This window comes from Urocampus carinirostris, chromosome 1, assembly GCF_059441175.1.
Source record: "Urocampus carinirostris isolate Australia breed hairy pipefish chromosome 1, RoL_Ucar_1.0, whole genome shotgun sequence".
Lineage (NCBI taxonomy): Eukaryota > Metazoa > Chordata > Actinopteri > Syngnathiformes > Syngnathidae > Urocampus > Urocampus carinirostris.
The window spans coordinates 73,347,916-73,399,815 of NC_142349.1; the positions used below are offsets into that span (position 1 = coordinate 73,347,916).

The 51,900-nt window shown below is 42.4% G+C and overlaps 1 protein-coding gene across 1 annotated transcript; it reads right to left on the reverse strand.

Annotated features, from left to right (window-relative positions):
- Positions 1 to 223: 223 nt before the first annotated feature.
- Positions 224 to 45,442, reverse strand: slc39a6 (solute carrier family 39 member 6). The gene is made up of 12 exons (XM_088350502.1): positions 45,212 to 45,442; positions 37,722 to 37,917; positions 35,656 to 35,938; positions 33,727 to 33,868; positions 23,063 to 23,113; positions 22,811 to 22,980; positions 19,702 to 19,860; positions 17,450 to 17,519; positions 13,396 to 13,755; positions 8,421 to 8,501; positions 8,148 to 8,338; positions 224 to 1,994 (listed from the first exon to the last, which is right to left on the reverse strand). The coding sequence occupies exons 2-12, from the start codon at positions 37,913 to 37,915 to the stop codon at positions 1,845 to 1,847; spliced, it is 1,851 nt and encodes a 616-aa protein (XP_088206628.1). The 5' UTR covers positions 37,916 to 37,917; positions 45,212 to 45,442; the 3' UTR covers positions 224 to 1,844.
- Between the last annotated feature and the right edge of the window lie 6,458 nt (positions 45,443 to 51,900).

The following is a 51,900-nucleotide window of genomic DNA, read 5'->3' on the forward strand; positions in this document are numbered from 1 at the left end:
GCTTGTGTGGGTTTCCTCCCACATTCCAAAAACATGAATCTCATGTTGATTGGCCAGTCCAAATTGTCCCTAGGATGGCAACCAGTAGAGGGCGTCGCCTTGCCCACTGCCCGAAGATAGCTTGGATGGGCTCCGGCACCCCCGCGACCCTACTGTGGATAAGCGGTGCAGATAATGGATGAATGGATGTTTTTAGAATGAAGGGGAACCATAAAAGAGCCGGTTGGCATGGAAACAACTAGGTTTATTTCATTTAAATGAAGGAATGTCAACAGATCGAATTTTGCCTTTGCAAAAAAATCTGAAAGTAGAACATTGAAAAACGATTGATGCAGATCATTTTTGGAAATCTTTTCATTCAAAACAAATCATTGAAAATATTTTCCCATTTTGCCTCGGAGCTCTTCTTTTAACACTCAATTATTATTATTATTATTATGATCTTTTTGAGCTCCGGTTTTCACCCAAAAGACAAAAACATTTGCGGTCTTGATCAAATCCCTTCAGAAGAAAAACAAAAGATTGCGACTCGTTAATAAAGACAAAATAGCTGCGCTGTCCTTCACTTTCGATTTCAAATTCACTTTTTTTGGTGGAAAAACTAAAAACAAAATGGACGCCGGCGTATGTCGGGACCACAACGACGATTTCGAGAAACAAAATCTCACGAGAAAAGAAATGATACGCTTAGGAACCTCCCCATCCCAGAAACCCCCATTGAAATGAATGGGCTCCATTCATTTCTATAGGCAGCTGCAGTACCAAAAACGGCCACCAGGGGGCAGTCGACTTAGGCAACCCCTTTAAAATATGCATTTACATATTCCAGTTTTCCTTCCCACAAAGATGATTTGGAGAAACAAAATCTCACTAGAAAAGAAATGGTACGCTTCTAACTTAGGAACCTGCCCAATCCCGGACACCCCCATTGAAATGAATGGGCTTCATTCATTTCCATAGGCAGCTGCAGTACCAAAAACGGCCGCCAGGGGGCAGTCGACTTAGGAAACCCCTTTGAAATATGTATTTAAGTTTTCCTTCCCACAAAGATGATTTGGAGAAACAAAATCTCACTAGAAAAGAAATGATACGCTTCTAACTTAGGAACCTCCCCAATCCCGGACACCCCCATTGAAATGAATGGCCTCCATTCATTTCTAAAGACAGCCGCAGTACCAAAAGCGCCCACCAGGGGGCTGTCGACTTAGGAAACCCCATTAAAAGGTTTCCTGACGAAATTTCCCCCCCAATGAATTTTCTACTTTACAAAAGAAGACTTTTCCCTCTCCAGCTAACAGAAAAAACTAAATCAATCCCATCGTCCGAGGCTCGGACATCGAAAACACCAATTTTTTGTTCCTTCGTCCATAAAGTGGAAAATTTGCGTACATTTCTTGTGTATCTTTAAAAAAATCCTATTAAAAGATTAAAAAAAAGGAATAGGTGGCCCAAATATGACGTTTTAAGCACATGGCATGCAGAAAATAAAACAAAAAAACAAAGGAAGGAGCTAATCAACATTAGCTTATGCTAATGCTAACACGGGCTACGTGAAAAAAAAAAAAAGAGAAAAATGGCGCAACTTGAGGACAAAAGAAGAAGAAGACATCCGACCTTCGGGACAGGAACTCCCGGTCGTTCTGGCTCACTATAAATTAAACAAACGCTACAACCCAAAAAAGCTAGTTCGGCATCTTGACCTAAATGTGGGCGGGGCGGACCCAAACGTCTTCGGGGGCGTGGCCGAGGAGCACCGCGAAGCGTCGTGATTGGCCGTCCGACCCCGGAGAAAAAAAAAAAAAAACCTAAAAGGAAAAGAATCAGCGCTCGGGCGCCACCCGGTGTCAGAAGCGCACGTCCAATCGTATGCGGTTCTCCAGCACGGCGATGAGGAGCATGACCCCGAAGCCCAATAGGATCCCGGCGTTCTGGAGCAGGAAGTAGCCGCAGTGGCCCAGACCCCCGTCGTCGTCTTTGTGCAGCATTTCCGGCACCTTCCGGGGACACCAAACAGAGTCAGAACCCCTCACTCGATTGGGGGGGATAATCGTTTACACCAGGGGTGTCAAACTCATTTGAACTCGGGGGGCCACACCATAGAACAAACGTTCTGTTGGGGCCCGGACTAGTTGATTAAAGAGAAACAAACAAACAAACAAAAGAGAGAAAGAAATAAGAGAAAGATCGAGAGAGAAAAAGAGAGTGTGGGACAGGGAAAAGAGAGAGAGAAAGGAGGAAAGAAAGAGAAATAGAAAGAAAAAGAGAAAAGAGGAGAGAAAGAGAAGGGTAGAAAGAGAGAAGAGGAAAGCAAGAGAGAGAGAGAGACAAAGAGGAACAAAGAAAGAGAAAAAATGAGGAAGAGAGAGAAACCGAGTGAGAAAAAGGGAGGGAGAGAGAGAAATAAATAAATGCAAAGAGAAATAGAAAGAAAGAGAGAAAAGAGGAGAGAAAGAGAAGGGTAGAGTCAGAGAAGGGGAAAGCAGGAGAGAGAAAGAGAGAGACACACAAAGAAGAACAAAGAAAGAGAAAAGGGAGGGAGAGACAGACACAGAGTGAGAAAAGTGAGGGAGAGATAAAGAGAGAGAAATAAATAAATCCAAATAGAAATAGAAAGAAAGAGAGAAAAGAGGAGAGAAAGAGAAGGGTAGAAAGAGAGAAGGGGAAAGCAAGTTAGAGAAGAGACAAAGAGGAACAAAGAAAGAGAAAAAATGAGGAAGAGAGAGAAACCGAGTGAGAAAAAGGGAGGGAGAGAGAGAAAAAAAAAAATCCAAAGAGAAATAGAAAGAAAGAGAGAAAAGAGGAGAGAAAGAGAAGGGTAGAAAGAGAGAAGGGGAAAGCAAGAGAGAAAGAGAGAGACAAAGCAAAACAAAGAAAGAGAAAAAATGAGGAAGAGAGAGAAACCGAGTGAGAAAAAGGGAGGGAGAGAGAGAAATAAATAAATCTCATCTCATCTCATCTCATCAGCCGTACCGCTTATCCTCATTAGGGTCGCGGGGGGGCTGGAGCCCATCCCAGCCATCTCCGGGCAGTGGGCAGGGGACACCCTGAACTGGTTGCCAGCCAATCGCAGGGCACACAGGGACAGACAACTCATTCGCTCATTCACACCTAGGGACAATTTGGACCGGCCAATTCACCTGAAATGCATGTTTTTGGAATGTGGGAGGAAACCGGAGTGCCCGGAGGAAACCCACGCAAGCACGGGGAGAACATACAAACTCCGCACAGGATGTCTGGAGCTGGATTTGAACCCACGACAGGTTCCCATGACATGAACTGTGCCGCACAAGCGCTAACCACTGCGCCGCCGTGCTGCCCGAAATAAATAAATCCAAAGAGAAATAGAAAGAAAGAGAGAAAAGAGGAGAGAAAGAGAAGGGTACAATGAGAGAAGGGGAAAGCAAGAGATAGAGAGAGACACAATGAGGAACAAAGAACGAGAAAAGTGAGGGAGAGAGAAAGAGAAATAAAAATCCAAATAGAAATAGAAAAAGAGAAAAACGGAGAGAAAGAGAAGGATAGAAAGAGAGAGGAACAAAGAAAGAGAAAAAGGGAGGGAGAGAGAGACACCGAGTGAGGAAAAAAAGGGAGGGAGGGAGAGAGAGAGAGAACAAATGCTCACTTCCTAACACATTCAGCAAACTCACTCACTCATGAACTCACCTGTTCACTCGCTAACGCACCCACTCACTCACTCCCTTACTCACTCACCTGCTTAATCACTTAAAGCGTTTGCATGCTAACTCACTCATGCGCTAACTCACTCACGTGCTAACTCACTCACTCACTCTTTAACTCACCTGTTCACTGGATAACCCACTCACTCACTCACTCACGCTCACTCAAACACCCACCCACCCACCCACTCGCTTACCTAACATTTACACTCATACACTCAACCTGTTCACTAACTCACCCGCTTACTCACTTAAAGCGTTTGCATGCTCACTCTTAGTGATCTCCGTGTTCGCTTGATAACTCAGCCACTAACTCACTCAACCCACCTACCCACCCAACCTTTTCACTCAACCCGTTCACTTACTCACTTCCTAACTCACTCACCCGCTTACTCACTTACAGTCTTTGCATGCTCACTCACTAACACACTCAATTAGAGCGTTCGCTAGCTAACTCACTTACGCGCTAATTCACTCGTTCTTTAATTCACCCGTTCACTGGCTGACTCACTCACTCCCTTGCTAACTCACTCACTCTTTAACTCACCCATTCACTCATTAACCCACTCACTCACTTACTCACCTGGTGACTCACTGACTCAACCACACAACCTTTTCACTCGCACACTCAACCCCTTCACTGACTCACTCACTGGAACCCATTCAAACCGTTCACTCACTCAACCGGTTCACTCACTCACCTCCTAACTCACTCACTTGCTTACTCACTTACAGTGTTTGCATGCTCACTCACTAACACACTCAATTAGAGCCTTTGCTTGCTAACTCACTCACGCGCTAACTCACTCATTCTTTAACTCACCCGTTCACTCATTAACCCATTCACTCACTCACTTGGTGACTCACTGACACACCCACCCAACCTTTTAACTCACACACTGAACCCGTTCACTTACTCACTCCCTAAATCACTCACGCGCTAACTCACTCACTCTTTAACTCACCCATTCACTCATTAAACCACTCACTCACTCACTCGGTGACTCACTGAAACACCCAACCTTTTCACTCACACACTGAACCCGTTCACTTACTCACTCCCTAACTCACTCACGCGCTAACTCACTCACTCTTTAACTCAGCCATTCACTCATTAACCCACTCACTCACTCACTCGGTGACTCACTGAAACACCCAACCTTTTCACTCACACACTGAACCCGTTCACTTACTCACTCCCTAACTCACTCACGCGCTAACTCACTCCCTCTTTAACTCAGCCATTCACTCATTAACCCACTCACTCACTCACTCGGTGACTCACTGACACACCCAACCTTTTCACTCACACACTGAACCCGTTCACTTACTCACTCCCTAACTCACTCACGCGCTAACTCACTCCCTCTTTAACTCAGCCATTCACTCATTAACCCACTCACTCACTCACTCGGTGACTCACTGACACACCCAACCTTTTCACTCACACACTGAACCCGTTCACTTACTCACTCCCTAAATCACTCACGCGCTAACTCACTCACTCTTTAACTCACCCATTCACTCATTAACCCACTAACTCACTCACTCGGTGACTCACTGAAACACCCAACCTTTTCACTCACACACTGAACCCGTTCACTTACTCACTCCCTAACTCACTCACGCGCTAACTCACTCACTCTTTAACTCAGCCATTCACTCATTAACCCACTCACTCACTCAGTCGGTGACTCACTGACACACCCAACCTTTTCACTCACACACTGAACCCGTTCACTTACTCACTCCCTAACTCACTCACGCGCTAACTCACTCCCTCTTTAACTCAGCCATTCACTCATTAACCCACTCACTCACTCACTCGGTGACTCACTGACACACCCAACCTTTTCACTCACACACTGAACTCGTTCACTTACTCACTCCCTAACTCACTCACGCGCTAACTCACTCACTCTTTAACTCAGCCATTCACTCATTAACCCACTCACTCACTCACTCGGTGACTCACTGACACACCCAACCTTTTCACTCACACACTGAACCCGTTCACTTACTCACTCCCTAAATCACTCACGCGCTAACTCACTCACTCCTTAACTCACCCATTCACTCATTAACCCACTAACTCACTCACTCGGTGACTCACTGAAACACCCAACCTTTTCACTCACACACTGAACCCGTTCACTTACTCACTCCCTAACTCACTCACGCGCTAACTCACTCCCTCTTTAACTCAGCCATTCACTCATTAACCCACTCACTCACTCACTCGGTGACTCACTGACACACCCAACCTTTTCACTCACACACTGAACCCGTTCACTTACTCACTCCCTAACTCACTCACGCGCTAACTCACTCCCTCTTTAACTCAGCCATTCACTCATTAACCCACTCACTCACTCACTCGGTGACTCACTGACACACCCAACCTTTTCACTCACACACTGAACCCGTTCACTTACTCACTCCCTAACTCACTCACGCGCTAACTCACTCCCTCTTTAACTCAGCCATTCACTCATTAACCTACTCACTCACTCACTCGGTGACTCACTGACACACCCAACCTTTTCACTCACACACTGAACCCGTTCACTTACCCACTCCTTAAATCACTCACGCGCTAACTCACTCACTCTTTAACTCAGCCATTCACTCATTAACCCACTCACTCACTCACTTGGTGACTCACTGAAACACCCAACCTTTTCACTCACACACTGAACCCGTTCACTTACTCACTCCCTAACTCACTCACGCGCTAACTCACTCCCTCTTTAACTCAGCCATTCACTCATTAACCCACTCACTCACTCACTCTGTGACTCACTGACACACCCAACCTTTTCACTCACACACTGAACCCGTTTACTTACTCACTCCCTAACTCACTCACGCGCTAACTCACTCACTCTTTAACTCACCCATTCACTCATTAACCCACTCACTCACTCACTCGGTGACTCACTGACACACCCAACCTTTTCACTCACACACTGAACCCGTTCATTTACTTACTCCCTAACTCACTCACGTGCTAACTCACTCCCTCTTTAACTCAGCCATTCACTCATTAACCCACTCACTCACTCACTCGGTGACTCACTGACACACCCAACCTTTTCACTCACACACTGAACCCGTTCACTTACTCACTCCCTAACTCACTCACGCGCTAACTCACTCCCTCTTTAACTCAGCCATTCACTCATTAACCCACTCACTCACTCACTCGGTGACTCACTGACACACCCAACCTTTTCACTCACACACTGAACCCGTTCACTTACCCACTCCTTAAATCACTCACACGCTAACTCACTCACTCTTTAACTCAGCCATTCACTCATTAACCCACTCACTCACTCACTTGGTGACTCACTGAAACACCCAACCTTTTCACTCACACACTGAACCCGTTCACTTACTCACTCCCTAACTCACTCACGCGCTAACTCACTCCCTCTTTAACTCAGCCATTCACTCATTAACCCACTCACTCACTCACTCGGTGACTCACTGACACACCCAACCTTTTCACTCACACACTGAACCCGTTTACTTACTCACTCCCTAACTCACTCACGCGCTAACTCACTCACTCTTTAACTCACCCATTCACTCATTAACCCACTCACTCACTCACTCACTCGGTGACTCACTGACACACCCAACCTTTTCACTCACACACTGAACCTGTTCACTTACTCACTCCCTAACTCACTCACGCGCTAACTCACTCACTCTTTAACTCAGCCATTCACTCATTAACCCACTCACTCACTCGGTGACTCACTGACACACCCAACCTTTTCACTCACACACTGAACCCGTTCACTTACCCACTCCTTAAATCACTCACGCGCTAACTCAATCACTCTTTAACTCACCCATTCACTCATTAACCCACTCACTCACTCACTCGGTGACTCACTGACACACCCAACCTTTTCACTCACACACTGAACCCGTTCACTTACTCACTCCCTAAATCACTCACGCGCTAACTCACTCACTCTTTAACTCACCCATTCACTCATTAACCCACTAACTCACTCACTCGGTGACTCACTGAAACACCCAACCTTTTCACTCACACACTGAACCCGTTCACTTACTCACTCCCTAACTCACTCACGCGCTAACTCACTCACTCTTTAACTCAGCCATTCACTCATTAACCCACTCACTCACTCAGTCGGTGACTCACTGACACACCCAACCTTTTCACTCACACACTGAACCCGTTCACTTACTCACTCCCTAACTCACTCACGCGCTAACTCACTCACTCTTTAACTCACCCATTCACTCATTAACCCACTCACTCACTCACTCACTCACTCACCCGGTGACTCACTGACACACCCAGCCAACCTTTTCACTTGCACACTCAAACCCTTCACTAACTCACTCACTCACTGGAGCCCATTTAATTGGTTCACTCACTCACCGACCAACTCCCCCGCCCGTCGGTTCACTCACTCACTCACTCACCATGTCGACCAGGGCCACATAGAGGAAGAGTCCGGCGGTGAGGGCGAAGATCCACATGCAGACGTTGTCGGCGTAGTGTCCGATGAGGATGCCGGTGGCCATGCCCAGGTAGGCGGCGCTGGCCGACAGCAGGTTGTAGAGCACCGCCTGCCGTACCGTCATGCCCGCCTTCAGCAGCACCGCAAAGTCGCCTGACGGACCCAAAAGCGGGGCAAGGCGTCGGGTCAAAAACACAGAAAGGGGGCGGGCGGGGGCGGGGCCAAAAGGACTCACCCAATTCGTGCGGCAGCTCGTGGCAAAAGACGGCCACCGACGTGCTCAGGCCGCTCGATAGGCTCTCGCTGAAGGCCGCGCCTGTCGATCAAACACGCCCGTCACTCGATCTGTTTTTTTTCCAACGACACTTTTGGCACTCGAGTGAGATGAATTTTATCGTACGGCGTCAAATCCTCTAAAAATACATCGTATTATTAATTAGATGTTGCTATTTCACCCTGTTTTTTCCTTGCCCACATGTTGGTTCCAGATCAGGGGATGTTGTCATTGCAACCTGTAAGGTCCTTTGAGAAATCTTCTGATTAAGGGCGTTATATATATTCACTTGATTTCTAATATAAACGTTGAATAATGAATGTTCTCTCTATTTATGAGTCAGTCTTTTTTTTAAAGACTAAAACGCTAAAACTAAAGCTTTGAAACTTAAGTACAGTCGAACGAGACGAGACAAAAAAAGACAAAATGAAAAAAAAATAAACAAAACCAAGTTGGTTAAACAAAGGACGAGGGAATTAAAACTAGATAAAAACAAAATTAAAAAAAGCCATATGAGACAAAATTTCATTAAAACTAGACAGGTAAGAGGAGAACCTAAAATTGATACGGGACAAAAACTGACCCACCAACTTACTCAAATCGTTCACCCACTCACTCACACACTCAGCCTGTTCACTAGCTCACTTTAACCTATTCAACCTGTTCATTCAGTCAAAGCGTTCGCTCATTCAATTGCCGACTCACCTGCTAACGCACTCGCTAACTCACCCACCCGCCCTTTTCACTCATAGAACCAACTCGCTCACTCGGTCACCAACTCACCCACTCACCCTTTTCACTCATACACTAAACCCGTTCACTAACTCACTCACTTGAACCCATTTAACCCGTTCACTCACTCAAAGCGTCAACTCACTTGCTCACTCAAAGCGTTTGCTCGCTCACTAACTCACTCGCTAACTCGCACGCTTACTTACCCGCTCGCTCACTCACTCGTTCACCTATCCGACCAACCTTTTCACTCACCCGCTTACTCAAAGCATTTGCATGCTCACTCGCAAACACACTCAATCAGAGTGTTCACTCACTAATTCACCTGTTCACTCGCTAACTCACCCGTTCACTCGCTAACTCAGTCACTCACCCAATCACTACCCAACCTTTTCACTCATACACACATTCGGTTCACTAACTCACTTGAACCTATTCAACCTGTTCATTCAGTCAAAGCGTTAGCACACCCATTCGCCGACTCAACTGCTAACTCACCCGCTAACTCACCCACCCACCCTTTTCACTCATAGACCCAACTCGCTGACTCCCTCACTCGGACACTAACTCACCCACTCACCCTTTTCACTCATACACTCAACCCGTTCACTAACTCACTCACCCGAACCCATTCACTCACTCAAAGCGTTAACTCACTTGCTGACTCAAAGCGTTTACTCGCTTGCTTGCTCACTCTCTAACTAACTCACTCGCTAACTCGCGCACTTACTTACCCGCTCGCTCACCCATCCACCCAACTTTTTCACTCACACACTCAACCCATACACTAACTCGCTACCTAACTCACTCACCCGCTCACTCAAAGCTTTTGCATGCTCACTCGCTAACACACTCAATCAGAGTGTTCACTCACTAATTCACCTGTTCACTCGCTAACTCAGTCACTCACCCAATCACTACCCAACCTTTTCACTCATACACACATTCGGTTCACTAACTCACTTGAACCTATTCAACCTGTTCATTCAGTCAAAGCGTTAGCACACTCATTCGCCGACTCAACTGCTAACTCACCCGCTAACTCACCCACCCACCCTTTTCACTCATAGACCCAACTCGCTGACTCCCTCACTCGGACACTAACTCACCCACTCACCCTTTTCACTCATACACTCGACCCGTTTACTAACTCACTCACCCGAACCAATTCACTCACTCAAAGCGTTAACTCACTTGCTGACTCAAAGCGTTTACTCGCTTGCTTGCTCACTCTCTAACTAACTCACTCGCTAACTCGCGCACTTACTGACCCGCTCGCTCACCCATCCACCCAACCTTTTCACTCACACACCCAACCTGTACACTAACTCACTACCTAACTCACTCACCCGCTTACTCAAAGCATTTGCATGCTCACTCGCTAACACACTCAATCAGAGCGTTTACTCACTAATTCACCTGTTCACTCGCTAACTCACCCATTTACTCGCTAACTCAGTCTCTCACTCAATCACTACCCAACCTTTTCACTCATACACTCAATCCGTTCACTAACTCACTCCCTAACTCACCAGCTTACTCACTTAAAACGCAATTGAGCGTAGTCGTCTTTTTTTCCAACGACACTTTTGGCACTCAAATGAGATGAATTTTATCGTACAGCATCAAATCATTTATTAATACATCGTATTATTAATTACATGTTACTCTTTCACCCTGGTTTTTCTTTGCCAGCATGTTGGTTTGAGATCAGGGGATGTTGTCATTGCAACCTGTAAGGTCCTTTGAAAATGTTTCCGATTAAGGTCGTCACAAAGAAATGGGACCTGACTTGACTAGAATAGAATAGATTACTATATTCACTTCATAAATGTTGAATAATTACCGTATTTTCCGCACTATAAGGCGCACCGGGTTATAGGGCGCACCCCGAAAAAATAGTTTTTGGTCCTATTTTTGACATACATAAGACGCACCGGATTATAAGGCGCTACAATGGGAACGTCGACAAAACAGTCAGATGGTTCAGTCCAACTGATTACCCCCTTAACATTCCCAAAGCTTGCAAAGAAGCAAATACGTGTCGAGAACACGTGCGGATGCGGTGTCCGTACGATGTCACTCAAATGCATCGTTCCATCATTCGGAAGTCTTGGGATTCAATAAATGCCAACCATTCCTTAGTTTCTATTTTCTTTTTCGCTCGCAACTTTACTGTGCATATGACAATAAACACTTGGAATTGAGTTGAATTTAAAAATAGACACTCCATTCCATCCATTACATAGATACAGGGATAATATATATAGCCAGAGTAGCTCACCGAAGTCGTTGTGTTCATAATAATGTGCAGCCGTGGTCCTCTTATATCCGTGAGTTTAGTAAACCCAGGAGAATAAAATATTTACAAATACAAATTGGTAAAAAAATGCTTTCTGTATGCCGTCAGCCACGTGCTATACACATTCATCTTTTTCGGCCAATTGCAGGCTTTGTTTTGCCGTTCAAGCCAATGCCAGCCTGTAAATGATAAAAAGGATCCGCCCCTTGACCTCCGAATAACTTTAGCCAATAGTGATCCATTCAAATGATGATTGACACATTGGTTAGCCAATGAAACGCCGGTAAATAAATCCCAGCATACACCGCGTACTACTTGGCGTTCGGGGGAAAATCTAGTCGGCGGCTGCTTGCCTTAGTTGCAAGACTTAATATTGATCCATATATAAGGCGCACTGTATTATAAGGCGCATGGTCAGCTTTTGAAAAAAATAAAGGCTTTTAGGTGCGCCTTATAAGTGCGGAAAATACGGTATTGTTTTCTCTATCTATGAGTCAGACTTTTTTTAAGACTAAAACAAAACCAATTTGAAAAATGATCTTGTCCAGAAATGTCAATATACACAATACACTTTATATCATAAGATAACATTTAATTAAATCAACTTTTTTTCTCAACTTGATCTATTACTATGAGAATTTGATTGTAAAACGTAAAAAAGTTGTCAAATCATTTGAAAACACATTTTTTTATATATATATTAAAATATATATATATAGATATATTTTTTTTTATCTATTTACAAACTATGAAAATAAGTATATTTTTTTCTCTACAAATGTGAAAAAAGCAGTTAAATTTTAGAAAAAAATAAGAACCAAATTTGGGGTAGCACGGCGGCGCAGTGGATAGCGCGTGTGCGGCACAGTTCTAAGGTCTCGCGAACCTCCTACGTGGGTTCAAATCCAGCTACCAGACTTCCTGTGCAGAGTTTGTATGTTCTCCCCGTGCTTGCGTGGGCACTCCGCTTTCCTCCCACATTCCAAAGACATGCATTTCAGGTGGATTGGCCGGTCCAAATTGTCCCTGGGATTGAGCGAGCGAGTTGTCTGTCCCCGTGTGCCCTGCGATTAGCTGGCAACCAGTTCAGGGTGTCCCCTGCCCACTGCCCGATGATTGCTGGGATGGGCTCCAGCACTCCTGCAACCCTACTTAAGCTTTCCAGTGATATGTGGCAGTGACTGGTGACATAGTAAAGACCGAACAGCACCCCTAACATTATTCATTCATTATCTGCACCGCTTCTCCTCACTAGGGTCGCGGGGGTGCTGGAGCCCATCCCAGCCATCCTCGGGCAGTGGGCAGGGGACACCCTCAACTGCTTGCCAGCCAATCGCAGGGCACACAGGGACAGACAATTCGCTCGCTCATTCACACCTAGGGACAATTTGGACCGGCCGATCCACCTGAAATGCATGTCTTTGGAATGTGGGAGGAAACCCACGCCAGCACGGGGAGAACATGCAAACTCCACAAAGGAAGGTTCGATCTCATGACCTCAGAACTGCGTCGCCGTGCTGCCCACCACTGAATTATCCATCCATTATCTGCACCGCTTATGCTCACTAGGGTCACGGGGGTGCTGGAACCCATCCCAGGTATCTTTGAGCAGTGGGTAGGGGACACCCTGAAATGCTTGCCAGCCAATCGCAGGGCACACAGAGACAGACAATTCACCCGCTCATTCACACCTAGGGACAATTTGGACCGGCCAATCAACCTGACATGCATGTTTTTGGAATTCGGGATGAAACCCACGCCAGCACGGTGAGAACATGCAAACTCCACACAGGGGGTTCGATCTCATGACCTCAGAACTGTGCCGCGCACGCGCTAACCACTGCTCCACCGTGCTGCCCCCTAACATGAATCACTGTCAATGTTTTTGGCGACTTATCTCACCGATGGCGAGACCGTCACTGAAGTTGTGCAGTCCGTCTCCCACGATGACCATCCAGGCCAGGGCGGCCACGCCGGCGCTCTGGAAATCGCCTTTGGCGTAGGAATGGGCGTGGCTGTGCGGATGATGCTGGTGCGAGTGGTGGTGGTGAAGGATGTGGTGGTAGTCGTGGTGGTGGTGGTGCAGGTTGTCGGCAGCGCCCACCGTATCGTGGAAGTGCGAGTGGCACTTGTTGTGGCAGTCCTGCGCCGTGTACGGACCCTCGGCCGCCCCCGACCCCGACTTGGACAGCATTTCCTGCTCTTCCTCCGCCACGCCGTCCTCGTCCGGGCGCTCGGCGAAGGCGCCGTTGGCTTCGGCGTCTGTGTGGCCGAACACATCATTTCATACCTTTTAAACTAGAATGCATTGTATTCAGGGTTGGGTAGGGTTACTTCAACGTGAAGAAAAATAAAAAAACTAAATTGGGGAAATAAGGAAAAAGAAAAAAAAATGGAAAATATAGGAAAAAAGAAAGAAAAAAATAGAAGAAAAAGACGAAAAGGAAAAGAATAAAGGAGGTATAGTGGTCTTGTTGGGATCAAAGAGGTTGCAGGTTCCATTCCCAACTCCTCCTTGTGATATGTCAAAGTGTCTTCGGGCAAGACACTGAATCCAAATGCCCCCAATAAGCAGGTTGGCGATTGGTGTGTGTGTGTGTGTGTGAATGGGTAAGTGTGAAGCACATTGTAAAGCGCTAAAGCACGGACAGACTGAGGAGATCATTTCCTCCTCATGCCATGAGGCTCTTTAACTCCACCCGGGGGAGTAAAAGCCCACATTAACCCCACATAATACTCTATTTTTGATACAGTGTGTATTTTATGTAGCACTATTTAAATACTAACACGTTATATTGGGTATTTTTGAATTCTATATCTTTTATTTTATTATTATTTTATTTTTCAACACAAGGATACTGCTGGAAGTGTCAATTTCCCTACAGGGATGAATAAAGTATCTATCTATCTATCTATAAAAGACAAAAGCAAAAATAAAAAACTAAAAGACTAGACAAAAGAGGAAAAAAATCAGAAAAAAATAAAACAAAAAGGGGAAAAATTAAGGAGAAAGAAAAAACGTGTATCGTTAGCAGCAAGATGCCAGAAAATTATTTCAGCTCCTTCTAGGTAAGCCTCAAGTTACGTTAAAAATGTCAACTTCTCCATATGTAGGTACTCTAAAAATCCCCGATAGTTCATGTATTTTTGCTTATTATTCAAATTAATATACACGTATATTTTTTTAAAGAATAAAAGTTTTTCTTTTTAACCACTAAGAGGCGCTAAGTCTTTATAAGTATTTGCTTCTGACTACCCCTTTTTAAACATTTTATGTAATATTATTTTGTAGTGGAGTTATTGTTTTAATGTTCGAATAAAATTTTCATTCATTCATTCATTCATTCATTCATTCATTCATATATATATATATAGGGTTACTTGAACTGGATTACTTTCCATTACTTTTGGATTACTCCAATAGCAAATATGCTAATAAAAGACCAAAGAAACTAAATAGGAATAAAATTACTCCATTTTGTGCAGGTTTGGGGAGTAACGGAATATATAGAACGGCAAAAATGATGTTTGGATTTATTTTCATTTTGTTTCTGTCGCATTTGATGTTAGTTTTGCCGGAGATCAAAGAGATCAAAGCCAGGAGAGAAAGCTTACCACGTGTTGTGAGTCATCATTTGATTCATTTTTAGTTTCTTTTGTCTTTTATTAGCATTTTTGCTATTAGAATAATCCAAAAGTCATTGAAAGTAATCAAGTTAAAGTAACCCTACCCAACCCTGATTGTATTTATTATATTGTCCTCTAGTTCTGCCATACTTAACATATTGTGCAGAAGTCTGGGGCAAAAGTTTACTCTAGCCCCTTTTTATCCTTCAAAAAACGTGCAATTAGAACCATACACAGAGTAGGATATCCAGATCATACTCTGTCAGGTTTTCAATGTAAATCTCTTGAATTTCTGTCTCAAGGTAATTAGCTTGTTTTTATATTACTAAATATAAAAACAATGTTTCTCATACTGTAGGAGAAAATGTAGGTTCGATAATCTTTTAAGTCTTCTTACGTGATTTAATAAAGTACACCAAAGCCTGCCATGAGGGGGAGCTCTTTATTTCGTCATCCCAAAGAAACTCAGAGAACTCCAGACATAACAAGGCTTTTATAGCTTCAGTTTGAGTAAAACCCAAAAGGCGGCCCTAGTCCTCAGTAAAAACAAGGAAGATGCTGTCGTACCCTTATTAGGACATGTTGTTCGCCTCAGTTTGCTCAGAGAGTCCTTGAAGGTCCCAAGGACCTTCCCGAAATGATGTCAACATTCTGTCACACTGTAAGCAAGTCTTTCTACATTTCTTTCTAAATGTATGCAACTCTATTCTACAAATGCAAGTCTATTTTCCACAACAATACACACACACACACACACATAAAGTAACGTTTCAACAATGAGTGTAATTATATCTCTTGTACGTTTATCAATCTTATATTCTTTTATTTTGAAGTCATGTTCTTGTGTGTACTGATTTCTCTGACGCAAAATAAACCACTCCCTCTCTCTGTTTGGACCTCATCCAGGAAGGCCGAAAGTTTTTTCTGCCATCATGATGTAGGATTAAACTACATATATGTATTTTATCTGTGCAAATATAGCCACCAAAATAGTCTTAATAATGTCGATCTCTGACATACTCATAATTTATTCCTGCAGTCCAAATGATTAAAATTGGATGATTTAGTCAATTTTTTCACTGCACAACTGCTGTTTAAGGTAAAGGAAAACATAGTGCCAGAAAACATACAAAAACGATTCAAGGGAATCATTATAACTTAAGGGAAATTATAACTTAAGGGGGCTGTCGTCAATTCATAATCCCAAAGGTGAGAACCACCAGGAAAAGTATGTGTGTGTCTGTGTGCGGAGTCAAACTTTGGAATAATTTACAAGAAAAGATCAAACAATGTCCGACTATTCACGTGTTCGAATTTAAATACAAAAAAACATTCCTGGCGGAATACAGAGATGAAGAAAATGGGGTAATATGAGAGATTGGGAATAGTGCGTCTAGAACTATGGTTAACTTTGTTGTTATTGTTGCTATTGTTATATCATAACTGTTATTACTAATATTATTGCTATTGTTGTTATTATCTCCAAAAATGATTCATCCGGAAAGAGGGAAATTATAATTTAAGGGGCTGCAGTCAATTCCTAATCCCAAAGGTGAGAACCACCAGGAAAAGTATGTGTGTGTCTGTGTGCGGAGTCAAACTTTGGAACAATTTACAAGACCAGATCAAACAATGGCTCACTATTCACGTGTTCAAATTTAAATATAAAAGAACATTCCTGGCGGAATACAGAGATGAAGAAAATGGGGTATGAGTGATACGAGAGATTGGGAATAGTGCTGAAGGATTTTTTTTATTTTATTTAATTGACTATAAGGGATTTTCGAATTACAGTTATTGAATGCAATGAAGTTTTTTCACAGAGGTCGCGCCGTTCCAAGTGTGGAGTGTTTTGGCTGGGGAACTTTGAAAGCGGGGCGCTGACGAGGGAATTAGGCCTTGTTTTGATAAACGCTTGGCATTGTTTTGAGTTTCCTTTAGACATGGTGGCGCCTTTTGGCGAGGAGGTGGTGAAGCTGGCACCTGACCCACCCCATGGGGGGGGGGGGGCTTCGTGGGGCGATCCTGGCCCGCCCATGAGGGGTGGCCGATGCCGCGACGTGTGAAAAGACGGAAGACGGAGGGAGAGACGAGAGATGGGAGATCGTGAGAGGGAGGCTCGACAAAGACTAATTCGACTAATTCGACAATAATTCGTTAAATTCGATGGAATTCACTTAGTTAAATACTTACCCCTTTTTGAACATGTTATGTAATATTATTTTGTTGTTGAGTTCTTGTTTTTCTTTTGTTTTTATTTTAATGTTCGAATAAAGTTTTCATTCATACATTCATTACCCCGTTTCGCATAGCAAGTTTGTGGGCTCACCTTCGCCGGCTTTTGCGGAGTGCTCCAACTGGGCCAGGGGTTTTTCCAGGTTGGCCTTGTTTTGCTTCTCCTGCGTGATAAAAAAGTGATGTGTCAATATTTTTGCTAAAATTTGCAGCTTAGCTTTAACAGCTAGCTGTGGATATTTCCTGCTATTATCAACATTTCCAACATTGCCAAGACTGCCAGCTGCAAATTCTCACGGCTAAGCCACCTGCCGCTCTAGCTAGCATCGCTGTTTCCGTCGCTAATTTCTAATGCTAACATTCCAAACATGGTTGCTCGAGTGATGATAAGAAGCTCTCCTCTTTATGTCTAATCTATATTCTCGTATTGCTGCTAATATGGCTACTTCACCACTTAACTTTCAGAAATAGCTATTCTTGTACTGCTGCTAATATGGCTACTATGCAGCTCGACTTTCAGAGCGAGCTGTGAATGTTAGCTGCTAATATTAGGATCACCGACACTGCCACTAGCTGCAAATGTTTAATATCTCGTGCATGCATTCAATATGGTTAGTGTAAAGTGTAATGAAGAGGTGAAGATTTTTTTTTTTTTAAATGAAAGTGGAATAAGAAAGCTTGATGCGGTTGAGAAAATGGTTGGATTGCTTTTTACCATCCACTTTTTACCACACAGGAGGAAGTCGCCTAATTGTTGAAGCATATCTTCCAAGAGTAAGTTAAACTCTATCTTTATAGAGCATATTATTTTATAAAATATTTATTTTTTATTACAAAACAATACATGTTACTTATAAAAGCCTTAAACCTACTTATATAAAGCTTAAATCCTCACGCGGCTGTCCCTGACTGCTACTACTAGTACTGCCCTAGCCGTCACTAGTCGTTAATGCTAGCATTGGTAACATGGTTGTCCAGGCTACAATTTGTGTCGCTCTCCTATTTATGTTTTGTTGACATTTAAATAGTTCTTTAAAATACTGTGGTAGCTACATGCTAATATGTTAACAATTGTGTTAATTCGTGTGACATTTTATCACATCTCACTTTTCATAGAACAAAATCTTGAGTTTTTACTTCCCACAAGAGAAGAGTTAGTAAATATAAATGAGTCTTTATAAAACTAATTAAAATTTGAATTAATACTACATAGATAATAACCACTGTAGGGTTTTCACAACTTTGACGCTGCCATTAGCTGCTTATGCTAGCAGTGCTAACACGATGACTAAAAATTCAACTCTTATTTATTTTTCGTTTACATTTCCATATTTATCCAAAACACATAGCTTTAGCAGATGGCTGAAGTTCCTAATACATGTATTAGCACTGCCGACGCTAAAACTAGCTGCAAATACTGGCATCGCTGTTGCTAGATGCTAATGCTAGCATTACCTACATGTTACTCAAGCTACAATTTGTAGCTCTCTCTCTCATATAGATAGATATAGATAGAGATAGATATATAGATAGATATAGATATAGATATATAGATAGATATAGATAGAGATTGATATAGACAGATATAGATAGGTAGATATAGATATATATATATAGACATATAGATAGATATAGATAGATAGAGATATAGATAGGTAGATATAGAGAGAGATATAGATAGATAAAGATATATATATATATAGATATACATAGATAGAGATAGGTATATATATATATATATATATATATATATATATATATATATATATATATATATATAGATATAGAGATATATATATAGATATAGAGATAGATATAGATAGATACAGAGATAGATATAGATAGATACAGAGATAGATAGAGATAGATATACATATAGAGATAGATATATAGAGATAAATATAGATAGAGATATATAGATATTTATAGAGATAGAGAGAGAGATAGATAAATGAATAGATAGATACTTGATTCATCCCCGTTGGGAAATTCACACTTCCAGCAGTATCCTTGTGTTGAAAAATAAAATAATAAAATAAAAATATAGAAAACAAAAATACCCAATATAACGTTTTGATATAGAGTATTTAAATAGTGGTACACAGTCATAAAAATAGGGTAATATGCAAATGTGGAGGTGGGGTTCAATGTGGGCTTTTACTCCCCCGGGTGCAGTTAAAGAGCCTCATGGCATGAGGGAGAAATGATCTCCTCAGTCCGTCCGTGGAACAAGACTGTGACGGCAGTCTGTCGCTGAAGGTGCTCTTCTGTTATGTTTATGTAATGTTTACATATTTTTTTGCAAAAATTGAAGCCACGCAGTCTCGCTGCGGACGCTAATCTCACCTTCTTCCTGCGGTCTTTGTACATCTTGCCCAGCGTCAGGAAGTGCTCGATGAGAAACATCAAGTAGACGCCGCTTAATGCCGTCAGGCCCTTCCACATGCCGTCCAGGTCTTCGTGCTCGTGCCCCGCATGCCCGGCGTGCTCGTGCCCGGCCTGAGACTGCAAAGGAAGCAAAATGCGAACGGTGGGTCACCATTGCTTTTATATCTTCTCGTTTAGATTATCGTAATGACCTGCTCTTTGGTCTTCCCAAAACATTGCCAGCTTGCAGCTACAACAAAAATCACGCGTGCTCACAGGGATCACATTACACCAGTTATAAAATTGCTACGTTGGTTCCCAGTGAGTATCAGGATCCATTTTAAGGTGTTTTTAATAGTGTTTATATGTCTTTATGGTCTTGGGCCATCCTATTGGTCTGATTTGCTTTTATCATAACCCTTCTGTTCCCTGAGGTCCTATGGCAGCGCTTTGTTGAATGTTCCTAGGGTGAGGACCAATACCCATGGTGAAGCAGCATTTAATCCTCGCCTAGCTATAATCCTATTCCATTTCTTTTTTGTTACCTGTGGTGTTCCGCAGGGTTCAGTACTTGGCCCCCCTTCTTTTCAGCATTGACAAGCTTCCATGAGGTGATAGTATTCGCAAATATAATATCAGTTTCCATTGCTACGCAGATGACACTCAACTCTATCTTCCGATGGAGGAATCTGCCACACTAAATTGTGGAAATTTGGAGGCCCTGCCTCACTGAGATAGGAGAATGGAAGTAACTCAACTTCTTGTGCCTCAGCTCTGAAAACACCGAAATGCTAGTTATTGGTCCATCTAAATGCCGTGACTTGTTCCCAAAAACAGCTCTGAACAATGACAAATGTAAGATCACCCGGAGTGACTCAGTCAAAAATGTAGGTGTCATATTTGACCCCGATCTGTCCTTTCAAACACACGTGAAGAATATTACTCGTACAGCTTTCTTCCATCTTCGCAACATTGCTAAAATTCGTCCTATGCTCTCTCAGCGCGGGGATTATAATTCACGCGTTTGATACTTCCCGTCTCGATGACTGTAATGCCCTACTCTCCGGTCTCCCGAGGTCCAAAATCAAGAGCCTTCAGCTGGTACAAAATGCTGCAGCGAGGCTTCTAACTAAGACAAGAAAGTTTGATTACATGACCCCGATTTTAGCTAACCTGCATAGGGTCCCTGTTAGCTTAAGATGTGATTTGAAAGTTCTGTTGGTAGTATAGAAAATCATGCATGGACTTGCTCCCTCATAGCTTTCAGATTTGATTTCCCCCTATGTTCCGGTCCGGAGCCTTCGCTCTGAAAACGCTGGTCTACTCGTGATCCCAAGAGTCAAGAAGAAATTCGAAGGTTAGAGAGCGTTCTCCACCCGGGCCCCGGTGCTGTGGAATGCTCTTCTCCCTGAGATTTGATCTGCAACCTCAGTGGAAATGTTTTTCTCTAAGCTTAAAACACACTTCTATTCTATAGCTGATGAATAACCTATATTTTATGTTGACAATATGTGTATTATTTGCCCTCATGTAGGTTTTAGATCAGGGGATGGTGTTATAATGGTCTCTGGTTTGCAATAATCTGTGGTCTGTGCAGCCCTTTGAGACTCTTTGATTAAGGGTGTCACAAATAAACATGACTTGACGTTTTTGAGTTTTTCCTTTCCCTCATGTAGGTTTTAGATCAGGGGATTGTGTCATAATAATCTGTGGACTGTGAAGCCCTTTGAGACTCCTTGTTATTAAGGGCCAAACAAATAAACAAGACTTGACTTGAGGTTTTTGAGTTTTCCTTGCCCTCATGTAGGTTTTAGATGAGGGGATAGTCTGTAGTTTGCAATAGTCTTTGATTTGTGCAGTCCTTTGAGACTCTTTGTGATTAAGGGCCAAACAAATAAAGATGACTTGACTTGTTTTCATTTTGCTTTAACCATTGTGTGTGTCTGAGTGTTAGGTATTTTGGGTTATTGTGTGGGGATAAAGGAGGGGATTTTATTGTTCTATATTGTCTTATTGCACTCTGAATGTTAATATACAATATGTCCTGATGGCTGATTCAAGGCACCTACGACTGCCCCGTTGGTGCCAACAGCCCTGGTCGCTGATTGGCTCCCTGACTCTTTTTAAACCCCCGGCTTCCAAGAGGAAGCTGGCAGACTGTCTGCGAACCTATGCTTTCAGCTAGGCAAGCTCTGTACTATCCGACATTCTCCGGCCCTGTTTTCTACTCCCTGGACGCGTTTCTGCTTCTGCTCCTCTGTCCCGGCCATTGACCTGTTTTGCCCTGTTTCCTGCCTGATACCTGTTGCCGACCTCTTTTTGGTCCTGTTTCTGCTTCTGCTCCTCCGTCCCGGCCATTGACCCGTTTTGCCCTGTTTCCTGCCTGATACCTGTTGCTGACCTGTTTCTGGTCCCGTTTCTGCTTCTGCTCCTCCGTCCTGGCCATTGACCCGTTTTGCCCTGTTTCCTGCCTGATACCTGTTGCTGACCTGTTTCTGGTCCCGTTTCTGCTTCTGCTCCTCCGTCCCGGCCATTGACCTGTTTTGCCCCGTTTCCTGCCTGATACCTGTTGCCGACCTCTTTTCAGGACTTGGTACTACCCTTGCTCCTCTGTCCTGGCCATCGACCTGTTTTGCCCTGTTTCCTGCCTGATACCTATTGCTGACCTGTTTCTGGTCCCGTTTCTGCTTCTGCTCCTCCGTCCCGGCCATTGACCCGTTTTGCCCTGTTTCCTGCCTGATACCTGTTGCCGACCTCTTTTCAGGACTCGTTACTACCCTTGCTCCTCCGTCCCGGCCATCGACCTGTTTTGCCCTGTTTCCTGCCTGATACCTGTTGCCGACCTCCTTTCAGGACTCGTTACTACCCTTGCTCCTCCGTCCCGGCCATCGACCTGTTTTCCCGCTGCCTACGACGACCCTCGCTCGACACTGCTCTCTCTTTATCAATAAAACTGAGTAAAACGAACGCTATTGGGTCCTGTCTGTGTTTCTGGCTTGTGACACAATACCTTCGATAACAACGTAGTAAAAACCGATTGCGACGAGATGAGACACGGCACTCCATGGTAAATAAAAGCAGTACTTACGTGCGGGATGAGGTGCAGGAAGGCGTCGCCGCTGAGAGTTCCTACGGCGAGCGCCACCAGGAAGCTGAGCAGGAACTTGAAGAAGACTTTGTTGATGAGCGGGATGAGGACCACGCCCACCAGCGACAGCAAGCTAATGACGGTGATGGACACAAAACCGCCCACCCAGGCTGAGGCGGGCCCAGAAAACGTTACTTTAGACACGGTCAAACGGAAATCCATGCTCACCAACCCAACCTCGCCCACGCTCACCTGCCACGATCCTTTTGCCGCTTTCGCTGACGTCTTCGAAGCCAGGATGCTCTAAGGAAGCCAAAAAAAGTGACAAAATCGTAAAAGGAACAGACAATCATAATTTGCTCAGAAATATGTCACATTGTTTTCACAAAAAAAAAAAAATATATATATATAAATATATACCGTATTTTCCGCACTATAAGGCGCACCGTGTTATACCGTGTTACCCCTATCAAAGCGGCGCTGCCACGAGCGGCTGCCTTTTCCAGCAGCTGCCCTATTGTTTTATTGTCTGCTCCTATCTTCGGTGTTTTTTCTTCCCGTTTTGACAACTACACTATGGATTACTTCTATCCTATGGACATGGGTTTTAACGCACAAGAAATGCGTGTATTCAAGGAATTTCAACTCCTTGCCTGTTCTCGTGCCGGCGTGATGAAGGGGCCTATCGTGGAAGAAGAACCGGAGCTAGCGAAGCGGCTAGCGGCGTTATAAGTCTTCGGCACCATCCGTAATCATGGTAAATGCGAACTCACGACCAAATAAGATCATCGAGTGCTGGTGGAAAACATCGAAGCGCACAGGGAGCGCAGTTGCTGTGTTTTGCGGAAACGTGGCTCAGGTTTAGCATTCCGGACGCTAACGTGTAGCCACCCGGAGCTATCCGGCTTCAACGCCGCTATACAGAGACAACAAAGCCGGGGGGAATCGGAGAGGAGGCGGACTTGCTAACACGAGGTGGTGTATCCCTGGATTTTCACAAAGAAAAGTTTTCCATCTGCCGCAGGGATGTCGAATTTTTGGACTGGCGTGACGTCATCCACTTCGCTACAAGCACCCCTAGGGCATCATGTTCATCTGTTATTAAACAACGGGGTAGACTGCTGGAAGTGTGAATTTCCCTACGGGGATGAATAAAGTATCTATCTATCTATAATCAGATTCAGATTCAGATCTACTTTATTGTCATTCTAGTACACGTGTATACAGAACGAAATGTCGATAGATCTGACCTGCACAGTTTCCTTGAATGTACAGATATAAGTAAAAGTTGTATTGTATTATGGCTACGTATAGTATTTTACCATAGTGCCGATAGTGCAAGAGGAGTAGCAAGAGGAGTAGCTAAGGCGCACCTTCAATGAATGATATATTTTGAAACTTTTTCCATACATAAGGCGCACCCCATTATAAGGCGCTAAAGTGCATGCTGGTTTAAGATCAGGTAATTGTGCAATTTTGTAATTGTAATGCTGTGCAGTCCTTCGAGACATTTTTGTGTTTAAGGGTGTCATACATAAATGTGACTTAACTTGACTTGGCTACAGTAGAGGATGTAGTTACGTTATGCAACCGTTAGATGGTGCCGCGCTAAAGGGAATGTCAACAAAACAGGTCAGATAGGTCAGTCAAACTTTATTAATAGATAACAAACGAGTTTTCCACAACTCCATTCACTCCCAAAATGAATAAACAGCCGTTTTATTATTTTCTCTGAGGTAACGCATTTTCGTGACACATCTTTAACATCTTTGAACAACAGCAAGGCATAACATTTTACTTTTCCTCCATTTAGTCAACACACAAAAAAACGTCTGTTATGGTAAATTAAACGTTAGTGCAATCGCAATATAGTGACACTCGTAATGTGCAAAAACAACAAGTGCAAAACAATAACAGTTAAGCAATAACATAATAACTGTAAAATGTAAAACGTTGTAGTGGGTTTTACATAATTCACCCATGGAACCATTGTTCAGTTAGCGAGTTCCTAGGGGGACTCTTAATTCTGCCGGCTCGAGCCACTCTCGTGTTCGATTCATTAATGTTGAACTCTCTCGCTGCTGCTCTATTCCCGTGTTCTACTGCGTGACTGATCACCTTGAGTCTTATCCAGGTTGAAATTGTAAATCGGTGACAAATATATAATGAAAATCTATATATTCATTCAGTTTTAATCATCAAATTATGAATTCACTTTAATTTATCAATTTATGACATCAAATCGCGTTACATTTTGGCTTCCGCCAATGCTAAAGTAGTCATGATTACCGATGTGACTCAGCTGTGCCCGCTCATTTGGGTCCAACCGCCACGGGTTCTGATTGGCTCCCTGTCCCTATTCAAATCAACTTCTATTTGTCTCCTTTTGTCAGTCCGTCTGCAGACCTCTGTGTATATAAGGCAAGCCTTTTTTTCAACCCTGACTCCCGCCTGTCCCGTTTGTCTCCGGCTACGACCTGTTTTGATCCTGACCACGTCTCTCACTCTTTCATTTCCCTTCGGGGATGAATAAAGTATCTATCTATCTATCTATCTATCTATTTTCTCCTTTTATACTTCCTTTTTTTCTTAACTTCTTTATACAACATCATCATTCATAATTTAATGCATTAAAGCAAGTGAGCCGTTGGAGAGCCGGCTCTCTTGAATGAGTTCAGCCGAAAAAGCCGGCTCTCTAAAAAGAGACGGACTTTTCACCACGCAACTGGAGATCGGCGTGCAGACGAAAACTCGAACCGCGAGACCAAAACAACATTTGCCGGATCTGCCTGACGAAAAGTTTGGAGTGCGGTAAATATTTGTTTAAAAAAAAAAAAGTAATCGGGTAATAATGACAATTTGGTGTCAAAAAAGTTGCGTCCAGGGGACGCACGTTGATTTGAGACGATGCGTCCCCAGCAAAAATGATGCGTCCAGGATGCAGGGACGCGGGCAAACCAGAACACTGCATATATATATACATTATACAGAAAATCTTGACAAGATTGTCATTTTCCTCTTTTTTAATCAAGCCTTTAATGATTTTACCATTTCATATAATCAGTGGGCTTGGCGTTAGCAATAAGGTTGCATGGACGGGTGCTGGAAGAAGATGAAAGCTTTAGGTACTTGGGTTGCAATGTGGCTGCAGTTGGTGGAGTGGAGTGCGAGGAAGCAAGGTTTGGCTTGCTCTGAAGATAGTGATGAGCAACTAGAGTATGAGTATGGATGTTAAGAGGGGACTGGATGAGAGTGTGATTGTGCCAACTGTGTTGTATGGTGCAGAGACTTGGAACCTGAACGCAGATTTAATAATAATAATAATAATAATAATTTCCTTGTATTGTCATTCTGTGTAACTATGTACACAGAACGAAATGTCGATTGCACCTGACCCGTTGTAGCGAGCCGATGCAGCCGCAGCCAACAGAGGGCGCCGCCGACCACTTTTTAAGTCTTAGGAATGACTCGGCCGGGGCGCGAACCACCGACCTCCCAGTCTCAAAGCGGGCGCCTTACCATCTAGGCTACTGAGCTGGTGTAAGAAGGAAATGAAATGTTTTTGAGATGAAGTGTTTGAGGAGTATGTGAGGAGTGACAAGATTGGATAGATTGAGAAATGAAAATGTGAGAGACTGTTGGAATTATATACATATATTTATCCTACAGTTGACATTAATATGTTATAAGTGTTCTCAGCCCTTTTTGTAGAGTTTTCAGCCGTAAGCTGTTCTTCAAGGCCATGAGTTGTTTTTTGTACAGTCTTGAATGAATGAAAATTTTATTTCGAACATAAAAATAAAAACAGGACAAAAACAATGAGTCAACAACGAAATAATGTCCCACAAAATGTTCGAAAAGGGGTGGTCAGAAGCAGATGCTTATTTTTCCTACCCCTTTATCTTCCCTATTAAATACATTTTATAGATAGCTCCTCTTGTGTACAATACAACAAAATCTCATGGATATACTTATTACATAGGTCAGATATCAATAATTATAAGTTACAATAATCACATATTTTATACACTAATCTTCGCAATACCCATCCCTCAACGTCATAATGCGCATAATGTCACTGCGGCACCAGTGATAATATCAATAAAAATAAACACAATATTTATAACAGTTCTGATGTGATAATAGCACAATAACAACAAGTTAGCCATGGTTTGAAGTGCAGTATTTCCAGTCTCCCTCATATCCCATTTTCTTCATCTCTGTATTTCGCCAGTAATGCTTTTTTGTATTTAAATTTGAACACATGGATATTTGGACATTGTTTGATTTCATTTTGCAAATTATTCCAAAGTCTGACTCCACACACAGACACACACATACTTCTCCTGGTGGTTCTCACCTTTGGGATTTTGAATTCACCACAGCCCCTCAAGTTATAATTTCCCTCTTTCCGAGTGAATAATCTTTGTATGTTTTCTGGCACTATGTTTTTGTTGACTTTAAATAACAGTTGTGAAGTGAAACATTTTATTAAATCATCCAGTTTCAATAAATTGGACTGCATGAATAAAATATTGGTATGATCCCGATATCCTACCCTGTGTATGGTTCTTATTGCACGTTTTTGAAGGATAAAAAGGGGCTGTAGTGAACTTTTGTAATTATTTCCCCAGACTTCTGCACCATATGTTAAATATGGCAGAACGAGAGAACAATATAATAAATACAATGCATTATAATGTAAAAGAACTTTGGTTTTATTAATTATTGAAATGCTTTTAGATACCTTTGTATGTGTCTGATGTGTGTTTTCCAACTTAGTTTATTGTCTATTATGACCCCTAAAAACTTAATTTCTGATACAATGTCTATTGTGACACCATCCATTTTTACTTCTAAATTTTGATTTGCCTTACGATTACCAAAGAATATTACTTTGGTTTTATTTAAATTTAAAGATAATTTATTTATATCCATCCATACTTTTAGGTTAATTAGTTCACGATTAATACAGGTTACCAAATCCATATAGTTATCATTTGAATAGAAAATGTTAGTGTCATCTGCAAATACTACTATTTTCAATAGTTTTGAAACATTAAAAATATCGTTAATATATAAATTAAATAGCTTTGGTCCCAGGATAGAACCCTGTGGTACTCCACAACAGATGTCCAAATATTCAGATGAAAACTCTCCCATTTTTACATATTGCTTCCTCCCCGTCAAATAACTTTGAATCCATTTCAAAGCCACTCCCCTGATGCCATATCTTTCCAGTTTTTTTAATAGTATATTATGATTAATGGTATCAAATGCTTTTTTTAAGTCAATAAATACCCCGACTGCGTAGCTCTTCTTTTCTATACTGTGGGTGATTTCTTCTACTGCATCAATAATTGCCATTGTTGCTGATCTGTTTGCTCTAAAACCATATTGACTTTCATTAATCAATTTATGTTTATCTACAAATTGTTCCAGTCTATTATTGTAAAGTCTCTCTAATATTTTAGAGAACTGAGGAAGCAGAGATACCGGTCTATAGTTTGTAAAAATGTGCTTGTTCCCATTTTTGTATATTGGTATAACTTTTGCTATTTTCATTTGATTTGGAAATGTGCCTGTTAGAAATGATAGATTACAGATGTAGGTCAATGGTTTCACAATGCTGTTTATAATTTGCTTAATTAGTACCATATCGATGTCAAAACAATCCATAGACGTTTTGTTTTTACAGTTGTTAACCACGTCTAAGATTTCTGATTCCGTAACCCCGGATAAAAACATGGTCTTGGAGTTCATTTTTATTAGTGACTCAAATTGTTTACCACTGCACTCTGGGATATTTGCAGCGAGCTCTGGTCCAACATTTACAAAATAACTATTGAAATTCTCCACAACTTGATTTAAATTATAATTTTCACTGTTCTTATCAATAAAATAGTTTGGATATGCATTGCTTACATTCTTTCCTTTTATTATACTATTTAATATATCCCAAATACCTTTGATATTACTTTTGTTATGATGTAATAAATTGGTATAGTATAATTTCTTGCTTGCTCTTAATATTCCTGTCAATTTGTTTTTATACGTTTTATACCGGGTTTCGGCTTCCTTAGTTCTTAGTTTAATAAATTTTCTATATAAGTAGTTTTTTTTCTTACAAGCATTATGTAAACCCTTAGTTATCCATGGATGATTTACAGATTTATTCTTAATATTAATTTGTCTCATTGGGCAATTTTTGTTGTACTTGTTGGTGAATATTTCCAAAAATATGTCAAACGCACCATCCACATCATCTGTACCATATATAGCATTCCAGTTTTGTTTAACTAAGTCATCATACAGTGATATAATAGTCGCTTCAGTTCTAACTCGTTTGTAAACATAATCCTTAATTGATTCTTGTCTAGTAACCTTTTCATCATATACTGTAAATACTGGTAGGTGATCAGAAATATCACAAACCAGTAACCCGCTGACATTTGTAAATTCCATATTATTTGTAAATATATTGTCAATGAGTGTTGCACTGTGTGAAGTGAGTCTACTAGGCCTTAATATAGTTGGGTACAAACTCATACTGTACATCATATTAATATAGTCATCAATGTTTTTATGGTTGTTTGGATTCATTAGATCGATGTTGAAATCTCCACAAATGAATAGTGTTTTGGCGCTTATTGTTGAATATGTTTTTTCAGCCCAGTTTGTGAAGGTTTCCAGATTTGAGCCCGGTGTTCTATACACACAACTGACTATGATATTTTTCCTTTTTTCATTTATAATTTCTATTGTAATACATTCAAGTAAATCGTCAATGACAAATGACATGTTTTGTAATATTTTCGATTTTAATCTTTTGTGCACATATATAGCTACTCCACCTCCTATTTTGTTAGTTCTATTTACATAGTTCAGATTATAATTATTTAATTCAAAATTTACACCCCTTCCCTCACTGAACCACGTTTCAGAAACTGCAATAACACTAAACGGGTTCTCAAATTGTTGTAAGTACTCAGTGATGTCATCAAAATGTGTGTACATACTTCTACTGTTAAAGTGTATTATTGAGAATTTGTCTTCAGATTTAACAAAGGTATTGTATTCATTTCCAGTATAATATTTGCAATTGTCTGAGCTAGCTGATATGAATTTGTGGTCAGGATCGAAGTCATCTAATCTTGAATTATTGGAGTCAGTGTGATTAACAATGCTCAGTTCCGGTAAATCATGGCCTAATATTTTATGATGGATTTTTTTATTGTGATCTGTAATAAGGGTGTCCATATTGTCAGTCCAGGATGCCATTGTTACACTTCAGGCAAATCTGTCCAGCTCCTGCATTTCTCGAACCCATAATATTTTTGCTTGTTCCGGAGTGCCGTTTAACTTTATGTATATTCTGCAGTTTGAAGTCCATGTTCCTTGTATTTTGTTCGTTTTTCTCAAAAATCGAGCCTGTCTTGCAATGTCAGAGTTTTTTTGTTTAAGTGTTCATTTAAATAAACATTAGTCCCTTTTAGTTTTTTTCCTTGCTTAAGGATTTCATGTTTCCGTTTTCTGTTAACAAACCTTACGATGGTCGCCTTGGGTCGGTTGTCACCTCTTGTTAATGGGTGGCATGCTTCTATGTCCTCAGCATTGATGGATATGCCTTTTTTACTCATAAAAGCAATGACCTGTTGCTCAGCTGAATCCTCATCTGCATCTGTTGCAATATTTGTATTTGCCACAGCCTTGGCATAGGTCCGAGGTTTGATGTCCAGACCGGTGATAATAATGTCATTGATCCTGGTGTACTGTTCCAGATCTGCTATACGTCCTTTTAGCGCAATAATCCTCTTGTCTTTCTCCATGTTTTCGTTTTTTTAGGTCTTTGATTTCAGCCATTAAACTCAAAACAAAATTGTGTCTTGTTGTCTGGTGACGATATCCATTTTATCCATTAAAAAGCCGAGTGACTTTTTAATTTCCTCGAGTTCTTTATCTCTGCTCGGCATCTTGAAAATTTCACGTTCCTCTTACGGCACCGTCCGCTGGTCGCATCACCCAATCGCCCTCTGAGTCTCAAGTTGTTATTTTCGCCGGACTTAGTTTCCCCGACTGTTGGTCGCTATACAAGTAGCGCCGCCATGTTTGCCAGCGTCAACAATGGCCGATCTTTAACGTTGTGGCGACACGCTTTTGGCGTTATGGCGACTCGCTCTTGACGAAGCACACTCAAACGAGCGAAGAGACGATTCGACGCCGCAGAGTCAACCAAAAGCCGAACGGTCGACGAGCAGGAAAGAAAGCGGCTGCGGGGAGTGAAGGCGGGGAGTGAAGGCGACTCTCTTTGTCTGTCTCTTTATCCTACATACCAAAGGGTGCAACTTGACCTGGAATAATCTGTGCATGCAATAACTCAAGTTGTTTTTCACCGAAAGCCTTGAAAGAAGAAAGGAGGTGTCCAGAACAGAAACCAGCTGTGATCATCGGGCGGAAAGCAAGGCGTGCGAAAGAAGATTAATTAACTCTGCGTGGCAACAGTTAGACGGCGGTCTCAACTAGTTAGATAGAACCCCTCCCTTCAGAAAGTTGAGACTTATGTACGATAGGGCGAACCTTAATAAAAAGAGGAGAGGGATCGAAGATTTCTTCAGAGTGATTTGGGAGATTGGCGGTATACAATCTTCGATCCTCTCCTTGCAAGATATCTAAAACTGATCAGATTCTCTTTGTCTTTTATTTCAGAGCGTTTTATCATAAATGTTGGGGACTTAAACCTAACAGAGACAGAACTGGAGTCGTCGTGGAACTGAGCAAGCGTGTGGATAAGAGAGTATTGGGTTGGTTTGGACACAGAGAGGATGGATGAGGAGGGAATGTTGAAGAGGATCTACAGAGAAGGAGTAAATGGAAGGAGACCAAGAAGAAGGCCGACATTGACGTGGATGGATGGTGTTATGAGTGCACTGCAGGAAAGAGGTCGAAATCTAGTGGAAGCTAGAGCTCTTGTTGTAAGAATGAGTGGAGAGGCGTTGTGAAAGGATTGTGGGATGTTTAGACGTGTTCTAAGGGATGGGCGGGGCACCCGTATGATGCGGCAGGGGTAAACCAGCGAAAGCTGTTGAACAGAAGAGTGTGTTGTGTCACCCTGACCCAAGTAACATGGCCCATTTCTTGTGTCCCGTTTCATCTGGAGGGACAAAAGAATGACCGAATTAGGTGCAGAGGTGCCCAACTGTGTTTGGGCAATTGGGTTGGCCATGGTCCCCCCAAAACTTGTGTGTTTTTGCTACTTTTTCCCTTTTTTTATTGTGTATGTGTTTGTCTTGCTGTCGGTCACGCCTTTCGAGGGATATGACCAGAGTAGATAGATAGATAGATAGATAGAATATAATCACGTCAAGTCATGTTTCTTTGTATAGTCCTTAAATCAAAAAAACATATCAAAGGGCTACACAGACCATCATTACAACATCTCCTGATATGAAACCAGGGCAAAGAAATTTCCAGATTGACATATTCTATAATGACCATTACATTTAAAATTGCCCCCAAAATGGCATCTGCAAATGTTAAAAGTATTGTTTTACTTTCCTTATTTAACTATATTGCTTTTTAAAAACAATCTACTAACAGAAGACAATTAGATTGGGGGGAAATAACTATTTTGATTACCGTATTTTCCGCACTATAAGGCGCACCTAAAAGCCTTTATTTTTTTCAAAAGCTGACCATGCGCCTTATAATACAGTGCGCCTTATATATGGATCAATATTAAGTCGCAAAGTCTTGCAACTAATGCAGCAGCCGCCGACTCGATTTTCCCCTGAACGCAAAGTAGTATGCTGGGATTTATTTACCGGTGTTTCATTGGCTAACCAATGTGTCATCATCATTTGAATCGATCGCTATTGGCTAAAGTTATTCGGAGGTAAAGGGGGCGGATCCTTTTTATCATTTACAGGCTCGCATAGGCTAAAGGCGCAAAACAAAGCCTGTAATTGGATAAAAAAGATGTGTCAATCATCAGTTGAATCGATCACTATTGGCTAGTTATTCGGAGGTAAAGGGGGCGGATCCTTTTTATCATTTACAGGTTCGCATAGGCTAAAGGCGCAAAACAAAGCCTGCAATTGGCCGAAAAAGATGAATGTGAATAGCAAGTTGGGTTGACGGCATAGAGAAAACAGTATTTTACTATTCTGTACTGTATTTGTAAATATTTGACTCTCCTGGATTTATTACACTCACGGATATAAGAGGACCATGGTTGCACATTATTATTGAACACAACGACTTCGGTGAGCTACTCCGGCTATATATTTTCTCTGTATCTTGTTTGAGACTGAACTCGATGTTTCTGTGATAAGCGGTGCAGATAATGGATGGAATGGAGTGTCTATTTTTAAATTAAACTCAATTCCAAGTGTTTATTGTCATATGCACAGTAAAGCTGCGAGCGAAAAAGAAAATAGAAACTAAGGAATGGTTGGCATTTCTTGAATCCCAAGACTTTAACCTTCCGAATGATATTTGGAACGATGCATTTGAGCATTGACCCAAAACTATTTTTTGGGGGTGCGCCCTATAACCCGGTGCGCCTTATAGTGCGGAAAATACGGTATTAACATTTTTCCTGAGTTTTCTAACTTTTTGCAGCGAAGCAGCACTCATTATTAAGCAACTCATTTGTTACAGTCAAGGATTGTTTGGTTTCTTCTTTTCTGTACTGTGATATGAAAAGTGAGGAATGATAAGTAAATGGTTTATAATATTTTGACCTAAAATGGAAATCATTTGTTGTTTTACTATATTTTTGCTGTTTCCTCATTGGACTTTTTGCAGTGAAGCTCTCCGTCCACAACAAAAATATATATATTTCTTTTGTTTCTAGGGAATGTGATTTTTTTTTTTTTAAAGGAAATTGTCATTGTGATTTCCACTTGCATGCTTACCGTCCTGGTCCTGGTGTCGGATGCAGACGCCCGAGTCGATCTGGTGCAGCAACGCCGGGCAGAGGAAAGCCAGGTCGCCCGGGCTCACGCCGCCCTCGTTGATCATCCCGTGCGACAAAAGGATGCTGGACGCGTTTTCGCACTGCGCACAAAACAATTAAAAAGGTCATTAATTAGGAGGTCAAGCGCTCGTCTTGGGATCGAGAGATCGCAGGTTCGATTCCCAGCTCCTCCATGTTATATGTCGAAGTGTCCTTGGGCAAGACACTGAATCCCTAATGCCCCCAATAAGCAGGTTACGCCTTGCATGGCTGACTCCCTATTGGTGTGTAAGTGTGTGTGTGAATGGGTAAGTGTGAAGCACATTGTAAAGCGCTTTGGGAGGTCTTCATTGAATTGAAAAGCCCTATAGAAAATGCAGAGCATTTACCATTAAAGGCCAATCATTTTTTGGAAAGAAAAGGTTTATTGAAAAGAAAAAAAAAACACTAGCATTATCCGTCACGCTAGCATTAGCAGCCTTGTCCACAACACTTGCTAGCATTGAATACTAAACGTGGCTACGCTAGTTTTAGTTTTTGTGGAAGAAATATATATACACACACAAACATATACACATATACCAGGGCCAAATCCCTGAAGTGGCTAGAGTCAAGAACACGTTAACATTTTTGACTCTTTCTGGGAGATTGATAGAGAGGAGGGGATTCCCAGCCCCCTCGCTCAACCCAACCAATGTGTTGGGAGTCATTAGGTCACCAAACCCCTCGATTTCAACCCCTAATGCCAGGGAGGCAACGGGTACCAAGTCTTAGGTATGACCCGGCCAAGGCTCGAACCAGCAACCCCCCAGTCTCAGTTAGCTTGTATTTGTGCATCAAAGGTTGCTGTGACAACTCCACAACAGGGGGTTCACCCCTCCCAGGAAACCGGAACCCAGAGTTGGTACACGTCTCACCTCGCAAAGGCAGTCTGAATTTTGGCCAGCAAGAGGACAAGCGGGCATATCCTAAAAAGAAGAACTGGACCAAAACCCTGGCCGGTCCTGACCAAGTCTCAGCTCAACAAGCAGCCAGAGAACTTTGCCAAGTCAGCAGCCAGGCTTGATCAGGCTAGCATCCAAACTGGTGGGACAAGGCCAGCGACTTTAGAGAAGCCCCAGGCCACCAGCAGTCAACCTTTGCTTCAACACTCTGCATCCTGTGGTCCTCGTCCCAACTGGTTCTTAGGCCTACCAGGATTGTTCATCACTCTACAGCCGAGGACAGAACATTGTAGAACATCTCATGTCAGCAGCCAAGCTTGATCAAGCTAGGGGCCAAACCGGTGGGACAAAGCCAACAACCACAGAGAAGCCTCAGGACACCAGCAGTCAACACTTCAACACTGTGCGCTCCTCGTCCCAACCGGTTCTCAAGCCTACAAGGATTCTTCATCCCTCTACAGCAGAGGACCTAAAGACTAGGCTGTCATCTTCATCGAAACAGAACTTCACAGAACCTCTCGTTGTTGCTAGGTATTGGTATGACATAATAGGGGGAATTCTATCCAAATACAATAACGTAATAATCAAGCCAACGTTGTTGTCTATCCAAATTGTGACAGTTTAAGTTCTCAACTTCTAGTTGTCTCTGTTTTATTTTCTTAAAATTGTTTTGTGTTCTCAAACTTCTTCAGTAGATGATTAGTAAAAGAAAAGTCCATAAATCGAAGAGTGTGTGTCGTGATTAAAGTATATTGAACTGTCAAAAACACTAAAAATAATTCACCTAAAGTGTGTGAGGCCACCCTTCAGAATAACTGGAATAACGTTTTCCTGACATCATGATCTTCAAACCTATGTGGTGCTCCAAAAAGGCGAGACGAGGTTTGAATTGGTCTATAAATTGTTATAATCATTTATTTCCCACCCATGTTCGCTACACTCACCTCCAGGCGCTGAGACTCATGGTCATTGTGGTGATGGTCGTGGTTGTGGTCACCGTGGCGATGGTCGTGGTCGTCGTGGTGATGGTCGTGGTCTTCGTGGTGATGGTCTTCATGCGTGTGGTGGTGGTCGGCACCCCTTCTGGTCCTCTGTTTGGGGTCTTGGTGGGGTTCGTCATGGTGATGGTGGACATGTTGCACTGTCACGCTCCTGACCTGGTCCAATCCCACACTCTGCAGGAGACGCCTTAGCCCCGATAGAGAGATGCTACCGTTCTCACCGTATCTAGAAACAAATATTTACTTCAAGTGAGTCATACGGATGGCCCCGACTGCACAGGCTATGGATTAGCATTGCCCGCCTTTTCGCATGGCTAGCGTCGGATAGCCAGACGGCTTCAATAAAGGTTTCAAAAGAGGGGCGGGGAATGGAGAAAGGGGCGAGCGCGAAAAGCTCCACCCTTGTCGCCAATGTTATGTTGAATAAGGCACTTGGAAACCAGCACTGTGCACTTCTTACTGTTGTTTTGTTTACAGTAGCCATTCTGATAAAAATGTTTTTTAACAAAAAAGACATTTCACAAAAAAAAACATTTTTTTAGGAAACGCACACATCAAAATAAGATAGCAACAATGACTTTGGTATGGAAAATACATTCGGAAGGTTACAACAGTCAGCAATTAGTGTGCAGGCCTCTGCTGCGAATGATTCCAGAACATCTGGTACCACAGGATACCACTAGTCTCTCACACTGCTCTAGAGTGATTTTGGTCCATTCTTCTTCCAGCCTTCTTCATAGTTCGGCGATTGTAGTGAGTTTCTTGACCTTTCGGGAGGTTCTCCATGCTCTCGACTGGGCGCTGGCCAACAGTTCTCTAGTTGCATTGTTCAGCTGGGACTTTGTCAGAACCTTTTTGGTGACATACGGGACAGTATTTGGTCCTAATCTGCTAGTTTAGCTTCAGAGATCTCTTTTGGCCTCTTGGCCTAATCAAAAAGAACTACATTGCAGTGTCACGGGTGTCTGCTTACTGCTCTGTACTCCTGGTGGTGGGGGCCTCTCACCAATTTGACTGGCCTGTTTCTTTGTTCCACACAGGTCAGATAAGAAATCTTACGCCCGGGTGGTCACGGATAACTAATCGCTGCAACAACGAATCGGTCAAAAGTGTGCAGTATGCAGCCATGATCACCGGGAGACAAAAACCATGGCAAACAACAAGGAACCCAGCGGTAAATATACCGAAGGATCACGGCAGGCTAGCCGGATTCTATAGAGGATGAACCGGGACAGATGGGAAGAAATATATGGGAAGCTGGCTAACCGAAAATATGCAGTAAGCAGCCAAGATAACTGTGAGCCAACAACAACAAAAAACTAACACAGAGACAAACATAAACCCAACCTGGAGGGAAAAAAAGGAGCAGGGCAGGCTAGCCAGGTAGCTGACTGCTAACGGGGCCAACCTAGACCAAACAAACACACGTTCACATGGTAGGCGAAGTTTAAATTACTCCAAGCGCTATGCATTCGCTGATTACTACAATCGCCGTTTGGTTCTCAACGGGACACGCCATTGTTTTGAGTTCTTGTCGTCATCCGGTAACGTCACAGCTGAGGTTAAATGGGCTACTCTAAAAATCAATTTCTTGAGATAGATGACGCGTGGAATATATTGGAAGATATCTGCATGATTCTGGGGAGGAACACTCCACGTTCTGTGCTTAGTTGAAAAAAAAAATGGTCTTTTGTAATCCCTTTTTAAACTGTTAGTATTTGCAGAATTTTTGTTTGACAAAAAAAATAATAATAATCATATTTAACTCTTGCTGACATGTTTAAAAGACAAAAACGGCAAGTTCCTTTGTTCCACACAGGTCAGATAAGAAATCTCTCATCAGATAACTCAATAGTGCAACAACGCATCCATCAAAAGCATGCAGTAGGCAGCCATGATAACCGGGAGACAAAAACCATCGCAAACAACAACGAACCCAGCCGTAAATATACCAAATATTATAAAATCACGGCCAGCCAGCCCGGTGGGTCTTTATTTTCATTTCATACCTGTCGAAGAGTGCCTCCAGGTGCGCCTTCCTGGTCCTCTCGGCCAATGGCTCGTCCGCCACCGCCGAGGCGGTTCGTCCCGCGCATTCTGGTTTAGCGGCGCCTGCTAGCGTTGTTGTTGTTGCCGCTGTCGCCATCGTGGTGACCAAGATGGCCGCCAGCCCCAGAACCGGGATGGCCCGCCTCCTCAACATCTCTGTCGGAAAAATGGGGAAGGTTTGAATGCAATAACATTTAGCGGCGATAAAATTCCCAAAAGAGTCCCAAGATGTACAATTTTTCCAGTTTTGTGCTCTTAGTCAGGGTGGCAGTAGCCCCAGGGAAGAATCAAACCTTAAATTTGTACTCCTGTAGGGACAGTGTGTGTTATTTGACCACTAGATGTCGCTGTTCTGTCGTGCGACTGAAACAAATTGCTACAAAGCACAAAGAGGAATACAAACTACAGAGACTCAAGGCGACCAAAGCGCACCATTTTTTTGCCAGGATTTCGGGTTTCCGGGTTCTCGTGGCAGCAAGCTGAAGGACAATTATGTCAGGTGTCAGGACCAGAACAGAGACAGGACCCACTTGCGTAACGTCTCTCACAGTTTTATTGGGAAGAAGGGAAAGGATTGCACACACTATTCGGTGATCGCTGGTCGCGGGGAGCAGGTCGCTCTAAACGCGAAAGTGGCACCTCCGTGGCGAGCGGTAGCGGTGTCGAGAACAGAAAAAACAGGTCAGTAGACGGGATAGGAGAGCAAAAACATGGTCGGGATTGGAAACAAGTCGAAAGCCAGGAGAGGAGAGTAGACGTGGTCAAGATCAAAAACGGATCGTTATTCGGGACGGAAGAACAGACGTGGTCGAGATCAAAACAGGTCGTAATTCGGGACGGAAGAGCAGACGTGGTCATGATCAAAACTGATCGTAGCGGGAGACACACAGGAGCAAAAAACATGATAGGCAAAAAAGGGCTTGCTGTGTAAAAACAGATTCGCAGATGGACCGACAAAAGGGGACTGACAGGACAGAGTTTAAATACTGACAGGGAGTTGACCTGTCAACAAGCTGCAGCTGGCGCCACACGGGCGGGGCCAATTGGGCGCCATGGCAACCGTGACATCAGTTCCCTACAGGAGAGGCTAATGTTATGTAAAATAAACGCAAAAGTCTTAAGGAGGATTTAAAAAGACACCATCATTTTAGCTGATTATTTTATATCAGTATTGGTTCTTTAATGATTTTTTTTTTACCACTAGGAGGCAGTGACTACACACTTTTCGTTAATAAAGAAAAGCAAATGAGAGGGGAGAAATTTGAGTCCCAATCACTCACATTGATGGGATATGAGGCTCCAAGAACGTGTACGCTTAAAACAAAATTTGTTGATACATTAAAGACATCAGCAGCAGCATGACGTCAAATGTGTACTCTTTTATTCTAAAAAAGCAGACGAGGGGAAAAAATGAGGGCCCTTAGAAAAAACAAGCTCCGATGCCTACCTTGACATCACATGACTCTGAATGTGTACTCCTTAGCTTTTGGTTCGCGCCTCGGCCGAGTCATACCTAAGACTTATAACATTGGTAAAAATGGCGGCGCCCTCTGTTGGCTGCGGCTGCATCGGCTCGCTACAACGGGTCAGGTGTATCGACATTTCGTTCTGTGTACATTGTTACAAAGAATGACAATACAAAGGAAATTATTATTATTATTATTATTATTTTAATGGCCAAACAAGAAAATAAGACTAGGAGGAAATTGATGATGGCAGTAGAGTAGTCGGTGCAGTATAATGCAACAAATTAAATGATTAAATCACATTGAATAAAAATGAATGAAAACTTTATTTCGAACATTGAAATAAAAACAGGAGAAAAACAATAACTCAACAACAAAATAATGCTACATAATATGTTGGAAAAGGGGTAGTAAGAAGCAGATGCTGATATTCCCTATCCCTTCATCTTCCCTATTAAATACACCAATGATAATAACAACAATAGTAATAATATTAATAATAACAGTTATGATATAACAATAGCAACAATAACAACAAAGTTAACCATAGTTCTAGACGCACTATTCCCAATCTCTCGTATCACCCCATTTTCTTCACCTCTGTATTCCGCCAGTAATGTTTTTTGTATTTAAATTTGAACACGTGAATCGTTGGACATCGTTTGATCTGGTCTTGTAAATTGTTCCAAAGTTTGACTCCGCACACAGACACACACAGACTTTTCCTGGTGGTTCTCACCTTTGGGATTATGAATTGACGACAGCCCCTTGTTATAATTTCCCTCTTTTCAAATGAATCATTTTTGGAGATAATAACAACAATAGCAATAATATTAGTAATAACAGTTATGATATAACAATAGCAATAATAACAACAAAGTTAACCATAGTTCCCAATCTCTCGTACCACTCATACCCCATTTTCTTCATCTCTGTATTCCGCCAGGAATGTTCTTATGTGTTTAATTTTGAACGCATGAATAGTTGGACATTGTTTGATCTCATCTTGTAAATTTTTTCAAAGTTTGACTCCGCACACAGACACACACATACTTTTCCTGGTGGTTCTCACCTTTGGGATTATGAATTGACCACAGCCCCTTAAGTTATAATTTCCTTCTTTCTGAATGAATCATTTTTGGATGTTTTCTGGCACTATGTTTTGTTGACCAGAAATAGCAGTGAAATTTTTTATTAAATATGCAATTTTAATCATTTGGACTGCAGGAATAAAATACGAGTATGATCTCGATATCCTACCCTGTGTATGGTTCTAATTGCACGTTTTTGGAGGAGAAAAAGGGGCTGGAGTCAACTTTTGGAATGATTGCCCCAGACTTCTGCACAATAAGTATGGCAGAACTAGAGAACAATATCATAAATACAATGCATTATCATTTGAATAGAAAATATTAGTGTCGTCTGCAAATATTACAAATTTGAATCGTTTTGAAACATTACAAATATCGTTAATATATAAATGAAATAACTTTGGACCCGGGATAGAACCCTGTGGTACTCCACAACCGATGTCCAATTTTCACATTCAGTACAATGTGTTAAATGTGTGCTCCTGAAAAGAATCAGATGAGGGGGGGGGGATAAAAAGGCTGAGAAGAAACGAGTCCTGATTCCCAGGGCGACATCACATGACGCTTCCCAAGAATGTCTTAAGACCTCTGAGAGTTTTTGATCATAGAGGATTTGCAAAATTGGCTTCGTCCCAATTTACATTTCCCTCCTTTTTTTGTCCTTTCGGAGTTTGCGGCGTGTGAAAAGCGTATCTGAGGTCTTCATTTCATAGTTTTTGCAGCCCCCCTTGCTCAGTAGTGGCAACGAAGGGGGGTCTGGGTTTTAAGGGTGCTGGGTATAGAGGTCGAGTATCTGTTACTTTCCGAAAGCAAAGACAATCGGCAGGTGGTCCGCTTCCCATCATACTCGTGTTACCATAAAATAATTTAGGTGATCTGGAACCATACCTGATAACCTGGGAAGCTTGGAAAGGAAACAAATGAAAAAAACTCCATTTTGGTGGCCTGGAAACGATGTACTTGCCCAAAAAATGGTGCCCCTACTACCCTTGTGGTTAAATAATACAACCCAAAAAACATATATATACACACTCTTTTTTTAATCAGATGTTTCTCCTACCCAGCAAAGTCCAAACTTTAAACCAGGGGTGTCCAACTCAATTATACAGAAAACCACAACCAATGTTCCCTGTAATTTTCCTTACGGGTCTGAGCGTTCACACAAAGTCGGTGAGCAACGCTTGAAACAACAGTGAGCAACCATAATCCCAAGTGTGGCAACTAAATCATTGTCAAACGTGTCCAAAACTTGACATCAAGTTACATTTTGCGGAGTTTCCGGCAATGCAAAATTATTTTTCTCTTTTGAATGAATTGACTCATGTATGATTGTAAAGGTTGTACGGCCTTCGAACGTCGTTTGTTCTTACAATTCTTTCACAAGATATCCATTTCTTTTTATTTCCTGATATATTTTGTCGCATAATATTAATATTTTCGGGGGCTTATTGAGTCGGTTGTAAGATACAGAACTGTACTTAATCACATTTTTGAGTGGAAGTACAATGTTGGCAACAAGATTCACTTCATATTATTGGAAATTATTTGAATGCAACACAAACTTTTTCTTCTTTTTTCTACTTTTTTTTATTCCTTTAAAAAAAAATCTCATTGTGTTTATTTTTTCCGAGCTGTTACTTTTTTCTTTTTGTTCTTTCTGGCTTTTTTTCTAAATTTTTCCTTCTTTTTTCTCTTCCTTTTCTTTTTTTCTCAAGCTTTTCACTACTTTTTCATTTTGGTATTTTTTTTCTTTTTTGTTCTATTCCCCCCTCCCTTTAAGTCATTTTGTGCATCATTTTACATCATATTTGGTCATGTTGGGATTAAAGAAGCAAAAACAACCTGAAGAGCCGTTGAGGACCCGAAAGAGCCGGTTCCTTTGAGCGAGCCGGGCCGAAGAAGCCGGTTCTCGACACACTCTACCAACTTTACTCAACTTCGTTCTACTTCGACTCAACTTCAAATTACCGCATTCAGGACACAACGTCGGGGGAACCAGTGTATTTTGACCTTCATGCACTGTAACTTTGACTTAAGTCGCTTCTTAATGAGTAATTATGAGCCCTGATTTTTGTGCGCTAGCTAGATTTTCTTGTGCGCTGAGAATGTGCGAGCAGTGCGCAATTGCGCACAGCTTAGAGGGAACACTGGCCACAAAGCTTGGTGCCGGGTGGGAAATTGCTGCTTGTTTTCTGTGTCTGCCTCCTCCAGCACAACAGACTCGATACAGAGGATCGATTTTAAGGAGCTGCGGCTGTGCTGGAGAACGGAAACTTTCCTTTCAAAACCGTCTTTTCTTAGAGTGCCATCAGACGCTTTCTGCATTTCGAAAGACATTTGGTGCTGGGTGGAAAATGGTACATTTTTTACATGTCGCTTTTCAAGTCAATGAAGGCCTCCCAAAGCGCTTTACAATGTGCTTCACACTTACCCATTCACACACACACACACACCAATAGGGAGTCAGCCTCCAAACGTTTTGAGGATAATCAAGATGCTTAATGGTCTGCATTTCTATAGCGCTTTTCAAGTCAATGGAGACCTCCCAAAGCGCTTTACAATGTGCTTCACACTTACCCATTCACACACACTCACACACCAATAGGGAGTCAGCCTCCAAACGTTGTGAGGATAATCAAGATGCTAAATGGTCTGCATTTCTATAGCGCTTTTCAAGTCAATGGAGACCTCCCAAAGCGCTTTACAATGTGCTTCACACTTACCCATTCACACACACACTCACACACCAATAGGGAGTCAGCCTCCAAACATTTTGAGGATAATCAAGATGCTAAATGGTAAACGGTCTGCATTTCGATAGCGCATTTCAAGTCAAGGAAAACATCCCAAAGCGCTTTACAATGTGCTTCACACTTACCCATTCACACACACTCACACACCAATAGGGAGTCAGCCTCCAAACGTTGTGAGGATAATCAAGATGCTAAATGGTCTGCATTTCTATAGCGCTTTTCCAGTCAACGGAGACCTCCCAAAGCACTTTACAATGTGCTCCACACTTACCCATTCACACACACACACCAATAGCGGCCATGCAAGGCGCCGACCTGCTTATTTGGGGCATGCTTTTGTCATGTTTTCCGTGTCTCCATCCTCCAAAACAGCCGATTTGATTTAAAGGGTGAATTTGTACAGGCGTGCATCCGTGTTAGAGGAGGGAAACTGGCCCTCTTGTGCCTTATGACACTTTTACATTCTCATCGATGTAGCAAAACTCCTTTTCCCCAGCACAAATTGGATTTTAGCATTCAAGCTTGGGCAGATTTTGCAGTTTTTCCAGAAATTGAAAAACACTAAAGGCCATTAAGGGGCCGCACAGTGGTTAGCGCGTGTACGGCATAGTTCTGAGGTCATGAGATGGAACCTCCTGTGCAGAGTTTGCATGTTCTCCCCATGCTTGCGTGGGTATCCTCCCACATTCCAAAAACATGTATGTCAGGTCAATCGGCTGGTCCAAATTGTCGCTAGGTGTGAATGAGCGAGCGAATTGTCTGTCCCTGTGTCCCCTTCCCACTGCCAGAAGATAGCTGGGATGGGCTCCAGCACCCCCGCAACCCTACTGAGGATAAGCGGTGCAGATAATGGAAGGATGGATAAAGCCCATCACATCATATTGAAAATTACAGCACAGATTCCGAAGACAGCCACATTTTCAGTTTCTTCTGCAAGGCCATTGGCACCATACACGAGTGCACAAAACTCAAATGTAAATATGTATCGTGTACTTTAAGAAAAAAGGAATACATATCTCTTTTATCGATTGACTTATTTTGAAATTTTTGATGCTCCTAAATGCAATTGCACTATTATCACCACTATATTTTTGCGTATTAATCATGACATTTTTTCAACTTAATAGACTGTTTTAAGCCTTTATAGCATGTTTATCCTCAAGTGTCGTTTAAAATGTACATTGTTATCTATGGCAACTCAGATTTATTTATTATTTTAGAAAATACACCAATGACGATACAAATTCTGACGATGGGGAAAGCAGCACGGCGGTACAGTGGTTAGCGCGTGTGCAGCACAGTTCTGAGGTCATGAGAGATCGAACTGCCTGTATGGAGTTTGCATGTTCTCCCCGTGCTTGCCTGGGTTTCCTCCGGGTACTCCGGTTTCCTCCCACATTCTAAAAACATGCATTTCAGGTGAATTGGCCGGTCCAAAATGTCCCTAGGTGTGAATGAGCGAGCGAATTGTCTTTCCCTGTGTGCCCTGGGACTGGCTGGCAACCAGTTCAGGGTGTCCCCTGCCCACTGCCCAAAGATAACTGGGATGGGCTCCAGCACCCCTGCGACCCTCCTGAGAATAAGCCGTGCGGATAATGGATAGATGATAAAACACAAAATCCCCAAAAGTCATACAGCAAAATACATACAAATTCCGATTGCAAAGAACAATAAAAACGTCACCACATAAGGAATAAATTATTTAGATAAGTAAAAATAAACCGGACATCAAATTCTACATTTTAACTGGTGATCGAGGCTAGCCTAGCTAGCCGGCTGTAGCATCAAGCTAGCGGAGAACGAGCGCTCATTCCCACCGACCACGAGGACCGGGCCGGCGGACAGAACAAGGAAGGGGAGTCGGCGACAGAGGCCGGTCGGGCCTCCGTGCTCCACGGCGGACAAATTTGGACCAGGACCGGTACCCGAAAATAGAAGCACTCGGACGCTCAAGTGCAGCCGCCGTTTATAAACAGCAGCACGTTACTATTGTGCGCTCGGCACCAAAACATCCAGCCAGGTGCCGTGTGCAGAATAGGCGGTCAACCCGGAAACGACGCCTCCGACCGCCATCAAGACCACAACAGAAGCGCCGGTTCCAAACGTCGAACAAAAACAGTCGTGAATAGAAATCTTCTACCTTTTCTTTGTTCGTTGTTCTCTTTCGTCTCTGTCCGGAAGAGGTTCTGGGCGGGTTCGTCGGTGTCTTCGGAGACTGCGGGATTTTTACAGACCAGTCCAATTTGAGAGGCAACGGGAAGCGGCGGAGGGGCGGGACGAAGAAGAAGCGAGTCTCGGTTGTGATTGGGTGTCGGGCACGTCAATCCAAACTGAACTTGGCTTTTGATCTTGCCGTTCGATAAAGGGAAGGTTGGTCTTCTTATTTTATTTGCTCAAACTTGTTCAGTTATCTTGACTTCTCTTTCGTCTTTATTGACCAAACGTGATGTTTTCCTAACACGAAGACACAGTAGGCCAAGAAAAACCCTAATGTTGAATTGGATTTATGCCTTTATTGTCATTCTATAACATACCTATCAGACTGTACGTTTTTGCCGTACAAAATACGTTTATTATGCATTTTAAGACGTGTACGACATAAGGAAAAAGGCAAATTTGTCAATGATGGCTACCATTCGGCAGACATGGGGACTTGAGACTTAGTGACTTGGACTCGAGTCGACTCGAGTCGCTGTTTTTATGACTTGTGACTTGACTTGGACTTGGCAATCTAAGACTCGGGACTTGACTTGTGACTTGACTTGCCCAAGAAAAAAATACTTGGGACTTACTTGGGACTTGAAGGTGAAGACTTGAGACTTACTTGAGACTTGCACATGTGTGACTTGGTCCCATGTCTGCCATTCGGTATACACCGACTATCACCAATCGGCAAATCAATCAAAGCGGCGCTGCCACGAGCGGCTGCCTTTTCCAGCAGCTGCCCTATTGTTTTATCGTCTGCTCCTATCTTCGGTGTTTTTTTCTTCCCGTTTTGACAACTACACTATGGATTACTTCTATCCTATGGACATGGGTTTTAGCGCACGAAAATGCGTTTATTCAAGGAATCAACTCCTTGCCCTGAAGAATTCTCGTGCCGGCGTGATGAAGGGGCCTATCGTGGAAGAAGAGCCGGAGCTAGCGAAGCGGCTAGCGGCCTTATAAGTCTTCGGTACCATCCGTAATCATGGTAAATGCGAACTCACTACGAAATAAGATCATCGAGTGCTGGTGGAAAACATCGAAGCGCGCAGGGAGCGCGGAAACGTGGCTCACGTTTAGCATTCCGGACGCTAACGTGTAGCCACCCGGAGCTATCCGGCTTCAACGCTGCTATACAGAGACATGAAAGCCGGGGGGAATCGGAGAGGAGGCGGACTTGCTAACACGAGGTGGTGTATCCCTGGATTTTCACAAAGAAAAGATTTCCATCTGCCGCAGGGATGTCGAACTTTTGGACTAGCGTGACGTCATCCACTCCGCTACAAGCACCCCTAGGGCATCATGTTAATCTGTAAATAAACAACGGGGTAGACTGCTGGAAGTGTGAATTTCCCGACGGGGATGAATAAAGTATCTATCTATCTATTTATCAATCAAGTCAAACCAGTTGGCCGCGGTAGCCTCTATCTCAGTATCGTTTTTTCCGTTGCAGACGAAGCCAGCGGTTTGAAGCTACTGTGCGCATGCGTCTGCCGCCTGGGGATTTTCCATCATGCATCATTCCGTGGTAGTTGTGTCGTGAAAGGAAGTCCGTCTCTTTTTAGAGAAGCGGCTTTTGCGGCTCAACTCATTAGAGAGAGCCGGCCCTCAAACGGCTCACTTGCTCAATTGACTGCAGAAAATGAATTCATAATTTGAATAAGAAAATGTATTATTCTACTTACCCTGTAATTCTATTTGCATGTATTTTTTCCTGCTACAGTGAACGTCCAAGCGACTTCATTTTGAAACTTTTTTGATAATAAACCTCATTCATGTCGAGCAACTCGGTATCTCGCAACAAAATGTTCATTAACAATATGTAAGATATAACGAAACACATGTAGAATATAACATGTTAAACGACATCAATAAACACGTTTGAAAAAAAATATGGTGTAAGATTATTTTGTATTTGGTAAGGGAAAACACAACATTTTGCAAGGGCATGGAGTCTTGGAGTTTGACAGGTTATTGTCATTTTATGAGTATAAAAAATTTGAGCTCCACTACAAGTGCACGCTTAAACAGGAATAAGAGAATATGTACAATAAAGAGTACAATAAAACAAGGTAAGAAAATGTGTCATATGTAAAGGATTTTATACGATTGACTACATGTATTGTAGGAGAAAATGTAGGTTCGATAATCTTTTAAGTCTTCTTTCGTGATTTAATAAAGTACACCAAAGCCTGCCCTGCCATGAGGGGGAGCCTTTTATTTCGTCATCCCAAAGAAATTCAGAGAACTCCAGACATAACAACGCTTTTATAGCTTCAGTTTGAGAGTTTGAGTACAACCCAAAAGGCAGCCCTAGTCCTCAGTACAAACAGGGAAGATGCTGTCGTACCCTTATTAGGACATGTTGTTCGCCTCAGTTTGCTCAGAGAGTCCTTGAAGAGGGGCCTTGCAGGTCTCATGCCCTTTTAGGGAAACTCCACTGTCTTGCCAAGGATCTTCTCGAATGATGTCAACATTCCCTCACTACTGTAAGCAATGTAAGCAAGTCTTTCTACATTTCTAAATGTATGCAACTCTATTCTACAAATGCAAGTCTATTTTCCACAACAGTATTCAGTTTAATGCAATAAAGATATTCACTGACTGTGCTTTAATTCAATGTAAATGGTAAATGGTCTGCATTTATATAGCACTTTTTAAGTCAATGCAGACTTCCCAAAGCGCTTTACAATGTGCTTCGCACTTATCCATTCACACACACACTCACACACCAATAGCGGCCACGCAGCCATGCAAGGTGCCGAGCTGCTTATTGGGGGCATTAGGGATTCAGTGTCTTGCCCAAGAACACTTTGACATATAACCCGGAGGAGCATTGAACCTGCGATCTCTTGATCCCAAGACGAGCGCTCTACCTCTCGAGCTCAGGCTGTGTGGAATGCATCAGACGTATTTCTGATAAGAGAATTCCTGTGAGTGCTGAAGGGAAGGCCAGACGCAGAAGGGCAGACGTCGGGGTGCCGACACGCCATCATACGAGGAGAAGACCAATAAGAGAAAGCAGCAGATGACACATAGCCAATAGGGGAATAGTAGGATGTCTTTGCTTTGTTTGTTGAAATGTATAAATGATCCTGGGCAACTCAGATGGGGGCCGTCTCCTATTGGGTACACTTAGATCTGCTGTTAGGAATAATAAACCATCATTTTAGCTGATTATTTTATATCAGTATTGGTTCTTTAATGATTTTTTTTACCACTAGGAGGCAGTGACTACACACTTTTCGTTAATAAAGAAAAGCAAATGAGAGGGGAGAAATTTGAGTCCCAATCACTCACATTGATGGGATATGAGGCTCCAAGAACGTGTACGCTTAAAACAAAATTTGTTGATACATTAAAGACATCAGCAGCAGCATGACGTCAAATGTGTACTCTTTTATTCTAAAAAAGCAGACGAGGGGAAAAAATGAGGGCCCTTAGAAAAAAACAAGCTCCGATGCCTACCTTGACATCACATGACATTTTAAGAATGTGTACTCTTACATAAAATACATTTTAGTACCGGTTTTGAGAAATTTAGCTTTTAATGGCCAAACAAGAAAATAAGACTAGGAGGAAATTGCCACGAGCGGCTGCCTTTTCCAGCAACAGCCCAATTGTTTTATTGTCTGCTCCTATCTTCGGTGTTTTTTCTTCCCGTTTTGACAACTACACTATGGATTACTTCTATCCTATGGACATGGGTTTTAGCGCACAAAAAATGCGTGTATTCAAGGAATTTCAACTCCTTACCCTGAAGAATTCTCGTGCCGGCGTGATGAAGGGGCCTATCGTGGAAGGAGAGCCGGAGCTAGCGAAGCGGCTAGCGGCGTTATAAGTCTTCGGTACCATCCGTAATCATGGTAAATGCAAACTCACGACCAAATAAGATCATCGAGTGCGGGTGGAAAACATGGAAGCGCACAGGGAGCGCAGTTGCTGTGTTTTGCGGAAACGTGGCTCACGTTTAGCATTCCGGACGCTAACGTGTAGCCACCCGGAGCTACCCGGAGCTATTCGGCTTCAGCGCCGCTATACAGAGACACGAAAGCCGGGGGGAATCGGAGAGGAGGTGGACTTGCTAACACGAGGTGGTGTATCCCTGGACACAAAGAAGATTTCCATCTGCCGCAGGGATGTCGAACTTTTGGACTAGCGTGATGTCATCCACTCCGCTACAAGCACCCCTAGGGCATTATGTTCATCTGTTAACAGGGTAGACTGCTGGAAGTGTGAATTTCCCTACGGGGATGAATCAAGTATCTATCTATCTATCTATCTAGAGTCGTCGGTGCAGTTTAATGCAACAAATTAAATTATTAAATTACATTGAATAAAAATGAATGAAAACTTTATTTAGAAAATTAAAATAAAAACAGAACAAAAACAACAAAATAATCTTACATAATATGTTCGAAAAGGGGTAGTAAGAAGCTGATATTCCCTACCCCTTCATCTTCCCTATTAAATACATCAATGATAATAACAACAATAGTAATAATATTAATAATAACAGTTATGAGTTGAAACCAAATGAGTTTGTAGTGTTAAATGAGGCTTCTCCCCCTAACTTTGTGAGTGCGCACTTGGCACGACCATGCAAAAAAGGTGGAGGTGTTGCTCTTATATCGGAAAATAGGTTGAAATTTACTTCTAATACCCCTACTAGTTTTAAAACGTTTGAAGCACTTGTTATGAGGTCCTTAATGTCAACACCAATTTATGTAGTTGTTGTGTATCGCCCACCTGGACCATACTCAAATTTTTTGGAAGAATTTTCTGATTTGTTAACAGACTTAGTTACGTATGCGGATAATGTTGTAATTATTGGTGATTTTAATGTTCACATAAACTCCCCATCAAATTCACTTGCAATTGCATTTAAGTCACTGATGGATACATTTGGTTTCAATCAAATAGTTGATGTGCCAACTCATAAAGATGGGAACACTCTAGATCTTGTCCTGACCCGTGGCGTAGTAGCCTCAAATGTTACAGTGTTACCGTATCCTAATGCCATCTCTGATCACTATTTTGTTAAATGTGAGGTGCTGTTTAATGTTTACTGTGATAAGGAAAATATAGGCTTTAGCAGTCGCAATATCCGCCCTAAAACGGTGTTAGCCTTAAAAGAATTATTACCTACGGTAACTGCAGCCTTCCCTTCGTACACTGGGTCTGTTGACTCACTTACAAACAACTTCAATACTGCTTTGGTAAATGTTCTTGATTCTGTGGCGCCCCTAAAGTATAAATTCCGACCCAAGAAGAATACACCTTGGTTTACTGAAGAAACTAGGTTACTCAAACAAAGTTGCAGAAAAATTGAACGAAAATGGCGCACTACTAAGCTGGAGGTTTTTCGACTGGCCTGGTGTGACAGTTTGCTGAAATATAAAGTAGCTCTTGCCTCAGCTAAAGCTTCGTATTTCTCTAAGATTATTGTTGAACATAAGAATAATCCAAAATTTTTATTTGACACAGTGGCGAAACTTACCAGACAACAACTTAACCCAAATGGTTGCACTCATTCTGCTAATGACATTATGGAATTTTTTAATAAAAAGATTCAACTAATCAGGAATGAAATTTTAAAAGAACGCTCTGTTTCCTCCTCCTATATCAAAGATGTGGAGGTGCTAGGTATGGACTGTGTCAGCGGTTGTTTAGAAACATTCTCCAGTTTCAATGAATTGTCCCTTGATAATCTAACACAGATGGTCAGTAGGGCCAAACAAACTACGTGCCTGCTTGATCCGTTTCCAGCTTCACTGGTGAAGAATCTGTTTGAGATCTTAGGACCATCAGTTTTAAATATTATTAATATATCGCTATCCTCGGGTATTGTTCCTGTAGCCTTCAAGTCTGCCGTCATTAAACCCACGCTTAAGCGACCTAACCTTGACCCAGAAAGCCTAGGTAATTATAGGCCAGTGTCAAATCTGCCATTTCTTGCGAAATTACTTGAAAAGGTCGTTGCACAGCAGCTAAATGACTTCATGTCAGAAAATAACCTTTTTGAAACTGTCCAGTCAGCATTTAGAGCAAATCATTCTACTGAGACAGCCCTTGCAAAAGTAACCAATGATCTCCTTTTAACAATAGATTCTGGTGCCTCATCAATGTTACTGCTGCTGGATCTCAGCGCTGCTTTTGATACGGTCGACCACAACATATTATTGATTCGTCTAGAACGCATTGGTATCTCAGGAACTGTACTCTCGTGGTTTAGGTCCTACCTGTCAGACAGGATGCAATGTGTTAACTATGGCAATATGACCTCTAAACAATCTAATGTCCCTTGTGGTGTTCCTCAAGGCTCTGTACTTGGCCCCCTTCTTTTTAGTATTTATATGATCCCGCTTGGTGACATTATCCGCAAGTATAATATTAGTTTCCATTGCTATGCAGATGACACTCAACTGTATGTGCCACTGGAAAAAACTGGACATTTAAGTTTTAGAAATCTGGAGGATTGCCTTACTGAGATTCAAAGATGGATGTCAAATAATTTTTTACGCCTTAACCCAGAAAAAACTGAAATGTTGATTATTGGTCCAGCTCACTGTCGTCATTTGTTTACAAACATTACCCTGAACCTAGACAAATGTAATATCACCC

Bases quoted from the DNA above. Each gene is read 5' to 3' on its own strand.
- slc39a6 (XM_088350502.1), bottom strand. From the start codon at position 37,915: ATGTTGAGGAGGCGGGCCATCCCGGTTCTGGGGCTGGCGGCCATCTTG. The intron at 22,981-23,062 runs GTGAGCGTGGGC...GGCCCGCCTCAG, and splicing joins CGGCAAAAGGATCGTGGCAG to CCTGGGTGGGCGGTTTTGTG. The intron at 8,339-8,420 runs GTGAGTCCTTTT...TGGGTCCGTCAG, and splicing joins CGAGCTGCCGCACGAATTGG to GCGACTTTGCGGTGCTGCTG.